Source organism: Lactuca saligna, chromosome 5 (genome assembly GCF_052625555.1).
Source record: "Lactuca saligna cultivar CGN05327 chromosome 5, ASM5262555v1, whole genome shotgun sequence".
Lineage (NCBI taxonomy): Eukaryota > Viridiplantae > Streptophyta > Magnoliopsida > Asterales > Asteraceae > Lactuca > Lactuca saligna.
The window spans coordinates 225,617,249-225,689,337 of record NC_136421.1 but is presented as its reverse complement, the minus strand read 5'-3'; the positions used below and the strand labels follow the sequence as shown (position 1 = coordinate 225,689,337).

The window sequence follows — 72,089 nt, the reverse complement described above, 5'->3', positions numbered from 1 at the left end:
AAATAGATATATTATCACTTGTATTTTTTAAACGGAGCCTGGATACTTCAATGTAGTAGTCCAATTAAGCTAACCATAAATTCTTCTAATTGATAATAGTAACTTGAATCCCCCCAAAAATGGATCTAATTGCACTTCACGCTCCAAATTTTTGATGATTCATTAATCTTTCATGGGTGAAACATAGGTATCTCGATTGGGGAGAAAACGGGGAAATCACATATGACCCAATATATCTGACAAGTCGCACTATATGTCAACCCAAGATGCATCATCCTCTCCACAATTGATCACAAGTGGGCATCTGGAATCATGAAGGAGAGTTTGAATCAAGAGTGAGCATCTAGAATCATGAGTGAGCATTTGTATCGATGGTAAGAATCAGGAATCACGAGTGAGCATTGGGGATCGTGAGTGAGCGTCAGGCATCACGTGTGAGCATCAGGGATCATATGTTAGCATCAATGATCACATGTGAGCATGTGTGTTCAGTGGAGAACTTGAATTAACATGGATAACCTAAGAAAGAAATTAAGAATCTAAGAAAGGAACGGGGCGCCCAAGAAGGCAGTGGAGAAGCAACAAAGGGAATGGGTCATCTGAGAAGTGAATGGAGAATCATTGATGCTCCATGAGGCAAGAATGAACCATTTGGGAATGTGAGCGCCACCTTAGAAGAGGATGGTCATCGATGATGTTCATGGACGATGCTCATCAGTTGAAGATGCTCAATGAGGATGTTTATCAGTTGAAGACACTAAAAAGGATGCTTATCAGTTAAATATTCCTAAGGAGGATGCTTATAAGTTGAAGATGCTTATGGATGATGCTCATTCAATGTATAACAAGGATGAAGGTTCAAAAAATGGGTGTATGGAGGATTGTGATTGGTTGACGCCTCTAATGGGCTTATATATTAATAAGCTTGGCCTATTAGGGTTTTAGGTTTGATCCCTTGTAGTGCCTGCGTTTATCGCTAAGCATAGTTATGAACCTGTATTTATTTCCGGGGCAGAGGATGTCATGTCAAGTATCACAACACGTGCATTATAGTAATCAAATTACAACAATCATTGTGTTAGTAATATATAAGTTTTTACATAAGTATTCACACATTTGATATTCGTCATACAAAAGTAGATATAGCAAAAGACAAAAGACGCAGTGCGGCTAGGCTGTTTCTCTGAAGCTTCGGGTGTATACCTGTCTACTGGATTCATGAGAATACAGGTTATTTTGAAAGAGAGGATCAACATTTAAGTTGGTGAGTTCATAAGTATTAGTTATGGTTGCTTTAGTTTTAAGAAAATGACTGAATACTTTCCATAAAGTCTTATACTATGTGCTTTACAACTGAAAAAGTAGTTTTAATTCCATAAAATCGTTTTGTTTAAGTGTTATAATACCTATAACTTAGGTAACATAATTTTAACTCTCCATAAAATTATAAGAAGAATGTCTTCTGTTGATTGTGAAAAGTAGTTTTAATCCCATAAAACCGTTTCATTCTGTTTATGAAAATGGTTAATGTAGTAGTAATTCTTAAAAATACACTACTGGTGTAATAATTACCCTATTATTGAACCGGTTAATTATGCTTAAAATGTGATAAAGTTGTAACCATGCTAATAGACTAGAATAAATACGATGAACGACTGACATCGAAAATGAATATGTGACATTTGTCACTTGTAGACCGAAAGGTCCCACTGTAGCTAGCAGTGAGGTGTGGGATTGTCAGTCCTGTATAGATCTATACACACAATGCTCGCTCTCCCCCAAGGAGACTCAGGTTACAAGAGTGTGACATAGCAAGTATATTGTTACGTCCTGAAAACGTACCATCACATTTTTGTTTAAGTAAAGATCGAATTATATCCTTTTCTTGACAAAGTAGTTTAAACCTGGTGTACTTATCTAGAAAATAGATTTCTCGTTTGTTCCATAAATTATACATATTATAATCTATATGTTCTATCTGTTCAGGATGATCTCTCATGGATAAACACCTTTGCTCAGCATGATACAAAGGTAATGATACCGACTGAAGTAATCTTTTATATATTCATATATGTATAAATATATATAATTAGGAAGGAAACGACCTTTGGACAAATAACACCACCTCCAGCCCACATCCAAACAAGGAAAAGGAAACATGGAAATTCATTAGTCCTAATCCCTATAAGTCTTATATATATATATATATATATATATATATATATATATATATATATATATATATATATATATACATACATGATTTTGACAATTATAAGCTTAAATAGTTATAAAAACATTTAAAATAATTTAACGGTATTCTAAAAAAGAGTTTATGTGACTTTTAAAAGAGTTACGTGACTTTAAATCATTATGGAAATATTTGGTATTCCTTTATTGTAACAATAATAATTAAAAGCATAAGGAAAATTTTTATGTGATTGCCATCACATGTAATTATTAACACAATTAGCTTGTGTTCAACTTGTATCCCCCCCTGCCCCCTAAAAAGCATTTTAAATCATTTAAAATGTAGATTATATGGGTATGAACTCACCTTATGTTGGAGATTTGATTGAAGATATGATACAGGATGATATGTTTCACGAGTGAAGTCACTACAAAGGTGTATAGGAAACAATCTAAGATGTAAGAATAACTCACCAAAGGAGTGTTAGAAGCAAGTTAGGAGGTTGAAATGGAGTTCAAGGTTGGGCTGGAGGTGCTCACGGCCCTAAGGTGTGATCGTGGCCCAAGAACACATGAAGTGTTCACGGCCCAATATGAAGGGGTCACGAACCTAAGCTTGAAGGTCTTGAATTTCAAGATGAAAAGATGATGAATCAAGATGGAAGGTAAAAGGGCTTTCAAGTAACAACAAGAAGAGGGGTATGTTACTTACATTTTTGAGGTGAAAGAAGGCCCTTTTGTGGATGATACTTGAGAGCAAACATGGATGATCACGACCAGAAATGAGGAAATGAAGATAAAAATCACTCAAACGCTTATATAAACCAAGGTGACTGCGGCCGAGGAGCTAACGGCCGTGAACCGAGGGTTCACGGTCCGAAGAGGTTCATCGCTCCGGATGTTTACGACTCGGATGTTCATGGTTTGGATTTTCACAGCTACGAGGGTTTTGTGCTCAATGCGAAGGTTCTCGATTTCCTAAGGTTTTTCCCTTCCAAACTATAACACACTTAGATACAAGGCTTTAAAACTTGTAAACCCATAATTTATGAATAAATAAAAGTAAATTATTTAAGTGTATATATATATATATATGTGTGTGTGTGTGTGTGTGTGTGTGTGTTTATGTGAATTTATTAGATATTTTGTATATTTGATATGTGTGTAAAAGCATACGTCGTAATAAATATGACTAAAATAGATATTAAAAATAAAAGATTATTTAACATAAATAATCTAAACAAAATTCATAGTAATAGATGAAGTAAACTCATACATATCAATATCAAGCTCAATCACTAGAATAAATCTCTGGCTGGCGGTTCGGAAAATCCACGTGCTATCAATATCAACAATATCCAATTTATTAACTGGATCTCAAACCATAATTACAGGTCTAATCTATTGGCCTAGACCATGGTCCAATCCATTTACTAGGAGAGTCCAAACTCTATTTAATAATCAAAGGCCCAAATATGGCCCAATCTTCAAAATTAGGACCAAGACCCACCATAGGCCTAAAATCCAATCAAGACCAACAAGCTAGTCCGAGTCTAACACAGAAGTCTAGTGACCCAACAAGGCCCAAGCAATAGAAGCCCAAAAAATAGCCCAAAACAAAGAACATTTAATCCAAGCCCATTTGCTAAGTACACGAGGCGTACTTAGCTCATACGCTAGGCGTACTCCTCCTGGGGCTAGTACGTGCAACGTACCAGCTGGGTACGCCCAATGTACTCCCGATTATGCCATGACCACTCCATTAAGAACTTAAACGGGTCAGCCCCTACTCCATACTCTTAGACCTTGACATAAAAGATGACTTATCATGTAATGTTGGCAATTTTACATGCATGCATGGCTTAATGGGGCTCTAGAGCTCAAAAGAGCTTCATCAAAGGTCTTAACACATGCATGAGTCAATATGCACCATAAAGTTTTCATTTTTTTGCATAAGGAACCCCTAAAATGTACGGATCTAAAAGGGGTAAGCTTCTAAAACAACCTTAGCTCACAAGGACCAACCACAAGGGACCAAAATAGCCATAAACAAATCTAAGAGTATATCTATACAATGAGTTGACAATTTATGGACTTTAAACCTCAAAAGTCACGAAATGATGATGCCAACTCGACATCTCTAAGCTCTTCTTCAAAGAATGAGTCTTCTAACCCCTTCTACCACTTCCAAATACACAAAAACACACCAAAGTGCTTCATAAATGCTCAAAAGCACCAAAACAAAGGCTAAGTGCGAGGTTAGGGTTTTCAAGATATGGAGGCTGGTCAGGAGTTCATTTTAAGATGCTTGAATAGGGCACAAACCCTACATAGTAGGGTTTGTCTCAGGCCTCCATACTCAACATACCACCAGTGTATGTGGGTGGAGTCCACAATCAAAACCTCGGGATAGTACACCAAGTTTACCACCAAGTACTCCCCACATACTAGCTTAATGACCAAAATGCAAGGTTTTTTTAAATTAAAGATGTTAAATGTGAAACTTACCAAACTTGAATGTTACAATTCTCCCCCACTTGAATTAGACTTTGTCCTTAAAGTTCGCTACTCCAAATAACTCCGGATAGTGCTTCCTAATCTCATCCTCCGGCTCCTATGTCTATTCCAAAACCTTGCGATTTTGCCATTGGACTTTCACTAACTTAACAACCTTGTTCCTCAAGGTTTTCTTTTTTCAGCCAAGAATCGCCACTGATCTCTCAATATAGTTCAGGCGATCATTCATCTGAATATCCTCCAATGGAACAACTAGAAAATCATCCACCAAACACTTCCACAGTTGAGAGACATGAAATGTGTTGTAGAAATGACTAAGCTCCTTAGGAAGATCCAAGCGATATGCACACATGGCCCACCTGGGCCAAAACCATGAAAGGTCCAATATACTTGGGGCCCAACTTGCCCCTCATCCTAAATCGGATGACACCTTTCCAAGGTGACACCTTCAGGAAAACCATATCCCCCACCTGGAACTCAAGGTCTGAATAACGCTTGTTGGCATATCTCTTCTGCCGACTCTAAGCTATCTGGAGTCTACTCCGAACCTACTAGATCAAGTCGATAGTCTTGAGTACCACCTCGGTACTCCCCATAACCCGCTAACTGACCTTACCCCAACATATTGGGGTCCTATATTTCCACCCATAAAGCATCTAAAAGGAGGCTAATAAATGTTGGCGTGATAATTGTTGTTATACGGAAATTCCAAAACACACGCCAGTAACATATCCTCTAGAGTCTAAATGGTCCGCTCGCTCTGACCGTCTGTCTGCATATGGAAGGTCATTGTAAAATGCAAACGAGTACCCAACTCCTCTTGGAACCTCCTCCAAAATCCGAAAGTAAACTTGGCATCCCTATCTAATACCACAAAAACCGGCACCCCGTATCGTACCACAACCTCCCTGATGTATACCACTGCTACCTTCTCTGCGGAGATACTCTCCTGGATCGGGATAAAATGTGCGCTCTTGGTCAATAAATCCATCACGACCCAATTCGAATCCACTCTGCGCACATTCCAAGGCAATTTCGTCATGAAATCCTTGGTGAGCTCCTCCTATTTCCATACAGAAATCTCCAACGGCTACATCTTGTCGTGAGGTCGCTGATCTCAGACTTGACTTTCCTGCAAGTCAAGCACCTCTCCACATACTAAGGCATATCTCGCTTCATGCAGGGCCACCGGTAATCAGGATGAAGATCTTTATACATCTTCGTTGCTCCGAGATGAATGCAAAACCTACACTTGTGCACCTCCTCCATCAGAACCTGACGAACACCACGCCAATACAGAGCCGATACCCTCCGACGAAAAGTTGAAAACCCCCATCTATCATAATTAAAAGAAGCAACCTGACCCACAATACGCTTACTCTTCCGGTGCTCTTCCTTCATAGCCTCGATCTGAGACTCCTAAATCTACTCCAATAGCGGAGTAATCACAATCATCCTCAAACATATATCCTCGATCGTAACCACAACCTCCTTGCGACTGAGAGCATTGGCCACCACAGTGGCCTTTCCCGGGTGGTAAAGGATCTTACAATCGTAATCCTTCACCACATCCAACCACCGATGCTGCCTCATATTCAGATTTTGCTGGTCCATTAGATACCTTAGGCTCTTTTGATCCATATAAATAGTACAAAGAACCCCGTAGACGTAATGTCTCCAAATATTGAGGGCAAAAACTACAGATCCTATCTCCAAATCATGTGTCAGATAGTTTGCCTCCTGAGGCTTTAGCTGTCTCGAAGCATAAGCAATCACGCGACCCCTCTGCATCAACACTACCCCCGAACCCATGATCGACACATCACAATAAACTACAAAATCCTAAAAACTCTCCAGCAGGGTCAAAATTGGTGCCTCGCATAATCTTTGCCTTGGGGTCTCAAAAGCTGCCTGCTGCTTAGGCCCCCAGCAAAAAGTGACCGACTTCTTTGTCAACCGAGTCAAAAGGAACAACTGTCTTGGAGAAATCCTGGATGAATCTTCGATAATAACCTGCTAAACCAAGGAAACTCTGAATCTTAGATAGAGTCCTCAGAACCTCCCACTGCATCACGACATTGACCTTGGCTGGATCGACCAGAATACCATTCTGGTTGACAAGGTGCACCAGAAACTGCACCTCGTGCAACTAGAATTCACACTTGGAGAACTTTGAGAAAAGTCTCTCCCTCCTCAAAATCCTCAGAAACTCCCTCAAGTGCTCCTCATGTTGCTCTTGGTTCTTGGAATAGACCAAGATATCATCAATGATTACACTCACAGAACAATCCAACATCGTCTTGCATATGCGGTTCATGAGATCCATGAATGCAGCTGGAGCATTAATGAGACCAAAAGGCATTACCACAAATGTGTAATGACTATAACAATTTTATAAAGTTGTCTTCTGCATATCCTCATATCTAACCCTCATCTGATGATAACCCGAATGCAAATAAATATTGGAAAATGAAGATGCACCCTGAAGCTGGTTAAACAGATGATCAATCCTCGGGAGTAGATAACGGTTCTTCACCGTTACATTATTAAGCTCCTGGTAGTCAACAAATATATGATGACACTCATCCTTCTTATTAACGTATAAGATCGATGGTCCCCATGGTGAACTTCTCGGTCGAATGAATCCTTTGTCTAATATCTCCTGCAGCTGTGTAGGCAACTCCTACATCTCGGGAGTAACCAACCAATACGGTGCTTTGGCTATCGGAGCCGCACCTGGACTTGGATCAATCCAGAAATTAACCTGCCTCTCCGGAGGCACCCTAGGCAAATCCTATGGAAACACATCCGGATACTCCCACACAATAGGCACATCATCCACAGTCACCTTAACCTTATCAAGGGTATCCATAACATAGGCGAAAAATCTAAAACCAACCTTCTAAATATAGCGTCTGGCCTTAGCTGTTGAACACAAAATTGGCCCTCGTTGAGTAATCTTTCCCTAAACCACTAAGTCTCCCCCACTTGGGGTTCAATTCCGAACTAACCACTGCTCATAATCAATCATGGCCCCATTAGGACTCAACCTATCCATTCACATGATGTCACACCCCAAAACTAAGAACGGCGGAAACGTTCTGGGACGGAGGACGTCATGTACAGTATCACAATAATGAAAAGTAGTAAAAAAACAACAACATCATCCATTGCATTAATAATATAATTTTTAATACAAGTGTCTTCTGTCAAATTATAATAAACACTAAAGTATACTTCAAAATGAAAGATGAGTCTTGAACAAGCTCCATCTTCTCTAAACCTTGCATCAGTACCTGTCTATGGTTGACCTGAGGATACAAGTTATTTTAAAAGAGAGTATCAGCTTTAAAGCAGGTGAGATCATAAGTATTTTAGTTTCTTAATTTGTATGTAAGTATTTGTATGTATATGAACTGTAAGTATTGAAAATGTATATAAACTGTAAGTATGAAAATGTTTTGTATGATCCAAGGAAGCCCTATGTTTCCTACTAATCGAATCCTTCTACCAAGGCATCTAGTGTCTGTGTGTGTGGCTCTTATAAGAGTGTGTATTTTCCCAAATCTGACTATCATTAATCCAAAAATATAGTTTTTACATTACCGCACATCGTGTGAATGTTCACGAAGTGAATGTAATGGGAAAATGAAACGAGTACTATGGTGTAGTATCGAACTACAACCGTACTAATTACCTTAAGTCTATGGTAATTTTGTAAGTACTGTAGTATTTGTAATAAGTGACTACTTCTGTACTAATATTTCCTAATTTGAGGGATAAGGCATAATGTGATGGCTAGATCCCAGGCTAGACGCTCCTCTGTCAAAGGGAGTTTGGGACCCATACATGACCCTTGCATATCTGCAAGCCGTGAACATCCACATTACTATGATCACTTATACCCAATATAACTATCACAATACGTTGTGATTCATTGGTATAGTTAGATCCTGAAACCGTTTCATGCTATAGCACCTAGTGATGTCTGTTCTATTATCGTATATGTCAACGCACTCATGTAAACGTATCTATGTAAACGTACTCATGTAAGTGTAATCATGTAATAGTGTAGTAGTGTACTGTAATGTTCTGCGTGTGCTAGCTGTACCGTGTGTTCTCTCTCTATCTAGCATGTATGTTTGTTTCTCATCACTATGTATTATGTTTGTTTATCTTCACTATGTATTATGTTTGTTTCTCTTCACTATGTATTATGTTTGCTTCTCATCACTATGTATTATGTTTGTTTCTCTTCACAATGTATTATGTTTGTTTCTCATCGCTACGTATTATGACTCATTTATGAACTGACTCTTTGTATGATTCATTGTTCTAGTATTAGTAAAACCCTAAACTACGCCTATTGTAGTTTACTAGTAATATAACTTGTACGTATGAACATGGGAGTATACCCTTGCTACCCAAGGATACTGAATGAACTGGAAGAACCTTTATGACTATATATGTACACATGATATATAACTAATATTTAAACGACCTTCAGACGGTTACCCGATATCCCACCAGACCACATCTCAAGCGCGAAAAGGAAATAGGGTGGATAGTCTTCCTAAGTATTTTAAACATTTCTTATATAACTATACATATATAGGCATGCAATTGATAATATAAAAGCATAAAATAAGTTTTGTAAAACTTTTGAACATAATTATTATCTAAGAAAAATCAACTTGATGTCAATCTATAAAACGGTTTGAAAGCATGGGTAAAGTAACATTTTTTGAAGCACAATTGTAAATGAGTTTGAAATTAAACATATAGAGTAAAATGTACAACTTAATAAGGAGTTTTAATCATATAAAATGTTTATGAAAATCATTTGAAGGAAACTGTTTCTTAAAACGGCTAATGAGTAGTAAATCATTTGAATGCTGCTTATTAATCACGTGTGATTGATATAATAACTAGCATGATTCTACTTGTATCCCCCCATAAAGTATTTAAAAAACATTTAAAATGTTGATTAAGGGGGTATGAACTCACCTGTTGCGAGTGGATCGGAAGGAAGTGTCGGATAAGTGCTTGGTGTCAAGTGAAGACTTAGACACGCACAAAGATCCTAATTACATATGAGGACATACGTATATAAACAATTAGTCTTTAAACAACTAATAAACAAGTAAATACACTCTAGGACATGACAAACACTTTGTATAAGTGTTATAAGTGCTAAGGAGTGCATCTAAGTGTTGTAGGAAAAGGCCAGTGTGTTTGGGGTTCAAGGAACACTCCTAAAATGAGTTTGCTCCCTAACACCCCTTGAGTTTACGGTTGTAAACTCCTAACCTTTTGACCATTTGTTGATTTGAAGTCTTCTAAGCTATTCCAAGCATTCTTACTTCATGATTTAGCCTTATGAAGTGTTGTGTGGCATCAAAACACTCCTAAATGGAGTTTACAGTCTAAGGACCATTTTTCATGAGTTTACTACCTTAAACTCATGAGTTTAAACTCCTAAATTTATGGTATTTGGGGTTTTCAAGTCCTTAGCTCAATCATGGCACTAGTCTAGGTTAGATTTAGGCTTAAGGAACAACTATGGGACATTTATGGGACATTTACACACCTTTTGGGGGTGTTTACAGTTTTAGGACATCCCCAAACCATAAACACATGAAAATGGAAGGTTTTGGTGCTTTTTGTGTGATAAACTCTTCAAGGATTAACCTAGACAAGTCCCTAAGGCATTGTGAAGCATCTAGGCACCTTAACACACCATTTTGGCCATATACTTGGTGTTTACGTTTTTGGGACCTCCCAAAACCGTGAACACCTTTATCATGGTGTTCTTGGGACTTTTCTTTGGTATAAACATTTATAGCAAGCTTAAAATGACTCTAGGATAGAAGTACTTACATTGTGGAAGCTTGAAATGAACTTTAAGTCCAAGAACACTAGTGTGTGATCTTGGTGTTTTGGAAAAACTAATCAAAACACAAAAATGGATGGATTAAAGGATGTACAATCACTAGATTAAGTGATATACTAACTTGAAAGGGCTAGAAACACTTACTAGATTGAAGATTTTGAATAAAAACTTGGATGATACTTGAGAGGATATTTTGGAGTTTACTCTTTTGGTGTTTGGGGAGTAAACACAAGAATGACTAGTCTTGGGGAGTAAACTCATGCTTAAGGCATGGGTTTACGTTTTTGGATGATTTTTCGACCCAAACTTAAAAGTTTGCCCGTGAACTTCAAACACACGAGGTGTTTGCAGTTTTTAAAATTCAAAACCCGAGACGACACTTTCTTTCACCCGTTCGCTTAAAAATAATATTAAAATAATCAAACGAACTTTTTATTTCTTAAAAATAAGAAACAATGACATTAACTTATGATAAGAGGTGGTTGACTTTTAGGGTTTGACCGAAAGAAAATTTCGAGTTGTCACACATGATAACATTGTTCCCACACAAAGGAATGGTAACCAAATCAACCAGATATTGCTCGCTGAACAACTAAAGAGTACAACACCGATGAACCCTCGCTACTTGGACAGATCGATCATCTACAGTCTCGACATATAAAGGACAATCCAGCTCCCCTGCAGCTCCAACAAACCTCTTGCTAAGCGCAAGCGACAAAAAGGATCAGGTAGCCCCCAAATCAAACAATACCAATGCAGAAATACCATTCACAAGGAACGGTCCTATAATAAAACACATAAATATAAGTAAGAAATTCAATATAAATAAAGAGATAAGGAGAATATACATACCCATCACCACGTCAGGAGCTGCATGAGCCTCCTCGAATGTCAGCTGAAAAGCCATGCTCATCACCTCAGGTGCCTCCACCTTGCCCTGGCGGCCTTCAATAATCTGTAGAGTTTCTGGAGCGGGTGCTGACACCGATCTTGATGTAGTCAAACTTGGACAATGGGCCTTCTTGTGACCCTTCTAATTGCAATGAAAGCAAATCGGATCAAATATCAGGGTGGTGATGGTAGTAGCAGTACAATCTCTACTAACTGCACACCCCATCGTGCGTCCTACCGCACTTGCCATAAGGGCACCGACCCTACTATCCCTTCGATCTCGTGTCAACAACCTTGGGCCTATTTCTCAAAACCTATGCACTCTGCATATAATCTGGATTCCTTTTCTTCTTTATCTCTCTCTCCAACCCCTTAACCCTCGCTAACATATCCTTTAGCATCCTGCAACTGGATCGGCTCACAAACTAATGAATATCACTCCTCAACATCTCATGGTACCTATTTTTCTTCATCTCCTCATCCATCACATACTGCAGAATCAACAGTTCCATTTCATGAAACATCACGGTGATCTCAACCACTGTATCAATAGTCTAGCGGAGATCTTAAAACTCTAGCGCTAACTACTGCACCGCGACCACTGATTTAAAATTAACTTTGAATCTAGTCGTAAAATCATCCTATGTCATTGAATCAACAACATCATCACCAATTATGCGCTCAACCTCCTTCCACTAGTCTCGAGCTCTGTCTTTCATAAAACAGGAATCAAGTTTGGCCTTTACCCCCTTAGGAAAACTATTGGTGCGGAAATCATTAGCAACATCCACTAACCACCTCCTGCTCGCTATCGGGTCCTTCACCCTGTGGTAGTCTGGAGCTCCACATGCCCAGAACTCCTTTAAGGTCAATAAATATGACCAAATCAAGGCCACCATCTCGGAATAGAAAGATCCCAAACTCTCCTCCAACAACTCCACAATACCCTCCTTGATTGTACCAAAGATCATATGATTCTGTTCAAGAAAGCAACACGTAATATCATACGAAATGAACTCCCTCGTCCGGTCATCCAACATCCCGACTCCAGAACCTGAGCCTAAACCCTCACTAGCACCAAAAATACCAACCGAACTGCCTCGAAGAGTCACCATACTGAAATTATACCATATAAACCATCAAAATATATCGAGGAATCACAAACTCTACAAGCTTCCTGGTTTCATAGCAACTCTCCTTGACTCGAGTACAGATCCTCTGCTTCTAGTAGTACGGGCACAAACTACCTTTCACATCTATACGTACTTTACTCAAGGATTACCTTGAATCTTCCAAGTCACTCCTTATTCTACTATCAATCCTCATTAAGATAAGGCTCCCAGAACTAAATTTATTCCTAGGTTTTCCTAGGGTAGTCACCACACCACTCTTTGCTATCAGCTGCATAAGGAACTCCCGCTAACTCCCCTAACTAGCTCACGAACACTATTACATATCATCAAAACCTAATAATTCTTCAAATGAGAGGTCTCACACTACAACGGTTGGACTCAGACAAGAGCTGCGTAATAGAGTTAAAACTAACCTTCTCAAATTATTTAATCTCAATAATATGTAACTTAACATATTCTCCTACTAGTTAGCTGAAGTTAATGAGAACTCCTAAAAAACACAAAGCAGGCAACATTTGAGAATTGAGTGATCGAAACCAAGCATAACCTAATCAGACCATAATGGTCCCCACCCGATGAGTGTAACGGGCCCTGCCCACTGAGTATAACAAGTACTAGCATATAAAATAGCCATTTATCCCTGCCCACTAAGCTTACAAACACATACACATGTAAGAGTCATGCAAAATTCTAACATCCAAACATGATTAACCATGGGCCGACATTAGTGCCTTCAACCTACTAAACATGGTGAGAAAGAATCACCTTCAGCTGTTGAATCACTAGAATAAATCTAGGGCTGCTGCTCCGGTAAATTCATGCACTATAAATATCAACGATATCTAATTTATTAACTGGATCTCATCCCATAATCATACGTCCAATCTATTGGCCTATACCAAGGTCTAATCTATTTACTAAGAGAGTCCAAACTCTAATTTACAATCTAAGGACAAAATATGGCGCAATCATCCAAATTCGCCCCAAGAGCCACAATAGGCCTAAAATCCAATGAAGCTCAACAAGCCAGTCTAATTCCAACACAGAAGTTTGATGGCCCAACAAGGCCCAAGCAATGGAAGCCTAAATAATGGCCCAAAACCAAAACGTCTAATCTAAGCCTGTCTGTTAAGTACGCGGGGCGTACTCAGCTCGTACGCTAAGCGTACTCTTCCTGGAGCTAGTACGTGTAGCATACTAGCTAGGTACGCCCAACGTACTCGCCAGTGTGCCACCCCCACTCCGCTAAGCACTTAAACGGTTCAACCCCTACTCTATACTCTCATACCTTGACTCAAAAGATGACTAATCATGTAAAGGTGGCAACTTTAAATGCATGCATGGTTTAATGGGGCTCTAGAGCTCAAAATAGCTTAATCAAAGGTCTTAATACATGCATGAGTCAATATCCACCGTAGAGTTTGCATTTTTATGCATAAGGGACCCCTAAAATGTCTAGATCTAAAAGGGTAAGCTTTTGAAACAACCTTAGCTTACAAGGACCAACCAAAAGGGACCAAAATAGCCATAAACAAACCCAAGAGTAGATCTATAAAAAGAGTTGACAAGTTATGGACTTTATCCCTCAAAAGTCACGAAATGATGATGCCAACCTTAGATCTCTAAGCTCTTCTCCAAAGAATTAGTCTTCAATCCATTTCAAAATACACAAAACACACCAAAGTATTCCACAAAAGCTCAAAAGCACCAAAACAAAGGCTAAGGGCAATGTTAGGGTTTTCAAGATATGGAGGCTGGTCTAAATGGTCAGGATGTGAGTTTAAGATGCTTAAATAGGGCACAAACCCTAAATATTAGGGTTTGTCTTAGGCATGCATACTCCCTGCGTACTCCATGTACGGTGGATGGAGTCCACGATCAAAACCTCAGGCTAGTACGCCAAGCGTACCACATAGTACGCCCCACGTACTAGCTTAAGGACCAAAATGCAAGGCTTTTTACAATAAAGAGGTTAAATTTGAAGCTTACCAAACTTGAGTGTTACACTAATATTTAGTGCCATTTAAATCCAGGTCTTTTGAAAAGATAAGGTGTTAAGGCGAAGCGTTGCCTAACCTTAAATCGCCCACCTTTGTTAGATGAGTGCGTAGTTTCTTTCAAGACCATAATTAAATAAAATTATTAATTGAATGCTAATTTTATTAATGGTGGGTCCATATCAGACAAGTGGCAAGTGTGTCTGGGTCATTGACAAGAGTAGACGACAACACTTGACTATTCTAGGCGGTCTGGTGAATTACGTTGCTAGTGTGGATTTATAACCCACATACGTAGATAAAATGGGACACCATATTTATCAAATACTTTGTACATAGGTTACCTTAATATGACTTACACCGACCAAGGACTCCCTTAGATTTGTTGTCAAACGGTTACTCAGGCGACTTATCGGGTAAGGTGATTCTTCTAGATAATTGTCAAATTAGGATTTTTAAATATCGATTGGGAGGGTAGGCGGTCTTACATAAGATTATATACATCTATACTATCTGATAATGTTTGTTTTCAGGAATGTTACTATGATTTAGTATCGTTAATTATGGGCTTGAAAATCATTTGCATCTCACTAGGTTTCCAAAACCTGACCCACTTGATTTATATGCATCACAAGTAGTGGAACTAAGATTGTTGGAAACTAATTAGGATACTAAGTGAAATAAGAGTTGATCTTATAATAGTAATTTAATACCTATTAGTCTTTATGTGGTAGCCTACGGCTGGATATTAATGGTGACATCCATGGTATTTTAATATAATGAAATAACTTATGTTATCTCAAATTGTTTCAATTAATATGGGATTTTCCGAAACATAATAACTTCAATCGTAAAGAAAAAGTTTTAATCGGTTTTGAAAATAAGGGGATGTTATATCCCTAGTCTATAAATAGGGATGCATGCTAGTCATTTGTTAGTGTCGTTTGAATCCTTAGTGAGTAGGTTAAATCTATAGGAGTTGTACTTGTACTCTTTATTTGAGAAATCTATGAATAGGTAACCTTGACCAAACCACATAAATATTGTGACTTTGTGTGCTTTTGGTTTCGTGTGTTATCCACATTACTTCCTAACAAGAGTCATTAGAGCTGGGCAAAGGTCATCGGATCTGTTCTGATTCGTAACAAGTATTGTCTAATTTTGAAATAACCCAAAATTTCCAACAAATTTTTCATTTTTAATTTAGCAAAAATCTCCAAGTATCATAAAAACAAAACAAGAAATCGCAGGTGTATCAATACGATCATCCCCAAATCAGAGTATCAAAATGGAGAAATCATAAAAAGATCTGCAAACTGGAGTGTACAGTCATCCCTTCGCATTCGCACGATCATCTGAAGTACCAAAAACACATTTAATTCACAATTATAAGCATAAAGCTTAGGGAGTCCTTCCCAATATATCCATAATACATAACATCATAAAAAAATATGGGTTATCAGCAACCTTGAGTATTTTCAGCAATCCTAGTGGGCTAACAGTACACTCTGTGGATTATCAGCATGTTCAGGGGTATCAACAACCCTAGGGTTTATCAACAATCCTAGTATATCATCAATGCAATTCAAACAAAAAGACAAACAACAAATAAGACCCAGCTGGTCACAAACATAGATACTACACAGTTAGAGTAGTGAGACTCACCTTGCGAATAGCAACTAGATGTATGATAACTCTCACACACAGGGTCGGAAGGAGCAATGAGATACAATGTCTCAAGGGTTCTGTACATATAAAGAACGCCGAAATCCAAGTTATAACAAAGAAGTTATGACCCATCAAAGTTTCGCGAAGGAACCAACACGATACCAGGAAGCGTAAATAGTGAATTTACGAGAGAGTGATATTTAGCCTTAGAGATCTAAACGAAATTCATAGAATACATTAAACCAAGTGCGTCCATAAAAAGAACGCCCAAATCTGACTTCGTATGAGGAAGTTATGATTTTTCGAAGTTCCGGCTTAGCAGTGTACAGCCTAGAGTTGGAATATAACATCGAGTGGTATTTAGGCGACACAACCTAAACGAGAATCGAAGATCTCGTTAATAGTAGTGTAACGATAAAAAGGCAGACAAAAACGGACGTCGGATGAAGAAGTTATGGATTTTTAACGGACCAATCATGTCCTGGCTTGTTAAAAATACAAAATATAAAATAAATTCAAAATTAACCAACGGAGTCTAAACAAAAGTTGTAGAGTATGTTCCCGCCTATGCGTGGATATAAATAATGTCGAAAATGGAGCTCGTATGTGAAAGATACGAAATTTTGAAGTCGAAGTGTGAAATTGCAAAGCTGATGCGAACCGGATGATGTGGCCGCATCTGAGCCGTTGCTTGTTGACCAAGGCTTCACTTCAGATCTCGACACGTTGCACCTTGGACGCCTAGCGTTCGCATCCGACGCCCCGCGTACAAGTACGCGTCACATATGAATTCTTTACGTTGTGCGGTCTAGACTTGCTCAGTCCAGAAGAGTCCACGTCACACCAAGCCATCTTGGATGCGTTTCTTCGAGGTACGCCTATCGTAGTGCAAGCCCTCGCGGTTATATAAGGAGTTTGAGGGCAGCCTCATTCATCACTCCAAAATCTTCTCTCTCTCTCTCTCTCATTACTTTCTCTTTCTAGCCTCCCTAACCCCTCATTAGCCTAGGTAAACCCCCTAGCACCTGAAGGAAGCCCCGAGGCTCCCGGAGTCCCAAGAAAAAGGGTCTTTCAGTACGGAAATACATCTCCAAGCGAAGTCCGGTTTTTCCATAAAACCCGGTGTAAGTGAGCTACGCCTACATTCTTTTTAATATAGCTTTTATTTAATTATAGTAACGTTATTGGGAACTTATAATAAATACTTGGTCTATTATTATGAGTTATATAAGTATTGTTTAACGCTTTTATAATAGTAATAATAGCTAGACTATTAATTAGTCTTGGTGAATATTAAACTAAATCCTAGTGGTAATGATACTAGGTTTTGTCAAGGGAAATTGTTTTGAGAGTAACGAAGTGTTGTCTGAATTCAGAATCACCACCTTAACAAGTGAGTGCATGGTCCCTTTCACGAACATGATTTTAATAAAAGTAATGATTGAAGTATTTATTATATGTTTATGTACGAGTTAATTGATATTGCTTGAAATAAGTGTTAAAGAACATACCTGATTATATATGATGATTTAGGATAAAGAGTAAACCTAAATTAATTATGAGGAATATTGGGTAGTATTTTATTATGGGTACGAGTGAATTATACTCAGAGAATAGAGCTTTAGTATATGTCATTGATCCGGGAGCATGGATTAGACATGGTCATTGTCCCTAGTCCGAGAGTATGGATTAGACATAGTCATTATCCTTAGTCTGAGAGTATGGATTGGACATAGTCAATTGTCATTAATCCGGGAGTATGGATTAAGACATAGTCAGTTTTCCTTAGTCCGGGAGTATGGATTAAGACATAGTCATTCTTCCTCAGTCCGGGAGTGTGGATTGGACATAGTTATTCGTCATTAATTCCGGGAGTATGGATTAAGTAAGAGGTAAAATTTAAGGTCTGATAGTATGGATAGTATCGTTGAGAGTATCGACGAGGTGGGGTTGCTTAAATATATATGGTGAAATTGTATATTTTGTGAGTTCTAAATTATATATATGATATAACATTGTGGGATTGAAATTCCTATGTACTCACCAGGTTTCCCAACTTGACCCACTTAGTTTATTTATATCACAGGTGTTGATATGCAGTTACATTACACTGAGAGATTAAGGAGATATAAATCACAAGTGATAATGAATGTAAGTTCTGTTTACGCTTATGTTTCTGTATTGACGATGACATCCCAAATGTTTTAAAATGAATAAATATACTTTTATTCGGAAATGCTTTGATAATGTATTTATCATGTTTTACTGGGAACAAATTCCGCAACTTTTTAATTAAAAGAGGTACTATGATTTTTATAAAGCATAAACAAAAATCGGTCTTTTCTGGCCATGAAAATGGGGATGTCACTCTTCCTCTAAAACCTAGAGGTGAAATGAACATCGCGGTACGAAACCAACAAAACTGGCACCGCGTGCCGAACTACAACCTCCTGAACATAGATGCCAGCTAACTTCTCAGCAAATATGCTATCGGCAATTGGTATGAAATGAGCACTCTTGGTCAATCTATCAACAATGACTCATATATAATCAACTCCAAGTGCCGCCCTTGGCACCTTTGTGATGAAATCCATGATAACCTCTTCTTACTTCCAAATGAGAATGGGTAAGGGCTGCATCTTGTTAGGCACCGCTCAACCTCAGATCCCTATACATCTTTGTGGCCCCCAGATGGATAGAAAACTTTGACTTATGTACCTCCTCCAGAACTGTATGCCTCACCCTACCTGTTGTGGGAACTCAGACTCTACCACATTGAGTCAAAAATCCTCGAATATCTCTAACAAATAAGGGGATCTGTCCCCTCATCCGCTCATCCATCCAGTTCTCCTTTCTCAATCCCTCCATCTGAGCCTTTTTGATCAAATCCAATAAAGGCAAAGTAACAACCATCCTCAAGTAGATATCCCTGATAGAAGAACTCACAGCCTTACGAATCAATGCATCAACTTCCCGGGATGGTACAAGATCTCACAATCATAATCCTTTATCACATCCAGCCATCTCCACTGTCGCATATTCAAATTCAGTTGGTCCATTAAGTATCTCAAAGTCTTGTGGTTAGTTTAAATAGTACAAAAAAACCTCATACAAATAGTGACTCCAAACCTTGAGGGAAAAAACCACCCTCCCCCCCAACTCCAATTAATACGTAGGATAATTGTCCTCATGAGGCTTCAGTTGGCTCGAAGCATACACAATCACGTAACCTCTCTGCATAAGGATAACTTCCAAACCTGAAATAGAGGCATCACAATAAACCACAAAATCATCCAAACCCTCGGGAAGCGTGAGAATTGGGGCCTCGCACAATCTTTGCCTCGGACTCAAAAGCTAACTGTTGATCATGCCCCCACCGAAATTCACATTCTTCTTTGTCAAGCGGGTCAATGGCACTCCAATCTTGCAGAAATCCTAGATAAATCTATGATAACACCTTGTGAGATCTAGGAAACTCCGAATCTTAGATGGGGTCCTTGGAACCACCCATCGCATCACGACCTTGATCTTGGACAAGTCAACCAAGATACCATTATGATTGACGATGTGCCCCAGGAACTGCATCTCGCGCAACCAGAACTCACATTTGGAGAATTTAGCATAAATCCTCTCCCTCATTAGGTTCTCCAACTCCTCGCATAAATGTTCCTCATGCTGCTCCTTGGTCTTGGAGCAGAAAAGAATATCCTTAATGAATACTATCACAGACCCATCAAGCATCGGCCTACAGAGTCGGTTCATGAGATCCATGAATGTTGCTGGTGCATTGGTGAGCCCGAATGGCATCACAACGAGCTCATATTGACCATAACGAGTCTTAAAGGTTGTCTTATGCACATCATCATCCCTGACCCTCATCTGATGGTATCCCGATCGAAAATCAATCTTAAAAAAACCAAGATGCACCCTGAAGTTGACCAAAAAAATTGTCAATCCTCAAATGTGGGTAATGGTTCTTCATCGTTAGCTTATTCAACTGTCAGTAATCAATATACATTATGTGTGAACTGCCCTTCTTCTCCATAAACAAAATTGTTGGTCCCCATGGAGAACTGTTTGGACGAATAAAACCCTTGTCCAGCAGCTCGTGAAGTTGCGTAGACAACTCCTGTGTCTCTGGTGGTGCCAAGCAATACGGTGTCTTGGCTATCAGAGCCACACCAGGAACCAGATCAACCTAAAACTCAGCCTTCCTCTTGGGAGGAACTCCTAATAAATCCTCAAGAAATACATTGGGAAAATCTCGAACAATAGGTACCCCACTCAACCCTGTTGATCCCTCAACTCGAGTGCCTGCAACATAAGCTAGGAACCCAGAACAACCCTGATGAAGATATCTCCTGGCTTTCGCAGCTGAATAGAGAGTCGGATACAAGGCTCTCTCTCTCTCTAGGAATAACCAATTCTCCCCTACTTAGGTTTCAAACCCTCACCAACTGTCGTTCACTATCAATCAAGACCCTATTGGGTCCCAACCAATTCATCCTGATAATAACTTTCGATGCTCGCAGGGGAATCAGTACCAAATCAATTGATCACCTCTCACTAAACAGATTCAGAACACACCCACGATGAACCCTGAAAGCACTCATGGCACATTCATCTGCAATCTTAACCTCCATCGGGAAATCTAAAATCTCTGGAGCATCACAAAACTTCTTGCTAAGTGAAAGAGATACAAAGGATTTGTTAGCATCCGAATCAAATAGAACATGAGCAGTCATATCATTGACCAAAAAGGTCCCTATACAAGATCAAAATAATCATAAGTATAAATAAGGAAAGTAATAATAGGTAGAGATAATTTGCATACTAGTAACCACATCCAACGATGCACGAGCCTCATCGATGGTCAGCTGCAATAATCTACTCTTTACCACAGGTGCCTCTGCCTTGGCCTGGTGGCCATCAATAATCCTCAAGGTGGCTGGCGTAAGCACAACCACTGCTCCTCTGGAAAATCTCGGACAATCGACCTTTTTATGGTCGGTCTAATTGCAATGAAAGAAATTCAGAGCACTCCTGGGGTAGTCCCTACTCACGTTGCCCGGCTGGCCACAACTAAAACATCCCGAACATGTTGCTCATCAAGCCTCACTCTGCCGCTTGTCACATTTACCACAATGTCTACGGCCCTATGGGCTTCTGACACATGAATTGAAAGTCTTAGGCCTCTTGGCCTGGCCCACCATTGTCTGTACCTACTTCGGCTTCGACTTTGTCTAGAGCTCTAACTCAAGCTCCCACTCACAAGCCTTCTCAATCATATCATCAGGGTCTTGCACCTCGAAAAGCTCACGAACTCACTGATATCCACTCTCAACATGTCATGGTATCACATCTTCCTCATGTCCTCATCCACAACATACTATGGGACCAAGAAATCTATGTCCCTGAATTTGGCGGTAATCTTCGCTACAGTCTTAATAGTCTGACGAAGGTCCTGGAACTCCCTCGCTAGCTGTTGCTCCTCAATAGCTGGTGCAATCTCCTACTGGAACCTCTAAACAAAATTCTCCCAGGTCATGACCGCCACTGTAGTTGACCCCACAGCTCGACTAACCTCTTCCCACCAGTCTCGTGCTCGGTCCCTCAGCAAGCAGGATGTAAATCCAAACTTTTCCCCTTCAGGGCAAAAACTCGTTTGCTAAGCATTCTCCATGTTAGCGATCCAACATCGGCTAGAGATGGGGTGCTTAGCCCCAAAGAACTCAGGAGCTCTACAAGCCTTGAACTCACATAATGAGGAAGTTCGAGCTCCTATCTAGCCCGCAGCAATCTCAGCTCGAAACGACCTGAGCCTCTCATCCATCAGCTCCATAATCCATTCCTTGATGGTACCGAACATCATAAGAGTATCATCCAAGATATCGTGAGTAACCTCAGCTGAAATGAACTCGTGCAGTCTCTCATAAATCGGTTTTGTGTCTGAGCCAGAACCAGTACCAGAACCTCCTTAAGTAATTATCACAATCCTCAAACTGAAACACAACATATAAACAACCAGCATATGACTCTAGGGGATTTTCACTACTAAGGCCTCGTTAGAGTTCCCAGGCCGGTTATCGTCTCACGTACAGATCTTGTGCTTCCAGTAGTACGAGATCAATACTACCTTTCTGTAACGTCCCAAAAATAAGACCATAAAATTTCATTTTTAATCAAATAAAAATAGTGCTCCAAACATTATCCATACAAGTTTGACAAAGTAAGTGTATGGGTATTATTTTAAACCAGAGTAAATTTTAAAATGCGGAAACACGTAGTGCGTGCCCTGCAATCATCCGGAGCTCCCTTGTTTGAAAATCGTAGTACCTAAAACACAAACTGAAAATCGTAAGCACAGGGCGTACTCAAGGAGTTCAAAATGACGACCAAAAGGTGGTACGTTGGGTGTACCTTTAGTTATGATGGGCTTAACCACTATTTATCCAAAACTTATTTCACGACTTAATCTGTTAATTCCTTCCATCAAAACCTCAGAAGACCTTCCGACTAAGCTCTTAATGTATAAAAAGTCGACACCTTTATGCATTTGCATGACTCAAAGGGACCCAACAGCCAACTTAGTCCATTATGACCCAACGTAATTCAACTAGGGCATGCATGAACCAGTTCTAAACATCAAGCAAGCATTTTTATCGACTAACAACATCAGAAGAGGCGAGATATATCACTCAAAGCTCCTGGAGTGGCTCAAACTCACAAGGAGAACTTAATACACTATAAAAACCCTTACTATTTCCCTTAACTCAAACTTTCACAATAAGAAGTCAAGATGAGAACTGTATACATTGAATGAGCCAGAAATGATGCCAAAAGTTTGGAAAATGTCCTCCCTTGAACCACAAGCTAGCACCAAGCACCCTTTTCTTGAAAATGAGCAAGAATACACCAAGAGCACACTTAGATCTTATAATCACTCAAAATGAGGTTAGGGATTCTGAAATGAGGCTTAAAAGGCAAATGAGGCTTAGAATGAAAGAGCCTTGAGCTCATAAAGATGTTTAAATAGTGCCCAAACCCTAAAAATTAGGGTTTGGCACTCTGACCATTACGTTGGGCAGACCCCAGCTATGCTGGGCGTACCCATCCAGACACGTGTGTCCTTCCTCGCCTGCATATGACTGTTTTGCCATCTATTTCCATTAGGGGCCAGTTCTACCAATATCTTCAAAATATCATAACTTCCTCATCTTTGATCCGTTTCCAACGAACCTTATATCCACAGAAAGGTGGTGAGAAACCCTATGCTTCTAACAACACACCTAATCCTTAAAACCTCCCAAACAAAACCTAAAATCCATTAAAGACCGAAATATCAAATTACGATTTTACCCTCGGCCTCCAAAGACACAATCAAACACTTGGATCTCTTAGACCATAACACCCTGAAGTGAATCGTTATCGAGAATTTAGAAAAGAAAAGGTAGATTTGAACGATTAAAGATGAAGAACACAAAAAGTAAATATTAATCAGATCTCATATTGATTAAGACTGATTACAGAATAAGCAGAAGAGAGTTTTAGCATTTGTATTCTCTACTTGTAGCCTAAGTCCCTATTTATAGGGAACATACAAAAAATATACTAAGTCTATACATTTTCACTTCGCATACAAAATGACTTAGTAAAATAACATAAAATGCGAAACAACACAATACACTATATTCGACTTTTTACAATTTACATCAACACACCCACACCCGAGAAGGGCCAAATTCTTCCTTTTCAAAGGCCCTAATCCTCATGACCACTGAAGATTGGACCGCAACCCCGAATAAAGAAGCAAATTTGAAACTGAGTGTTACACTTTCACACCTACATGTACCTTCGTCAAGAGCATGCCTTATTCCTCTAAGTCACGGTACTAACCATATAAAAATCCTATGCTAAACAACATACATCACCTAGACTCTCCTAGGAAGTCTCAACTCTCACCGCTCGTAATACCAAGAACCTAATTCAACACCGTTGGTTGCCTTATGCATGCATGTTATACAAAAAATAAGATCACATAGACTGTCAAATGATGATTTTACCCTAAGTCCTCAACCACACAAGGAACATGAAATGAGGCCAAATCGACCATTCTAGAGCTACACAATCCTAATTGGATACAAATTTGAAAGCATACACTTATCAATTAACTAAGCTGATATCAATTCTAAGTAATACATAGCATCAAATTCCCCTAGGCTATAAGACATCACACAAATAAGGAAATTCTATTATATTATTCTAAAAGGTGTCCTTAGCCCTAATCTATCTTGCAATTCTCATATCAAGCGTACTGCTCATAATACATAAGTATGAGTAATCTCGGGAACCACTTACCTGAGCTTGACTGATTTTATGTACTGCACCCCTTTTTCTTAGTAAAAATCTTTTTTGAATTTCAGTTTCATTTATCTTTCAAAAGATTATCATTTCCTCGGTGTGATTTCCGAGACACCCAAAATTGTGCCAGAATCCCTCTAACCAAGGCTCTGATACCAACTTGTAACGTCCCAAAAACAACAATAAGATGTTTCATTGGAAATCTATCAAACCATTCATCAATTGTTCAAAATCAAACACCAAGTCATAATATTCAAAACATATTCAGAATGCGAAAATAATAAGGAAAGGATGTTGTGTCATCATGTCGGGCGCTTCCCTTTCGACCAGAAGTACCTAAAACCATAAACATAAATTGTAAGCACAAAGCTTAGTGAGTTCTCCAAAGTACCCCATACCACACATAAATAAGTGAATGTATAGGTCAAATCATAGTCTTACAGTCATTTCTTGCCATGGGACAAATCATGGTCTTTCCTTGCAATGTCGTGGGCCAAATCTTGGTCTTACATACAAGTGCCAAGGGCCAGATCTTAGCCTTTCATGCAATTGCTAGGGGGCAAAGTGAGTATGCTGGGCGTACTCAACAGGTCAAAGTTAACTGAGTAAAAATCCAGGTCAAAGTCAACTGGGTCAACCGAGTCAACTGAGTGAGTATGTTGGGCGTACTCAACAGGCTCGCGGGGCATACCACACGCTTAACCAAAAACGAGGGGTTGACCATGTACACACATCATACCCTTTGTTACGCCCAACATATATACGCTGCCAACCAACTCAACCCATTAAGTGTTTAATCCTTAAGCACCTTCGCCTAAAACCCAGATTCGGATCCTAAAAGGTGATCTTAACCATAAAGTTTCCAAATTTATAGTTTTACATGGCTATTAAGACCTTAATAACAAAAACCATAGCTTCTTGACCCATTAAGACAACCTAGACATGCATGGGAAGAAACCAATGTCCAAGATCCCATTTTTATGACTTAACACACCCCTAAACTGTTGGGTTATGAGCATTCTAACACTCCTAAGTGTACATGCAACCCTAAATACCTTGGATCTATGTTTTCTCTATTATACATGCAAATATGAACATCCAAGGTATTATCCTAATCTAGCATACAAAATAATGGATATAACAAGATAGAATACATACCTTTTTCATGTGGAAAGTCTTCATGAAGCTTGAGTGCCTAGTGCCCCAAGTGTGACACCTCAAATGGTTCACACAACACCAAATACACTTGGAATAACTTGAGAGAATTTTACACTTCATAAAATCGGCTAGCCCTCTCTAGAATAATACTAGTGTCTCTAGTGGCCGATTTTCCTCAAGAATAAGATGCTTATATAGTTATACAATTAGGGTAAACTCTAATTGTCATGACTTTCCATTTCCTTGGATCCATGGGTTCAAATATACCATGGAGCATCCATGGAGCATCATACGGGTTTTGGCCCAACTAGATAATCCATGGAGCATTAGCCCACTATACAAGTATGGATGATTTACACAATCAACCCATATATTTAATTAGTCTTCTTTTGATCACTTAATTAATCCTAGATTAATTCTTGATCAATACTAATTAAATAATCTTGTTATTCTTATTATTAATATACTAGAACTTATAATATATTAATAACCATAAGTGTCTTATTTCTCTCATTATAGTCTATCCAAGTGCATGATGCCATGCAACCCAAATGGACCATGCCGGGTCGGGTCAAGTCTTACCAATTATAGTTATGGACTTAGACATTAATCCAACAGTCTCCCACTTGGATAAGTCTAAAACTATTATTGCGTATGACTTCAGGAACCAACTGGCAATCGTAGCTCTCAAAAGCTTCTGTCGAACTCTGTCCTTGTTGATAAACGCTAACCTTTGTCAATGATTTGTCCATTAGATAAGGGATCAAATATTCCTCCATTCTAGATATCATATGGACTGAGACATGGATTATAATCATTCTCTCTGTCCATTTGTTGTTTCCCGATTTCCAATTTATGACGACTGACTAATTGAACAAATCAAATCAGTCCTGGCCCGGCCGAGCACTTCCATTTGTCATCATCAAATCATCGAGGGGCCCACAGATATCACTTTTATCCCGAAGGTAAAAGGAATGGATAAACTTCGACTCATATGGCTTGTTCTACTACTTGTTGAATCATACACAAAGACACGTTTTATAGCACCGAGTTACCAAATGCGGTTTCGTGCAATCAATGTACAACCAACTCATAGTAACAACTCATATCTCTAGGTTTGAAGAATATAAGATATTATCGTCTCATGATCACTCGTGATAAAATCCATGAAGTGATTCCAATGAGCGCGGGTTGAATCCAATACTCAGAACTTATGAGTACTCATGAGTGTTGTAGCTATTTGTCCAACACCTTAGACCTTTACAAGCCAACCCATGACAGTCTTAATTCATATCTACTTCCAACATATGACTGACTGTGGATGGTTTGAATAACTTAGTCATTCCGGAAGAATAACCTAGTTTATTCTGGAAGTCAAAACATGCAAAATGAAACACAAGAATAATTGAATCCAATATGGTATCAAAACCTATGAACATAAATAAAACACCTTTTATTTATCACCATATGATTACACATTATTCATTGTATACTGTTTCAGCTATCAACTTTATTCTTGAATTTAAAACAATAGTTGTCCCATGCTCCAAGCATGTACACTATGTTTTTCTAAACACTAGTCATGCCATACACCAAGTATGCGCACTATGTTTGTCTATGATCTTTACTTTGTGAACTAGATCCATTGAACATAACTTCACACTCCCAAATCCTTACTGTAAATACAAGAATTCCAAATTCATGTCATTTACTAAAATCTGTTAGACTCTAAACTTATATGCATTGATCCTCTTGTAATGATTATGCACAAAGTCAGAAGGACTTGGCAACAATCATTACAGAGTATTCCAAAGGAGATCAATTCCTTGGAAACATCCTTCTTGCATTAAGTTTCCTTGATCTTACACAGATTGAAATTTCTGACTTTGAAACATTTCCAGATTCATTTTGACTATAACTTCTGAACAAGAGTTGCCTCCTTACAGATTATGTCAATATGGTCCTTCCAGAATTATCACTATACTTCCAATTGTCCTTGAGAAACCAATCTTTGGTAAACCTTAGATTGTCCTCGACAATTGTTTAATCCTTTTAGTCATATCCAGTTCTAAACCTTTTCCCTTCTTAATGCCCCAGGCATTTGGAAACTTTTAGAAAGGATGAATATAGCACATGTAATCGAACCTATATCCGAAGCATACGGGACACGATTCATGATGTCTCACATAAAGACTAAACCAGTCTTTTGCTATAACATTTCCATTTCTATTTGCCAAGTTCTCATAATTCAGATTATGAAAAGGGATGCCGTAATCATAATCGAATTTTAGAACGCAAATAATGGACCCATATACAAAATTTCCTTATGTTGAGCCATTCCAACATGAAATTCATATATATCCTTGACTAAATGATTAAAACCTAACGATCTAAGCTTATAGATTTGAGATGAAGTATAATTTCCTCTCCCTTAATTATAGCAAAACAACTTTTTCCCAATTGAAACCTTTTGTTTTCTATAATTAACATTGCTAACTTGCAATCTATATCATAATTATCATGCTCCCACTAACATGATGATTATTAGCATAACACTTATGCTCCCACTAGCTTTGACATGTACTAAGAAATCAGCTGGACTTCTAGAAATCAATACTTTATTGACTTTCTTACCAAAGTTCAGATTTTTGATACTAGATTGTTTTGATAAAACTTTATCAAAATCATACACCTTCCCTTAGATAGCACACTTGTGTGTCTTAACAATTATGAAGAGGGATGCCGTAATCATAATGGTTAGACCTTTTTGCCACTTCTCACAAGTCCAGGTTAGTGTGCCGGTAAACCACACACGCTCCACTAACGACTTTGAGAATGCAAATATCACAATTGCTATCTAACTAAAATCTACTTAGTGAAAGTGTTTCCTCACCATCATTTTCATGAATCGGAGAGAAACCTTATGACACTTAGATTTAATGGTGTATGTGTTCTTATCCATATGAATTGTCAAAACCATAGTCACAAGACAAGGATAATGACAAATCCAAACTCATATGGACTGAACTCAATCTTAACTTCTTGGCACCTGGCAGCTCAAGGGCCTGCCATTGCTTCCAAGTTGTTGTGCAACCAATTGAGAACTATAAGAACTCAACTTTAACTGGAATGGGCACAGACTATGTCAACACGATAGGTTATAAACCTCAAGTCGTGTGCTAGTGAAGAACTTTAGGTTCTATTCTTGATTAGTTCTTGAGACTTTCAATACCTTTAAGACTCCCACTATCCTCTTGACCTATAAGACTCTCTTGTCAAATATTCAAGGGATAGTGCGGATTCTTTATCAAGACAAACGCTTCACACAATTGGCCTGAGTTGGTCTTTGTTTTATCCAAAACATCACAACTTACCAATTTCAAATGTACAAGAGTAGAAAACTTTTACTCTTACATTTGACAAGTGTTTTAAACCTTCTTTGAGACATGTCACTCAAGTCACAATCTTGGAGTATGACTCTAAGACTTGTATTGGAACGAAGTATGACTCATCTTCTTGATTTAACCATTTCAACAATTCAAGATCCCTTCTTCTTAGTCATAAGAATGCACTAAGACTTCCTTAGAGAACTAATTTTGATATGGTTTCTTAATCATTAAGATGATCACAAAACTTATACTAAAGTACTCTCCCATTTTTTCAGATTTGAGAAACTTTTATCTTTCTGCCTAAGTTGATTCTTCTTATTCGCTCTGCCTTACATTGGAACCTTTTCCAATGTCTCAGAGTTACACTTAAGCCTGTAAGTATAATCATATTTACTGAGCTTTAGTAAACTATGACGAATAGTCTTATTAATCTTTTGTGGTGGACTTAATCAGTGCACATGACTATGTACTCGATCCCTTAGTCCATTACTTGACTCACACATCCATGTGAATAAGTAATTAGTATTAATTTTCCAATACTTGAAAGTTCTCATTCATCATGCTATACACCTTGCATGATTCCAAGTTCCGGTCCAATTGAGACTTGGGTGATGAGAATCTTTCCTTTATTTGATAAATTTAGACATTACCACAAATGAAAGAATCAATTTCATACTTCCACTCTTGCTATTAATGGAATCATATAAGCAATAATTTTTCCTCAAATGCCATTGTAAGGATATTTTAAAATAACTAAAATAAAAATTTTCTTTTATTTTAAAACTATGCGGAAAAACTTATCCTTACAATCCATATGAAAACCTGTTGTTATCTATTCCTTAGCAATATCTCATAACTCCTAAGAAGTAGCTTAACAATCCGATTTTCAAACTACGCGATAGAAATCCATCTATGCGATCAGATTCAACATATTCTTTCTTTAAGTTCCTTTACTTTTCTTTGATTCTTAAAACATTACCATGTGACCCAGTCACATCATGTATCAGGAATCTCATAATAGAAACTTAACAGAGTTAGATTAGTGGACTTTACCTGAAGTAGAGTCAAACTTATTGACTTTAACATCCTTAGGTAAACTTGGCAGCTTCGCAACCAATGCCCCTTCCTTTGGCAATATAAACATATGGACCCTTTGATAATGGTACACGATACTATCACAGACTTAGACTTTTCTCTTTACCATTTGGTCAACCGAGTTGACTATGGCCGATCCCTTTCCATTGGGAAGAGAATGCTTTTCTGGATTTCCTGTGTCACTATTGTCAATGTCCATCAAGTTTTGAGGAAGTTGATCTTAACAAATAGATAAGATCATTAAGGGTCTTGTCATAGTCTGTTTCATAGGTGTTCCAAAAGAACTCACTATGTGACTTAGAAAGTAGTTGAACCACCAACTTTCTCAAGACTTTGACACCCTTCTCTCCCGGCTTGTCAATATGTGACTACATCTCCAAGATGTGATCACACCTAGACATTGTCTTGCCAATGGGGCTTGAGTGATCTTAAACTTTTCAAGAACTTGTGGGTTAGGGAGAATAATTGGAGGAGGAGAAAGAAGTATGATATCCATGGGACATCATCTTCATTAGGAATGCTTGTTTCAAGAGATTTGGGAAGATCATAAATGTCTAAAACAGACATGTTTTGGGAGATATTCAAGATAGTTGATCTTAAAGTCCTTAATATGACACCCAATATGAAATATTAAGGCTAGGACCCAACAAACTATTTTATAACTTAGAAGAGGTATGCCGTAATCCAAGCTATAAAACAATTTGAAGGTAGGTGAATGACGATTCACCAATTTCCACCAAGATAAACGAAATGTATTATTAGGTTTTAATTGGATTTGAAATTCCTAGATCTTTTGAGATTCATTGAACTGTTCAATGGCATGTTTCAATCTCGAGTGTGCCCTTCAGATTTTGTGACTGGGATGCCGAGGATCACAAAACAAGGTGTGAAGTAACCATGCAAATTACTTGGTACCCTTAAGTGTTTATCCCTCAATCGATGTGCCGGTTAACCACACACGCTCCATCGATACTATGATAAACATTAAGTTACCCTTTGCCTACCTTGTTAAATACGAGTTAGTGTGCCGGTTAACCACACACGCTCCACTAACCGACTTAAACAAAGTGCAAAGTGTAATTTCATGGATTAGCACCTTCTTCACATTTTCCTAAGTGACTAAGATTGGGTATTTATAAGAGTTTAGTTACTTAGTATTTATCATTAATACCTTTAATGAAGGGAGAATTATAGTCCTGTCAAACCCGTTCGGCTAACGACCCTCCACCAGTCAAGCAAGCGGTGGGTGAGAGTGGACACCCATTAAGTTGCCATTTTATAGGAAACAACCTTATACCCACCTTATAGACCGGCTTCGTGAATGAGGCGTACTAGCGGTAAGACCGACTTTACTCTTATACATGTATATATTATTAACTTATAATATTATAAAGTATAAGGGTTGAATTTTAACTTTTAAAATTATAAGGGCTAACTTGGAATTAAAGTATTCATAAGAGAAAACTTTACAAATTCCAAAACTTGAGGGCAAGTTTTGAAACTATTCAAAACTAATTAATTCCATAACTTATGTATTTAAAGTAGTTTTAATCCAAAAACTCTTCAAGTTCCATAACTTGAGGAAAAATTATGGAAGACTTTAAACTAATAAAGAATTAACTTTTTCTTTATTTTATAACTTATGGAATTAATTAAGGTTACATTATTTTTTTTTATATTTATTTAATGAAGAGACTCTTGGTCCTCCATAACTTGAGGACAAATTATGGAGTCATAACTCCAATTAATTAGAACTAGACTCTTCATTTTTTTTTTGTAACCTTTGCCAATTTTATGAGTTTTATGAGTCTTTAATGTGACTCTTCATGTAACTTGAGGACAAGTTACACAAACACATTTTATACTCAACTCTTAGATTAAAATGGATTGAAAACAACTATTTCATTCAACTTTTCTATTAATCTAAGAAACTCATAAGAACAAGATAATTCAAATCAAACTTTTTCATGTAATTAGTCTAACCTTTAAACTAATACAAAACATGAATCTATTGACAAGTATCTTTGAAATTGGATTAGCATGAATATTACCACAACAAAAACAAGTTTATAAGTTCAAAAACAACTTAGGGTAATGTTCCTAGTCCATTTTTAGCCAAAAAACTCGAAAATATGTTGTCTGGGGTCCAACTCGTCGAGTGCATGAACACAACTCGGCGAGTTGGATGCATTTTGCCTTGGACTCGTCGAGTCCCTTCATGGACTCGGCGAGTCTGCTGGGCTGACAGCACCAATTTCGATTTTTCAGCTTCTATTGCAGGTATAACAAGAAAACAAGCCTAGTCTCTGATACCACTGTTGGGTTATGAGCATTCTAACACTCCTAAGTGTACATGCAACCCTAAATACCTTGGATCTATGTTTTCTCTATTATACATGCAAATATGAACATCCAAGGTATTATCCTAATCTAGCATACAAAATAATGGATATAACAAGATAGAATACATACCTTTTTCATGTAGAAAGTCTTCATTAAGCTTGAGTGCCTAGTGCCCCAAGTGTGACACCTCAAATGGTTCACACAACACCAAATACACTTGGAATAACTTGAGAGAATTCTACACTTCATAAAATCGGCTAGCCCTCTCTAGAATAATACTAGTGTCTCTAGTGGCCGATTTTCCTCAAGAATAAGATGCTTATATAGTTATACAATTAGGGTAAACTCTAATTGTCATGACTTTCCATTTCCTTGGATCCATGGGTTCAAATATACCATGGAGCATCCATGGAGCATCATACGGGTTTTGGCCCAACTAGATAATCCATGGAGCATTAGCCCACTATACAAGTATGGATGATTTACACAATCAACCCATATATTTAATTAGTCTTCTTTTGATCACTTAATTAATCCTAGATTAATTCTTGATCAATACTAATTAAATAATCTTATTATTCTTATTATTAATATACTAGAACTTATAATATATTAATAACCATAAGTGTCTTATTTCTCTCATTATAGTCTATCCAAGTGCATGATGCCATGCAACCCAAATGGACCATGCCGGGTCGGGTCAAGTCTTACCAATTATAGTTATGGACTTAGACATTAATCCAACATAAACATCTAAAAGGAAAACTCAAATGTCTTGGAGCATTCCATGCTCACAAAGGTCAAGATTTGGGACAAAAGGGACCAATTTTAAGATAAATCTAAATCTAAAAGAAATGCTCATCAAGGTTGGAGCTCTATACCCCCAGGAGATACACAAAGAAATGTAGATGTTGGATCCAAGGCCTTGAGTGAAACACCACAGCCTTAAGGTTCTTCCTTCTTCTCCAAAAGCTCCAAAATGGCACCGAAAAGCTCTTTAAGCTTCACAAGGCACTCACACACTTTAGGGTTTTGAAATGAGGAAGGAGGCTGGAGTTAAGAGGGTGCATGAGGCCATAAAGATGTTTAAATAGGACCTAAACCCCTAAAATTAAGGGTTTACACCCTGGCTACGTATGCCCAGCGTACTTAGAGTACGCCCAACATACTCTTGCATAGCCAATAATTATGAAAATGCCATTGGGGACCCACTTTGCAACAAATCACAATCCAATGGTCAAAAGAGAATAGTTGAAAAATTAAGATTTTATAGGAACTCCATATCGTTTTTACTAGTTTCGGTATTCGAGATTCTCGGATCGATACCGATTTTGGTAAATTCACATCGATATATGTTTGTATACTAATGGGTGTAAATGCCACATAGAATGAAATGTGATGGAAACCCTAATGCAAAGTTAACCAAAAACAAGATGGACAAACATATCCCAAACAAACCGTCAGCCCACCTGACCTCGACCTAATCACGATGTAGGCAAGCAGTATGGTCAACCTCGACCGGATAGACTTTTAGGTTTGTATTGTTTATCTCCTCAACCCACGTTACGATGGGGTAATCCAACGACAAGAGCTATGACTCGTCACCACCCTTAGCCCAACAATGGATGGTTGCCAGCAAATTAGAGACAAAAACAAACCATGGTGCTTGGTCAGAGTGTTTTTTTCCAACCCAAATTTTGAAGTGATCATTTTATTATTTTAATATTGTGATTGATACCCGAGAAGCACATGACTTTGATGAGACTAAACATATCATATAAACAAATAGTTTTCTATATCATATAAACAAATAGTTTTCTATCGGGACTCCTATAAATATCTAGAAGTTGTGTAGAGACACGATTGAATACAATAATAACTATTCAAGGCGAGTGTTAGCCTTTATTAAAATGAGTTTGATAACAAACATTGTGACCAATTTATAACATATTTTAATATGGAAAATACTAAAATGAACTTTTTTAATTTTTTTAGTTGTTTATTAACGAAGTAGTTTGATTTTTGTCCCTATAGTTTTTTATGTAATCATTTTTTGAAAGGATGTTTGTGGGAGTGCGTATGTAGCAAGGTTTGCTTCTTTTGAATCTAGCGACATCAGCTTTGAAATTCACATTCTCGGATACAAGTCTCGTTTAGGTTTTTCTCAAATATTGGAACGTTTTGAACCTTAAGAAATCTTGCAAACAAGAATCTCTTGTTACACATATGCATCCCTTGACAATGTAAACATTGATAATTGTTCCGTAGAGCTTGCATGTTTTCCATAGTCCCCCTCGTGTGAGTTGTGTGGAAAGTTTTTGAAGTTGAAAGTGATAGCCTTACTCTTAAGGCTTAACGGTATGGGTGCAGTATGAGATCGCACTTCATTTCACATGGACATGGAACACCGCCCCCAGACCATGGTCTGGTGCGGTCTCGGTCGCAGTGCGGTTAAGGACTACCGTGCAATGTGATTGGTCCTTCATGTTTGACTGGTTTTGACCGTTGAATGGTCTTTAATGGTTTTTTTTTTACTATACATACACACACACACACACACACACACATATATATATATATATATATATATATATATATATATATATATATATAGAGAGAGAGAGAGAGAGAGAGAGAGAGATCCGGTAAGAAATTTTTTTTGGTAAAAAGGTAAGAACTTTATTTTCTACATATTTTTTTGACGAACAAAATAAACGAATCACTAGATGATTCATTTGTAAGATGATTCACAAGAAAAAATTCTCAAAAAAACATCTTTATGATTCATTTTTAAGTAAATTAAGAAAAAATTCATTTTTATGATAATTTTAGTGAATAACAACAAATTCATTGTATAAATGAATCATCGAGATGTTTTTTTGAGAATTTTTTCTTGTGAATCATCTTACAAATGAATCATTTGATGATTCATTTTGTTTGTTCGCGAAAAAAATATGTAGAAAAAAAACTTCTTACCTTCCTACCAAAAAATTCTCTTCTTATTTGATCTTGACTATATATATATATATATATATATATATATATATATATATATATATATATATATATATAATTACCAATTTACACAATATTTTTACACAACTTTTTATCATATCTCTACTCCTTTTCTTTATTTTTATTTGAAAAATGTCATCTTCCAAACGACCTAGCAAACAAAAAACACCAGTCAGAAATACAAACACCCCAGTACCTTCGTTTGTTCAACCGATTTTTTCACCTTTGTATTACCACTACGGCGGTATGTTTCCGTATTTTCCACAACGACCAGGGCAACCACAACCATAACCACAAACACCATCACTACCACAACCCGAATCGGATTTTAATCCATTTGATTTTTTGTCCCAACCCGAGTTTGTTCAACAAACACAAACACAACCAGAAACGGTCGTTTCTGATTCTGAACCGAAATTCATTACAGAAACTCAGCCCACTCGAGCAGCGACTAAAAGAAAAGAGAAGGCGGAGGCTAGATGTTGGGAACCTTTGGAAACGTTAGTGTTGGCACAATCTTGGATCGATATTTCAGAAGACGCGACGGTTGGAAAAGACCAAAAGCATGGCTGCTTTTGGATTCTCGTTTTACACAGGTTCCATAAAGGAATGAACCGTGGAGAATACCGTTCAAAACATCAAGTGTACTCCAAATGGGGGAAGATAAACAAGGAAGTCATGTTGTTTAATGACTTGTGGAACAACATGAAACATCAATGGAAAAGTGGAGAAAACGATGAAGTCATTTTGAAGAAAGCGTTGAAAGTGTATCAAAAAGAAAATCTAAAGGCTTTCAAGTTTCTTGAAGTTTGGAATTTTTTTGAAAGATAACAGGAAATGACTGAGTAGCAAAACATCTGACCAATATATTGACAGTGGGTTAAAACACAGCAGAACATCTGAGTCCGACCACACTGCATCAGATGCTCGTGTTCAATTTGACCTGAACGAAGATGAACCTGTTTCAGTTTCACTACCTTCTCGACCATTGGGAAGAGACAAATCAAAAAGTAAAGGCAAAGGCAAAGTGTCGGATTCAAATGATTTGAAAGAAATGGGAACCGACATAAAGGGTATAAAAGACAGAATGGACAAGATTTTGAAAATTGCTTCTGAACAAGAGCTTCGGAAACAAAAGGAGAGCGACATGCGAATACTCGCGATGGACACGTCCAATATGACCGGACCGAGCTTGAAATGGTTTTGGCGATGAAGGAGGAAGTGAAAAACCGTTACATCAATCATGGCTAATTTTTAGTTTTTTTTTTTTTCAAGTTTTTAATGGTTTCTTGTATGTTTTTTTTTTAAGTTGTAGGTTTTATGTTTCTACTTTGTTTTTCTAAATTTTTAGGTTTTTTTTTAATTAAGTAATGTATAGTATTCGTATTTTTAATTAATGAAATATTATGTTTTTAAAATTATGTTTTTTTTTTATTAAAAAAATAAGTTTTATTAAATTAAAATAGTTAACAAAAAAAACAAACAAAAAAAAAATAAAAAAATAAAAAAATAAAATAAAAGTAAAACTGTGGCGCCACACCCTTAGTGTGCCAAGAAACCACACTTGAGTGGTAAAAAGTGACATAACGCTTACGTGGCGGGGGAAAGAGTACGGTTTCGGTGGCACCACTTCCTCTAGCCTAATGGAGTAATAAGAGATGTGTGTTTAGGTCTAATTGCATTATAAGAGACCAAAAGGATCAGTTCTGTAAAGATCAAAATTTTAGGGGAGTGAGTGAAAATTCTCGGTCTCCGATAAGAACTTGTCGTGAGTAAAATGAGGTGTGCATTTAATTAGTCGACCTTTTTCATGTTTCTCGATAAGAGTAGGCTTTACTGAAAACGAAGAAAGACCAATCCGTAAATATATCCAAAAACATAGGGCATTTTCATCAACCCAAATATCTCCAGCAAAACTCAACATAACATTGAAGGCGAAGATCAAACAGACACACAGTCATATATCTAGCACCTTTACACATTGAAGAAAATAACGGTTTTCATGATTTTTATTACTCCGTTTTCAGATTTTTGAATCTATACACTGTTCAATCTTCGTTACATGATACGGTAATATTCATCTCCAGATAGATGTACTTGCTGTTTTTTTGAATATTTAATTTCGTTGAAGTGATTTTTTGTCGAATATTCGTGATTTTTCACCTTTTACAGCATCGATATTAATGGAAATTTGATGCTGTGATTGTGTTTGACCGAGAAATTCAGTGCATGCTTGTATGCACGTCAGTTACGTTGAGTCGTCTCTTCAAGTGTTTGCTGTCTTTTGTTTGTATGTACAAACTGGGTATGAAATTGAATGCGTGCGTTAGAGTGTTTTTTATCCTTGAAATGTGATTTTTATACTAAAATTGTGTGGATGTTGAAGGATCGAGGTAATCGTGAGTGGCCACTGTAAAGTCATATCTGTACAAAAGCTAAAGATACAAACACAGAGGCAGTGATTGATTGTCATGTCATTTGATTTGATTACGTGTTTGTTAGCAATTAATTTTTATCGAGAACTTTATTGTCACTGGATTTGAGATTTCACTTTCGATTTCTATTCTAATCTCTGATTTCCTACAATAGGTCGCGGAAAGCAGTTCACAACAGAGTTCCGATTTCCGAATAGATCCGTTGATTTTTTGGAAGAAGAGCTCAAATCAGCTGAAATCTACTTTATAACCACATTCAAACTTTGAAGATTGTAAGAACAATGCACGAACAGTTGGCGTCGTATATCATGTGCTTCAACACAGTCGATTGACAATTTTGGTCAGGTTTCAGAGATCCATTTTTGGAATCATTTGCTTAAAACATTACAAATTCGGAATATCCTATAACAAATTTGGTGAATACGAACTCCCACGCCTGTTTTGATTCCTTTCCAAGGGTTCTTTCATTATTAGAAAAAAAACCTTTACCGGTGAAATTGCTACCAGTCAAACGGGTTTTTCCCCTAATTTTTGGAGGTATTCACCTAAACCGCTGTTAAACGACAGCTTGCATAGTTCTACTGGTACGTCTACCAGGAATCAAAACCTTGTGGTGGGGGCCGATTGACACAAACACAATAATGCAAACTCAGTTTTTTTTCCAGTTAAAGTTTGTGAAACACCTTGCAACTTATGTTCCGTTGTCCTTTGAAGAAATTATGGGAATCTGTGTGATGTAGTATTATCCGGGTCGGATCTATTGAAGAAGGAATATCTTCAAAATCGAATTTTATTATTTTTTCTGGGATCAATGAGTCAAGAAGATAAGATGAAGAAACTAGAAAAGGGGTCGGATGCTGCTGAGAAGGTCGTTGTTGCTGTTAAGGCATCTCGAGAAATCCCCAAGACTGCTTTGGTTTGGGCTTTGACTCATGTGGTTCAACCAGGGCACTGCATTACATTGCTTGTTGTCATGCCTACACAAACTTCTGGTAAAATTATTTAATCTCTTAATTTTAGATTTTTTTTTTTTTTTTTTTCTGGAAACGAAAATTCTATCTTCTATATAATCAAGTTAATTTTGGTCAACTAATCCGTTTTTCTCCGAAGTAGGTCGGAAATTATGGGGTTTTCCGAGATTCACCGGAGACTGTGCTAGTGGCCACCGGAGGTCAAATATAGGAACAAGTTCAGACCAAAAAATCGACATTACAGATTCATGCTCCCAAATGATTCTTCAGCTTCATGATGTTTATGATCCTAATAAGGTTCTTGTTCTTTCTTCCGTTCCTAACCACTTAATATTTAATAATCTTTTTGGTTAATAAATTAAATAACTTCTTTTATCTAATTAATATTTTACAGATAAATGTGAAGATTAAAATCGTTTCTGGATCACCATGTGGATCAGTAGCAGCTGAGGCCAAGAAAATTCAAGCCAGCTGGGTTATATTAGACAAGTAAGCGAATATAATAATTTAATATTTTAATTTCTTATTTTTCTTTCACTTACTTTTTTCCCATTACATTACAGAAAACTTAAACACGAACAAAAACGATGCATGGAAGACTTACAATGCAACATTGTAATAATGAAGAAATCACAACCAAAAGTTCTACGCCTAAACTTAGTCGGGTCACCCAAAACCCAACAACCCGAACCCGACCCATCACCACCTTCCACAAATCAATCATCTCATGAAAAACAAACAAAAAACAAAAACCTCGATTCAATTCGATTATCAGTGGTCACTCCAACAAGTAGCCCAGAAGTATTCACAGCAACAGAAGCCGGAACTTCATCTGTCTCAAGCTCCGATCATGGAACTTCACCATTTTTTCTCCCTCAAACTAATCACAGTCTATTAAAAAAGGAGAAAGGAAAAGAGAATCACAATGACCTAATCGAATCAAGTTCAGATTCCGAAAGTGAGAATCTTTCATCAACATCATCAAGCTTAAGGTTTCAATTTCAACCATGGATGGTTGACATCATCACTCAAAATCAAAACAGAACATTATCAAAAGTAGATCGTGACAGCAACCATGGAAGCCATAGAAGTGAAGTGGAATTCAGTGGGAATGTTAGAGACGCGATATCTTTATCATCTAGAAACATCCCATCGGGCCCACCTCCTTTGTGTTCAATATGTCAACATAAGGCGCCGATATTCGGAAAGCCACCAAGGTGGTTTACTTATGCTGAGCTGGAGCTTGCGACAGGTGGATTCTCACAAGCTAATTTTTTAGCTGAAGGAGGATTCGGGTCAGTTCATAGAGGGGTGCTGCCCGACGGGCAGGCAGTTGCTGTAAAGCAACATAAGTTAGCAAGTTCTCAAGGGGATCAAGAATTTTGTTCAGAAGTTGAAGTGTTGAGCTGTGCACAGCATCGGAATGTTGTTATGTTGATTGGGTTTTGTATTGAAGATGGAAGGAGACTCCTTGTTTATGAGTATATATGCAACGGGTCATTGGATTCTCATCTTTATGGTAATTCCGAAATCACCCTTTTCATTAATGGTCTTTTTTTTTTTTTTTTTTTTTAATTTTTTAGTAATCTTTTTTAGGTCGTCAACGAGAGCCATTGGAATGGGCTGCCCGACAAAAGATTGCGGTGGGGGCTGCCCGGGGACTGAGATATCTTCATGAAGAATGTAGAGTCGGTTGCATTGTGCATCGTGACATGCGACCAAATAATATTCTAATAACCCATGATTTTGAGCCTCTGGTATATTTTTCTTTTAAATAAATACTTATTAACGTTGAATTTTGAAGTAAAAGAACCGAATATAATATTAAAAAATAAAATAAAAGGTAGGGGATTTTGGGCTGGCGAGGTGGCAACCGGATGGAGATACCGGAGAAGAAACAAGAGTAATCGGGACATTTGGGTTGGTTTTTATTATTCTCTTTCTTGTGTTTTTGCATTTCTACATAATATTTTTTTTATGATATGGTTAAATTAATTAATGGTTACATTGGTTTTTTTTTACAGATATTTGGCTCCTGAGTATGCACAAAGTGGGCAGATAACGGAGAAAGCAGATGTATACTCATTCGGGGTTGTATTAGTGGAGCTTGTTACGGGGCGCAAAGCAGTGGATCTTAACCGCCCAAAAGGCCAACAATGCCTCACGGAATGGGTATTCACCTATTATTTTTCAAGGCAACCATTAAATTATTAAATTTCATTTATGAATTAATTAATTATTTATATATTTATTAGGCACGACCATTGTTGGAAGAAGATGCAATCGATGAGCTAATTGACCCACGATTAGGGAACTCATATTCAGAACAAGAAGTTTACTGTATGTTGCAAGCTGCTTCTTTGTGCATCAAAAGAGATCCACAGTTGCGCCCTCGCATGTCGCAGGTAAATACTAAATAGTAAATACTATAACTTTTTTGCTGAGTCGGCGTGGATTTATTTATTTATTATTTTTTTTAAAATTATTTATAGGTGTTACGGATATTAGAAGGTGATATGATCATGGATTCGGGTCATGGGTATGATGTTGGAAACAGAAGTGGGAGGATTTATATGGATCATCAACATGTGCAACATAACGGGAATGAAATGAGCGAGGTATATGAAGGATTTGGTGGAAAGGTTTCGGTTGATTCAACTCGGGCTTCTTATTGGCAAAGGGAAAAAGCAAGGAGGACTTCATCTTTATGTGAAGATTTAAGGTAAGGTAAAGGAGGTTAGATATGTTGAAACCAACTTATTTGTTCATCATGTATGATTTTTGTGGATACAGGACATGATTAGTTTTAGGGTTTTTGTAACTCATTCTCAACGAAAAAAAGTGCACCAAGTTGGGTATCAAATTGATTTGTAGATGGAGGTGGCAAAAAATGATATGACATGCTAACTCAACATAAATTCGATATGAGATAAAATATTTAAATCTATCCGCTTAATTAAACCGAGTAATGTTGGAGTTGAGAATTTCTATTTGAAAATGACTCATTATTTATATGTAAGTTTTTGAATTTTTAAATAAACTATAAAAACCAAATACAAAACCATATGTAAAATAAAAACAAACATCATTTTTAGTTTTTCCCTTCTCTCCAAAAAAATATATATAATACATTTTCTCAATCATTCCATCATCCATACCATTTCGTCTCCCAACTCCTATTATTTCTATTTTGCCATCTAAATTTATTACGACTCCCAACTAATATTTTTTCAAGTTCTTTCCTTTTTTTCCTTTCCTTGTGTCCACCTACTACTTTTTCAATGTCTTTCTTGTTTAGTATTTCTACTACATATTTCAATGTGTAGCCTTAACCTGAAATTAGACATGGAATAATAAATAGATTGACATGACATTATAATTAAACGAGTGAGATTAAAATCAAGTTCTCTCAACTTATTTGCCGTTTGACATAACACGTTTATCAGTTCTACGAATAAGTGGTAATCGAGATTCTGAAATCTCCAAGCCTAGCCCAAAATTAGTTACAAAGTCCCATTTTTTAAGAGGGCTGGTTGTGGGCCTTCGAAAAAATCCAGATGAATTTAAAAAGACAGCTATTGTTTGTTATTGTTACATCCCTATTTTTTGTTTTTCTTGGTCCCTATCTTATGTAAAAAGATAGCTATTTAAATAGGGAAAAAATTGTAGGGTGGGTAAGGTAAGGTGAGGGGATGGGGTTGGGGTGTGTTTATTTAAATAAATTAAAAAATCAAGAGAAAAATAGACTTTTTATGTAAGATAGGGACCAAACGTGTAACAAAAACAAACAGTAGGGACCTTCCGAGTTAGAAAAATAAGTTAGGGACCAAACATGCAAATTACCCTAAATCATAGGGACCATTCGTGTAATTTGCCCTTAATTAAATAATATTTTTATCATTTTCTAACCATCAATTTTTAAATTTTTTTTTTCCTATCATCTTCCTAAACATTTAAGCCGATATTTGTTATATTTAATAAAAATAATAATTTTTTTATTATATTTGTCATCATCTAAAATGGATACAAAGATTGATAGAAAAAAAAAAATAGGAAGATATTCAATTTATATAAATAATTTGCCTACGACAATTAAGATCAAGGACCGGTTGTAGAATGCCTGGTTCTATATTTATATTTTAAGATTAAATTTTAGGAAAGCATCATAAACACATTTTATTATAGGTTAACTAATGGCGATGCTATTATATTTCATTTATGTCTATTAAAATACTTTATTTGTTGAAATCGTCTATTATTTTGTTACGTGTTTTCCCTTAATGATGTTTATAATAAATTGTGTTTTCTTTTTTTGGTATTGCAAGACATTTAATATACGTTTCCTGTTTAGATTGAAAAAGCAAGGGACTTTAAATAGTAATAAAAAAAGCTCAACATGGGATTTGTGGATGTATTGAAATTATATGAGAGTTTTAATAAGCATAAATCTAAGGCTATAGGGAGGTTAAAAGTCTCTGTCATTTTAATTTTTTTTTATTAATAGTAAATTTTATAGATGAACTTCCACCGTTGACAAATTTCAATGGTACACTTTTTTTTTTTATTTCTTGATATGTATTGCAATTTTTTTTCTTCTTTTTTCTTTTTAACATAAATACCTCTATAAATACCATTGGTAAATTAAATAATAATAATAATAATAATAATAATAATAATACCACATCCCATCAATAGGACAAAAATTGTAAAACCTTATGTGGTGTTTATGTGGCATTTTTTACTATTGAAAAAAACAACATTGCACCCTTTAGCCTAATATAATGGTTGTTTGTTTCTGTAATTGATAGGGGTGAGCAAACCCGAACCAAGAAATCAAGAAACCGACGAAACCGAAACCGAATCAAAACCGACGGTGTGGGTTTTAAATTTGTAAAAACCGACTTTCCGGGTTCGGTTTCGGTTTTGCCCCCAGAAACCGACCCAACAACCCAAGAAACCGACCCCTCTTTAAAACCGAGAAACCGACCTAGCAAACCCGCAAACTCGATGCTTTTTACTGATTATATATATATATATATATATATATATATATATATATATATATATATATATATATATATATATATATATATATATATATTAAAAAAATAAAAATAAATAAAAGAAGCTTAGGTGTTTTTTGATTATTTAACTAATTGTTACGTTTCTGGAAAATGGGTTCAACCCAAAACCCATGGGTTTAAACCCAGAAACCGTAAGTGTATGGGTTGAACCCAAGAAACCGAGAAACCGCCCAAACCGATATCAGAAACCGAGAAACCGATCCAACCAGAAACCGACCCTATTGGGTTCTGAAAACCAGAAACCGATCATTTATGGGTTGGATTGGGTTGGGTCCAAAACCGACCCAAACCGACCCATGCACAGCCCTAGTAATTGATATCATAGATTTTTCTACGTCAACCAAATTAATATGGGTGATTTTCGATAATAGCATAGGATATATATTATTTTTCTGACAGTCAACCAAATTAATGTGGTTTAAAATAAACGATTTTCTTATATCATATGTATTTTGAAAATCTATAACTCTTCAATTTTAACACTAGGTGAAAACTAACTTTTGATTAATCCGTAAAATTAATTGTTAGTTGATAAGCTATTTCATAAAAAAAAATAATACTATTTAGTAAAACTAGCTATAAAATATAAATTAACATAAACAAATATAGAAGAATAATTTAATATTAAAAGACAAGTGCGTAGTATATTTTATTAAATTATATTAAGTACCTAATAAAAAAGGTTCTTTAGTTATTATTTATGTTTAAGTGAAAATTTCTTCTATCCCATTTCATATTACAATATTATCACAAATTTCATGCATCTCATGTTACGGCTCTCGAATACTATTTTGACTAAATTTTGAACAATCGTCTAAGAAATTCTTTATTTTTGTGATAAGATTTTAATCATAAGATAATCGCTCATCAATTCAACCAAGAGTTACCTGATCCGGCCTCTTTATTTTTGTTAGAAGATTAAAATCATAAGATAATCGCTTATCAGTTCTAATCTGTTGATTTTTTTTTTGAAGTTCTATGACGTGCTAGATTAAACTAACCTAAGGAATTACAAACTTATTAAAAGAATGTTTGATATGATCATATGAATCTAATATATACATCTACAAACAACTTTGCTCGATCAATTTGGAATTTCCCTTTCGTGCACAAACAGAATCTCAAGTAGATACAGAAGTAATTTCGGTTAAAAAAAAAACAATCAGCAGCTCCTCCTATCACGAATCACGTTTCTCACTCAATAATGAACACAACTTAGCAGTATAACAGGAAATTAACAAACACAGAGCTGCAACTGATACTGAGAAAATACCTTCTCTACGGTGAAGAAGCAACCAGATAGCCCCCTGCTTCAAGGCCATCTTCATCCAAAAACAAGTCATCCGTCTTCCTCAAAACAGCGTGAATCACAACAAGTACAAGTCCACCCAAAATCGACAACAGTATGTTCAACGTGGCGTTAGTCAAGAGCAGCAAAACAATCGTAACAACAGATAGAACCCCAAGCACCACACGATCATCGATCACACTGTGGCAAATCGTTAGAGGTTCGTCGCGGAGGAAATAGAGGAACAACCACGCCGCCATCAACACCGTGAATACGATCAACGAGGTCGGATTCCATAACAGGCTCAGGAACAAAATAATGAGCACAACAATCGCATAGTTCATGCGGAAGTAGCCGATGTTCGTTTTAATTCGAGAAAACGCGTCGGAGATGCTTTGGGGAAAGTTAATCGAAGCGAGGTTGAACATCTCTTTCCATGGCCGTCGGGTGCCTAGTCCTGTTTGTATGCGGTCTCTTGCACGAGTTAGGAATTCCAGATTCGTACCTCCGCTAGATGACGTCGGAATCGTGCCGTACGTCGTCATTATGGCCGGCAATTGAAGAAACGGCGGCGATGGTTGGGATTAGTTGGTGCCTGAAATAGGGCGGTGGAATAGAGAGGGAGATCGGGGCGTGGATGTAGAGGTGCGATTCGCATGTGATCTCCATTGATTTAGGCGCGTCACTCAGTTAAATAAACAAATTGCTTCAAATAACACCCTACTTCTATATTCTAATTTTCTTTTTAAGTATCTTTTTGGAGAATTCCTAATACATATTTATGAAATTAATTAATTATATATATATATATATATATATATATATATATATATATATATATATATATATATATATATATATATATATATATAACCATTCTTAGGAATAGTAAACTAGGTGGTCTTTTGGTAGAAATGGTCATTCTTCTATTGTCTTCTGGCTTTTTTTTCCTGTTTTTGTGTTCTGGGCAGTTTATGCCATTTTATGTTCTCTCTCTCTCTCTCTCTCTCTCTCTCTCTCTCTCTCTCTCTCTCTTTTAATTTGGCATGATACCGATACATGGCTTCTTCCCTTTGTTTTCACCGCCAATCTAAACCAATAGATATTTGATTGGTGTTGATCAGTCACCGCCAACCTAAACCAATAGAGATTTGATTGGTATCGATCAGTCGGCTCTCCTAATAAAAGCCCTCATCCACTCGAATCCTTCCATCAAAGTCGACTACTCCACTGCCCATGCTCCAGCGATGGCAAATCATTTTCTCACCTTGTTCTCTTCGGTCTCTGCGAACCCTAAATCCATACCACTGCCATCTCCAGATACGCTTTGACTGCCACCGTTGTCTCCAGCGTCTCTGGCTCGCCCACACCAGCCTCACCACATCCTCATCAAATGATCTCCAATCTACTACGTGTCTTCCACCGATATTTCTCTCTAATCGAATACAATTCCAACTGATGCAGTTTATGGTTTTGCTTCTGATTCGTGGTAGGTTCCTTTCCCACCATCAATAAATTTCTGGTGGCACGCCAAGTGTTTGACATTTTGCTTCGGTGAAGTTCATCGTATATTTTTATATGGACCCTTTATCGGCTGACTTACCGGTTCAGATACTGGTACCGGAAGGTATAAGCTTCCTTTCCTCTCATCCCACATCCTCATTTTTTCAATTTTTCCCTTATAGGATTTGAATGATGAAGCAATCTGAGCTTTAAGAGCTAGAAAGGTTTTAGTAGTTCCAACCGATGCACTCTACGGTTTTGCTTCTGATTCGTGGTAAGTCATTGTGGATTCATTGGTTTTCCAAGACCATCGGTCTTCTTCCTCAGCTTCACTGACTGAAAAACATTTGAAATCGAATTTGGGGATTTAAGTGAATATCAATTTTCTAATTTCTAATTTCTTTATTTCCAAATTCGAGCCAAAATTGATCGGCACCACTTGGGGTCATAGGCTTTCTTTTCTTCCCTCCACTTACCCGATTTGTATCCATTTTTCCTGTCGGAGTCGTCATCTTGGGATACTTCATGTACTAAAAAGAACTCATAAAGCTCCTTTCAGCAGTTAATGCATTAGATACTTACAATTAGCTCCTGGAGAGATTTTCTTCACAACTATAAAGGCCAGATTCCCATTTATAAAATATTTATTATGAAAAAAGTTAGATTTTCATGAAATTCATAACATTTATTGTAATTGTAGGTATCTGGGTACTGTGACATTCTCTCAGGAAGCGTTGTGATTGTCTATGAAATCATAGCATTTGCTCTGCTGGGTTTAACAAAATCAAAAAGAAAATTGCTAGGTCCTTTTGTTCTTGGATCCTGGATTCTATTCTATTATGGAATTGCATTTTCCTATTATGTTCTCACTTCAGCTATTTAAAATTTTTTCGTTGCTTACGCAGAAAGGGTTGTGGAATCACTATGGTCGATTGATCAATATTTTGAGTTTGTTCTCGTGCTTACGTTCAATACCTGACATGTACTTATTTGAATTGGAATCGAAATCTACTTAATGGAATGGAATGGAATTGGATAATGTAGATGGTTTTTCATTTTTGCTTTTTATTTATAATTTGATTAGTGATTATACAGGTTCAGTGATACAACTGTTACTAGGTCAAGTTGGTTTGGTGTCTAGGGATCAAATGTTGTCGATATGGAGATATGTGGTTGTTGGGGCAATTATTGCTACAACTATTGTGACTCCATCAACCGACCCGTTGACTCAGTTGCTTCTGGAAATGATGATGATGTGGTAGCACAGATGAAGCCTGCTGAAGAGCTTCTCACAACTAAGGAAAAGGTAATTCAAGCTACTTGATGACTGCTTTAATCATTTTGGTATTTTTCCCTTTATTACGCAATGGACTTAATGTAGACGTAACCTAATACTTTAATTTATATATGAGGATGCTTCCATCATCTTTAGGTATGTCAAATTCTTCCTTCTTCACTTTTCCATCATCCCATCTGATCCATCTTTCTCCGGTGACATCGTCGGCCCTCACACATGCGCCTGCCCAACGCTAGTGTAACGCCCGGGTTTCAGGGCTAAGCATTTTTGTCAAGTAATAGTCTAGGTCAACTATTGTAACTCTTTTTGAAGTAATAAATATGAAATATTTGAGTATTATGTGAATTATGTGTGTTTGTGTGTTTATTGTTTAATTATAAATGTATAATTAATAAAGAATAAAAATGAGCGTCAAAATTAAAGTGTGAGATAATCCCGATATCTCTACATAAAGTTGTAGAATATGTCTCAAGGTTTCCGTACATATAAAGAACGCCGAAATCCGAGCTATAACGAAGAAGTTATGGCCCGCCGAAGTTTTACGGCAAAACCGGCACGGTACCGGGAGACGTAAATAGTGAATTTACGATAGAAGACTTTTTAGCCTTAGCAATCTAAACAAAAGTCGTAGAATATGTTAAACTAAGAACATCGATAAAAAGAACGCCCAAATTTGACTTCGTATGAAGAAGTTATGAGATTTTAAACAGACCAATCATGTCCCGGCCTGTTAAAAATATAACTTTAAAAATAAAGTCAAAATTAGCCGACGGAGTCTAAACGAAAGTTGTAGAGTGCGCCTCCACCTACGCGTGGATATAAAGAACGTCAAAAACGGAGTTCGTATGAACGAGTTACAAATTATAATAGCATATTTACATATTAAAATAAAGTATAAATCATGTATACGTACACATATATATATATACATATGTATATATCATTAGAAAGGTATCGACGATGCGGTCATTATAAGACTAATATTGAGTTCTTTCGACATTAGTTTAGTACAAATATCATTAAATCCATTTAAAATAGTATTATAGAGGGGTGTTTAGTTGTTTATATAACTAAAAGGTCATTAAGTAATTATGGAGGGTAGTTTTTGAAAATTCAATTAGTATAAATAAGAGCCTTGGGCTCTCATATTTCTTGCACCATTCTCTTGATTCAAGAGTCTTTCTCTCCTTATCCCCCGAGCATTTCGGTCCCTCGTGATTCGACTTCTCTTTCTGTAGTTTAGTATAGTAAGGTGAGCGCTGAAGCGCTGCACGAATCTTTCTTAGAAGGATTCAGCGACGAAGTTTTGCCCCTGCAGAGCCCGACTCCTAGCTAAAACCTTCTTGTAAGTAAGTTATGCTTACCTTATTTTAATATAGCTTATATTTAAAATTAGTATTGTTATTATGAACTTATAATAAATACTTGGGCTATTATTATGGGTTATATAAGTAATTTTTTAACGCTTATATAATAATAATAATAATAGCTAGACTATTAATTAGTATCGGCGAATAATAGACTAAACTCTAGTGGTAATAATACTAGGTTTCGTCGAAGAAAATTCTATTTAAGAAGCGAAGCGCTGTCTGAGTTCGGAATCACCACCTTTTCAAGTGAGTGCATAGTTACTTTCAACTTACACATAGATATGAAGTATTTTATATAAATTACGTGCTATGCGTGCATATTATCTGAATACTTGCTATCTATGCTAGATGAACGTTGTTATACATGTTTTCAATGATTTAAACTGTATATGTATTTTATATCTACGAAAATGTTGGGGTAAAACATGGGTAGATGTAATAGGTGATGTGTGATAAAATGATGAGAGGCCTCGATGTTGTTGTTGTTGATCCAGTCATCTAGCGGAGTATAGATGACGACCACGGACTCTTCTAGACAGTCCAGTGGAACACTAGCAGGCTCGCAACCTGTAGGTGTTGTGAACGATGTGTTCACCGGTGTACTCCATCCTCCACATGGTTGCCTATTAGGACATTTATCGCTGAGGAATCCCCTTAGCAGTAGTGTCCGTCCCGATGATGATCCTTAGGCTAGGTCCCTTATGATAGGTGTTTAGGGACATAAAGTGAGGATAACGGGAACGGTTAATCGGATTATTGTTGATTGATGAAATTAATAAACTTATTTATTGTGGGTTGAAAACCCTATGTGCTCACCAGGCTCCTAAGCCTGACCCACTCAGTTTTATGTATTACAGGTAGTGGCGCATGAGCATAGATGTGATGTTTTGGACGAGGGATTACGGATATAGGCCTGTAGATATGAAATAATGTAGTAAGGCTTATATTGTACTGTTTATACTTTTGATCTGTATGAGCATGACATCCCGAGTCTTTTAATGAAATACATTTCTATGGAAATGCTTTTGATAAATCTTTATCATATTATTGTTTTGGGACAAATTCCGCAACCCTTTTATTAAAAGATAACTCTGATTTTGAAATAAAGTATAAACAAAACCGGTCTTTTTTTGGCCGTGATTTTGGGGATGTCACAGCTAGCATCCCAACTATACTCTTAACTTGTGACACCGACAGCAACCCAACATTCACCACTAACTGGAACTTCTAACCCACCAGTTACCACCATCGTCGATCTAAAATATGGTTTTGATATTCTTGCTTATCTTCTCCATTTCTGAATTGGATTTGTTAGTTGAAATTGATTTCTTCTATAAAAATGATTTTGATTATGATTTTCAAAAATACAGTTTTCTATATGTTCACTTTTCGTAGTTGTGAGATACAGGTTTATATGAAGTATTATTGAAGATATCTGTGATTAATGATGAGGAATCATAGTTAGGGGTCATATTTTGTTGTTCTTCCCTACCTTTTTGTTGAATATTGTAATTTTTTTTCTCAAATTTGACTAAGAATTTATTTTACAAGGTTGCTCAATGTTTTCGTAAAGAAGACGAACCCACCACTTGATTGGTATCTCATACCTACTCTTATTCATGCGTATTTCTTTGTTCCAATGGATTTGGACATTCCATTGCTTTGAAGAGTGAAAGCTGCAACTTACATAAGCTAAACAAGTTTAGTATATTTTAGTGAACACTAACTTTACTATTATTCTAATTTTCATTTATTTGTTGCAAGAATCATCTTCCAAACTAACCACTTGGGTTGTGGTGACTTGGTAAGGCATGTGGAAGATATGGTGGATAACCTATTGACCCATATTCAAATCCTGGCACCACTCAGCCCTTGTGGCCATGGAGGTTCGCCTACAGTGACTCCAGGGCATGAGGTAAAGCTTTATATTTGCAGTAGGGGATTAGTCGATGCGTGAAAAATGGCCCGGAAACCGTCGTTAGGGAAGTTCCCTTTCCAAAAAAAAAATCATCTTCCAAATTGTTATGAAATATGCTATGTATACTTTAGAAATAAGGTAAACTATAAATTTATTATTTCTTTTCTACGGGTATATAAACATGTAACGCTCACCGATTAGACTTTTCCTTTAATTGATTGGGTATACAAGTAGAATAGTTGGTGCTGAAGACATATCTTCTCAATTTTGACTTTTTTTATTTCTCTTACTTATTCATCTTTCTGAAATATGGTGTGGATTTTTTTTTCATTTTAATCACAATAAAAAAACTTCTTATTTCTCTGTTTGTGGTTTTGTAGTTGAGAAATGCGAGCCACTAAGTGTTGTTGTGCAGACAGGTATATATGTAGACAAACATATACAAACACATAGCTTGATAAATATGCTATTTTTAACCTCTCTCGACCACCTGCCTAATTTTATATAGTTAGGAGGTGTCTGTTTCACATGATATTTTAGAAGAAACTAGAATCTGTAAAAAAGAATTGCAAATTGAAGTAATTGGATATGTCTAGCATTTGCTTGGCAGGAAATGTAATGGAATTCTATTCCATTACTATATATATCTTCGGTTTGCTTTATAAATCTATTAGAGAATTTAGAATGTAAATAATGGCAAATGACAAAATTGCCCGTCATTGATTTTTGTAAATCAGTTTGCCGAGTAGGCCACTTGACACGCGACCAAAGTCGCGACCCTACTCGCCGAGTCCATCCATGGACTCGCCGAGTTGCCCTTCAAGATTTACACTTTTAGCCCTTCAACTCTACTCTTGATATTTCGGGGTGTTACAACATCTAGGGTTAGAAAACATACATTTGATTGTTATTGATGAATAACAAGAAACCCTTGTGTTTTTGAAGCTTAGAGAGCAAGCACCACAAATTTCATACCTCTAATTGTTCACACCCAACACTAGCAACAGGATGAGAGAGGAGAGAGGAGAAAAGGCTTGAGAATTTCGGCTATCCTTCTATGGTTTTCATTTGGCTGAAATTCCTAAGGCTAAGGGGTCTATTTATAGTGCAAATACAAATACCCTGGATAGCCCTAATTTGAATATAATGTTAATATTTCAAATTAGGTAATTATCCACCTCCTTAATTATCCACATCGGATAATCTAGAAACCCTAGATTATTCATATGAAACCATCCACCTCCTTCCTTAGGAATGTTCTGAAACCTCTTGCTCAACTATTGAACAATTGCACTTTAGCTTATGCACTTTTAATTAATTCTTTTAATCTTAAAATTAATTCCAATTAATTTATGATTAAATATTAATTAAATATTATAATTTCTTATTAATATATTATTCTCATAATATATTAACAAATTTTTTATTTCAATTTATTAATCAAATAATAAATTCAACCTCTCTCTCCAAAAGTCATCTCATCTAGTTGCTAGTTTTGAGGGCAACCGAAAAGGACTGTGCTACTATCAATTCAAGTATATATCAATTATAGTTATGGACTTAGACACCTAATCCAACAACTACCCCCTACGTCGCTTTATTATATGTTGTAGTAATGATAATAGACATTTATCACCTGCTGCGATTGATCGATTGAGGTTATAGCTAGCAACCACGGGTGGAGATGTCAACCATATATAGATCTATACATATGTGTCTCGCTCTGAAGATTAATGGTTATATTAGTATGGGTATTCTAAGTGTTAAGACTTAGCTAATGAATATAGTCTCACTAAAAAGCCCTTAACTAAGGTAGGTGAAAAGCTCACAGCCCTAACTTATGAGTGGATAAGTTATTAGGCATAATGACTTTGTTTAGAGTTAATAAAAGCCATGCATAACTGGTATGCATATATAGTATAAGGCACTAGCTTTATAACTAAATATGTTTCTTGTATAAACTTTGTACATATACATGTGTAGTTAAAATCTTCAGGAATACCACAAAGTTTTATGATAGGCATTGTATGACACACAATTTCACATAAAATCATAGGGTTTTGTAGTAAAAAAAGCATATGTTATTTTAATAGTTGTATTATTCTAATAACATAACATATTAAAGTATTGAAGTTTAAAACTAGTTTATGTACTTATATCATATAAGTTTTAAACCAATGTTTTATAAACTAGTATAGTTTTTACATAAAATAATAATATTTTATGTGTATTTTTGTATTAATTTATACCATTTAGTACATGTATTCTCTCCCAAAACATATAAAAATATAAAATAGTGGCCATAACACTCACCTAATAGTGCGGTTTTCGAGTTGTTTCGAGTATTTGATGTGAGGAACCGAGATGTGTCGCTTTGAAACGATCCATCAAGATTAATTTAGTTTCATAGGAAATTTTAATATAAATTAATATGTGGGGGGTTGTTTGGTAGCCAAAGCAAAGGGCCCATTCACTAATTTAAATAAATCAAATATGACTAAATTAGTTAATAATTTCCAAAAATGGGACAAAAATAGTTTATTTAAATTCTAAGTTTGAGTTTAGAATTTATTTTGCAAATAAATTACAAGGGACTGGTGTAATTTAAATAAATGAAATGGATGTTTGCTAACTTGGTCTTAATTTGTAAGGGGTTCTCGTATGGAGGTGGGTTTTGAATATTTTAATATGGAGTTTGAAAGGTTTGGACTTGGTTTGTAAAAAGTTTTGAAGGGGAGGAGGGATTGTGTATGTTTTAATTTGAATTTTGGAACAAGAGGTCATCACCTCCTATTGCTTCGACGAGTTCATGCATTACCCAAAAAAATTGAATTTTTTTTTTCTTTTATTATCGACGAATCAATAAAAGGAGGGTGGAGGGGGACTTACGGTGATTAGTAGGCAGAAGGTGGTGATAAAGATCGACGGTGGTGATACACGGTAGCAGTGGGTGTGTGTAGTGGTGGCAGGAGGAGTCTAGCGACTCTTTTTGCTCGTTTTCTGTGTCACTTTGGCAACAGATCAACATAGGGGAGTGAGAGGATGGTGTAGAACCTTTTAAAGCAACAACATAGCAGCAGCAGCACCAGTTGGTGGTTGTGTCGCTCGATGGTGGAAAGGAGTACTCTGGCAACCTCCTATTGTCGCTTTTCTGCCTCTTTTTGGCAGTGGGTTGATGAAGGGAAGAGAGGGCAGGGTGGATAGGAGGTTGGGTGGTGTTGGGTGTGATTTTAGGTGGCACAAGGGTGGTTTATGGTGGTGGAATGAGGTGGTGATATTGGTGGTGTGTGGTTGAGGTTTAAGAACCAAGAGATCAGTAACACTAAGTAAGGTGCAATGCATGCAACTACTCCTAACCCCTTATCAATTCCAAAGTCCAGATCAAAACAAATGTCGGATGCGAATAACTTATGACAAGTAACCAACTTTTGTACTCATATTTGACAACAAAAAATAATTTCCGGGTGTGAAGAACACACGACAGACGAAATTTCTGAGTCGCCCTTACACCCACAAACAAGGCACTAGGGGTCATCCAACCTAGGCCACACAAGGGGTAGCCAGACTCTACTCGTACGCATGAGGATTATCTAGAAATCTACTCACAAACAAATAATAAGCAACAACAATTGTCCATTAGGTATCCGGGACCACAAAGTCACACTCATCCTAACATGATATGCATGTATGCCAAAAGTAGGATGCCAAAATCTCTTTACTCAAAATAAGCATTTTTAGCTTTATATCAACCAAAGGCATTTTTGAAAATATAATTTCATAGATGTATAAATAATCCCCATACGGGCAACTAGCAATCAAGTATATGTTAGATAGTTTCAAAATACAAAACTGTTAATTAGGATGTGTACTCCCGATACTTTACAATGAAAACCATAAGAGCAGTTGTACCTATAATACGAATGAGCAAGTTTAACCCCTACCATGGAAAGCTATTTTCTAAAACATGTCCTTAGCTAGAAAGGACGTCCCGAATAATAAACTATAATATCAAGCAAATAACATATTTTATACATTTATTGATCCAGATAAACATACATACTTATAATATAGCACAAAAAGGGAAACATATATAACATACTCATATTGTGGGGAGAAGTATTCCAAGGTAAGTATACTCACCTTAAGTCTTAAGATTGAAGCACCAAATATTTTTTTTCACTTAATTTTAACCACTTGAGCTCTATCCAACTGAATCACCTGATATCAACATCATGAGGTTGTCAAAAGGCCATAATACCATTATAAGGTTTTTATCATTTATACCTTCTCCTCAAGCTTATTTACTCCCTAATAGCTTATATATAGAGTTTGAGGGAAATCAAAGGCCATTTACTAGGTTTTTCCCCGAAAAAATACACTTAACAGAACATTCGACATGACCCCGTGTCACATTACACTAAAATGACAAGCCATGTGTCATGCCTAATACAGCCCCATGTCACTTATGCCTATTGTAACACACTCTTGTGTCAACCCTACTGTACACCTATTTTTGTAAAAGTTTACTAAAAGCTTTGTAAAATGTTTTCTACACCTCCAGTGGCCACCAAACTTCAGCACAAGGTTATTATGGACTTAATAATGGTTACTAACCTATCAAATACCAAATTAAGTCATTTATTCATTATAAAGTAATCATTAAGACCCTTAGATGTCATAAAAGCTATAAGAAAACTTAAAATGACATCTAAGCATCCTAGTTAGCCATTAAGCTCTTAATGATTATGGTTCTCGTCAAACATCATTCTAAACCACATAAAAACTCTTATTATCATCTTATACACCTTATTTGATATTGAAGTAATACATTCATGCATTCCAAGTGTTGGAATTGATGATTCCATACCTGAAAATCATTGAAAAGCTTGATTCCATAGTTTTACTATCAATTTCTTTATATCCTTTTGATAAATCAATCATCAATACTCCAGACAACTAATTCATTAATTACTTCAATTCATGAAAAATATCATACTAATTCTTGTCCAATCATTGAATTTTTATTCAAAACTCGGATGGATATTCATTAGAAATCCTAATTCTCAATTCCACATCAAATGATCAATTCAACTGCATAGAACTCTTATGGATTCATATTAAGACTTGATTCTAAACTATAGAATAACAATTCCAATAATATAAACATGTAGTAGTTCAATAAATGAATCCAAATCTACAAATAATGGCTAGACTACAACTCATCATTGCCAAGGTACAAGTGATATAAGAATCTTGGTTTAAATCGCCGAATCTCACCATTAATTGGTGGTTTGAAATCATTTAATGACAATTTAACAATCTCATGATGTTTTATAATTTAATCCAATACTCTACAATCCATTTGAACTACTATGTTGAGAATTCCACCATTAATGGAGCTTGTAGCCTAATCTCTTAACCAAACTTCATCAAAACCAAATGGAATTTGATTTATTGAAGAAAAGGAGTTATAAATTCAAATTCATTCATGGAATAGCATTTAGTCAACATAATGAATACCATTTTCGGATTTGGGGTTTCAACCCAAACCCTATCTCGAAATTTAGGAAGAAAGGGAGGAGTTATACCTTCTAAATGCTTATATGAGATCTATAACTTCAAGATCTTGATAAAACGGACACCACTTAACCAACTAACTTATAGGACTTATATTTCTCACAAACTAGCCCCACGATACTTCTTTTTAACTATTTGGTCAATTTACTAAGTCGGCGATGGTCTCAAAATTTGTTATTTACCGAAACTAGTTACTCAACTTTTTAGAATTTTAATTAAAGACTTAATAGAATCTCATTTTAATTTCTTATTTTAAATATAAAATTTCTCTTAAAATTATTATTTTTTTATTTTTCTTTTTGAATTTATTTATTATTTATTTAAATTAGATTATTTTTATTTCCAAAATTTTCTTTTCTCGCCAAAAAGGGTAAAACTCCTAGGCCCAAATTCGGTATGTTATAGAGGGGCTGTTGAGGGATGATCGACATCGAGAATGAAAGAGGAGAGCAGTGCTATTCTTGTCTAAAGTAATTATTTAACCTAATTGGAACCCTTATCTGTCCTTCTTTTGATTTTACCTTCATCACCACCATGAACCATCATGGCCGCTATCCATGGCCACCACCTACTGACCACCATTGTCCACCACATAATGGTGGCAGTGGGTGATGCATTTTCAGCCTCAAACGGCTTAAGAGTGGAGAAAATCCCAACCATAGTGGTATTTTTCTCTTTATAGCATCACACATTGTAATTTTCTTTAAAGTAGTATACTTTGGGTCATTGTTTGATATTGGAATTGTCTTTTTGACTTATTGGAATGTTGCTACTGCCAAGAGCTTAATTTTCAGTTTGGGATTCATTTTTAAGATGGTTTAATGGATTAAGATGTCAATTAACCCTTAAAAGTCAAACCTAGGAAATATAATGAAAATACCTATTCTGCCTCTATTTTGTAAAAATTATAGAAAAATCACAATGTAACATCTTGTTTTGGATTCAGGACTCGTGGGCCGTAAATCAATTATGTGAAGACTTTGGGGTTTAAGAAAGTAAAGTGTAGGCTTTATTGAAGGTTAGAAAGTTTGGTTATGAGATTTAATTCCTTGAATCGTGAGTAGGAACCAATGGCGAACTAGGGAAGAATAGGTGTTAGATTGCTTTGCAAGGATTATGGTTTTGAGTTTGACTTGTGCTAAGTAAAATTTAACAAGAGAGGGTTATAGAGCTTCTCAAGACCTTTCTATGGGTATAAAGAACGCTAAAAGTGGAGATTGGACATCAGCAAGTTACGTTGGGTGTACCATCTTGGTACGCAGCGTGTAATGAGATTACCTTGATTTTCCATTCTGTAAAGCTGCATACGCTGGGCATAGTGGGTGGGTATGCATGGCCTACTCACTAGAAATTGCTAATCAAGGTCATTTTGGTTATGATTAGTGTGAGGGGCATCTGCATCGTCAATTCGTGTGTGTGTGTGTGATTGATTAGCATCAGATTGAGGTGAGTCCTCTCACTATACTTACTTGTGTGGTAGTATATACATGTTGACCAGTTGGGTCTTATTTTTTGTTACTGTGATATGTGTTACTATGTGTAATGAGACTTCAGGTAGTCTCCGGGGTTGCTGATAACCCACCGGGCGTGCTGTTTGCCCACTAAGATTCGGGTAGTCTCCAGGGTTGCTGATAAGTCACCTAGTGTGCTGTTTACCCACTAAGACTTCGGGTAGTCTCCAGGGTTGCTGATAACCAATAGTTGTTATATGTGTTGTGTTGGATGTGGTATTTTGGAGAAATCACTAAGCTTTTGTGCTTAAGGTTTATGGTTTAAATGATTTCAGGTTTTCTTATATCAAAGGAAGGGCACGATTTGATTGCATCGCATCTATGGGAGATTTATACAAATGATAACTTTTGACGATACTCTAATAAATGTTTTGAGTTAAGTGGTTTTATCTAATATGTTCATAATTGTAAATTGAATAAACACTTAAATTTTAATTGAAAATTTTGGGCTGAAATTTGGGGCATTACACACAAAAGTCAGATTTAGGATCTGTAAATTCTCAAAGTTTAGATTTTGAGCCTCGTATATCCATGATTATTTCCTTGACCCGATGATGGCCCTAACTAGGGTGAAAATCAATATTTTCACTGACTGGTTAGGAATTAGCTCCATTGATATGTAGTTTTGTAAAATCTGTAATAAATTATAGAAAAATCATATGGATTTGTGCAAGTAGTCTCTGGATATGGCTTCTTAATCTCGATTGAATAGGTTTAAAAGAGGAGGGGGCACAGGTCTTAAACAGAATGTAGTTTTAGTGTAAAAAGTTGGAAATAAACTTAGAAATGTCTTAGTGGATTTCAAGTTTTAAAAAGTGTTTACTAATGCTTTAAAACAATTATATATGGAAAAAGGAAATACATTAATTCTTGGAGCTCATGTGCTTGTTCGGGTGATTCACATGTCATTTGAGGTGAGTTCTTCACTAGATGATATTGATGTTTTATACACTTGCTTTAGATCCTGTGAGTATTAGGACACGTATGATTAGCACTAAATGATATGGTTTGTATTGATTGTTTATGATGTGTTTAGAATGAAGTCTGAAAGGAGGAGTTGGCTAACCGAAGGCCATTGTGTTGAGTTAGGCTGACTGGAGGCCATCGTGTCGAGTTAGGGAACGAAGGTAGAGAAGCCAAGTCCATGAACCGAAGGCAATAATGTCGAGTCCTTATTGGATGCTAGTTTATTGATGTGTTCTTAAACTTGCATGTGTTGTATGGAAGTGTTTTGCTTATTTGATATGTATGTTTAACATATTACTTGATGGCATGAGAGATATACATGTGTGGTAGGAGTAAGATATATTACCTTGATGTGATATTGTGTTGGAATTCACTAAGCTTCATGCTCACCCTTTCCCTTTTAAATAAATGTTTCAGGAATTGTAGGTACGAATAGGGGGAAGAGCATAATCTGGTTGTACAGCAATTCTTTTATTTCCGTTGTTGGTTTTTGGTTTGGGAACTTGATGAATGTTTCTAGATGATTATTTAATATTTTAAAACATAAAAGATTTTGGTTAAGTAACAAAGGATTGAGATTTTATGTTAAGTAAATGAGTTTATTAAAAGTTTAGATTTATTGTAATTATTGGGACGTTACATTGTGTCAATACTAACACTTCTTCGGGTACCCATCATTTGGTCATTGCCTTCTCTTTTCTTTTATTTGGTGTGTTGGGTGTCTCGAACGATTTTGGGTTCGAAATCGAAAATGGGAGCTTGAGTGTCTTGAATGAATTTGAGTTGATGCAAAAAAATCACACAAATTAAAGTCAGTTTCGAGTACAGATTGTGATTATGTTTGTGGTTGTGGGTGTTGTTGCGTGTATTACTGTGGAAATTGATGCGGATAATACGATAGCATACCGACATACTAATAAACCGGGGGCGAATAAATCGGTTGATCATAAGAATGCTTTGAGTTGTTTATAGTGGGGGTGGGGGTGGGGTGGGGGGGGGGGGGGGGGGGGTTAGGTTGTTGGAATAAAACATCTTAAAAGTTATTGAAAAAAAAAGATATTGAAAATATAAAAATTAGAATTAAACGTGATAAATTAAGGGTTGTAAGGTTTTATTTATAGGTAAAACAAATCAATTTTGAAAAAAAAAATTACCATTCAAACTAGGGAAAGAAGAAAGGAATAGAGAGAACGTGCAGCGGAATCTAGCCGCATGCGACCAAACCGCAATGGAAACCGCATGGTGGGAGCGGTGTTCCAATCTGTCACCGTAGCAAAACCATAGGCAAACTATAACCACACCATCTAATCTTATGAATTCAATATAACAATTACGAGTTTCTTAAAAAGTGTTGGCCTAACTAATGTGGCATTTTCATAGATGCTAACGCTAATTTCTTAGATTGATTTGTAAAAAAGATTATTATTTAAGGAAAACCATATTTCTTTTAACTGAATATTTTTTATTAGTTTTGTTTTTCGTTCTAATTTTTTCCAATAAGTTTTTAGTGTTATATTGCTAACATACAAATATAGAATAAATGTAAATTCTAGTTTATTATCTTTATGTTTTTAATGTTATTATATTTTTTGCTAATGGTATTTAGATAATTGTTGGTATTTGAATGAAATGAAATCAGTTATTTGACGTTCGTTCATAACAAAATTAACTAAATAAAATCCTTGTGGTATAGAGATGTCGAAATAGACGTGTTGAATCGTTGCGTAAGACACTTACATGCTAAAATAGAAAATTTTGGAATAAATTGGAACATTTTTCTTTCATGTTTATTTTCTTTTTGTAAATTATTTATTAAAATATGATAATTAAAGCTCATTACAATGATTATATAATGATTTAAAGTGATTTACGCATTTTTTAATTCTATTTTTACATATTATCTTTTGACCTGAATCTTGTCACTCAAAATGTTATTATAATATACACAAAAAAATTGACACCATTAAGAGAATCACTAAAAACGTGAAACGTGATTTTATGGACAATTGAATTACCCATGACGACCAAAAAAACGTTACCATGCTACAACTACTATTTAGCTCCTAGACAATGCAGTACCCTCTATATATATATATATATATATATATATATATATATATATATATATATATATATATATATATATATATATATATATATATATATATATATATATATATATATATATATATATATAAATAAAAGTAAGTTAATGCGAAAATATAAATATCCAGCGAAAACGCGAAAACAGATTTTATCTTATGAAAATTAAACACATGTACTATAAAAAAGTAATTTTATTAGCAATAAATTAAAGATAGTAAGTTTGAATTGGATGGTGTTATGGTAATATAGATTTAAAGACGGTTTTTATAATTATATTTTTTTCACGTCTTTAATCATTTTTAAATTCATGTTTTCATAATAAAAATGTTAAAAATCATACTTTGCTAATATGAAACAGTTTATCATCTATCATCGATTATCATCATGTATTTCAAAGTTTGGATGAATTATTTTCCAAAATATAATGTTGAGGTGACATAATATCATAGGTTTTTATTGTTTTCGCGTTTTCGCAAATTATTTGCATTTTCGCATTAACCCTCCCCTATATATATATATATATATATATATATATATATATATATATATATATATATATATATATATATTAGTTTATAACCCGTGGGAACCACGGTTAGAAAATTAATTAAACTTTCTAAGTAAAACCTCAAAACTACTAATTAATAATTTTAAATAACTTATTAATTAAAATATATTTTTTAGTTATATATAAAATTATAATCGTTTATTCAAATAAATACGTAAAATATATCATCTTATAATTTGAATAAATTTTATTTTATTATAATTTGTATAAATTTTATTTTATTTTTATTCTAATAGTATTAATTTAATGTAATTAAAATGTGATTTAAATTTTGAAATTTGAAATTTGAAATGAAAAATTAATAAATTGACAAGTGTCAATAGATTGATAAGTATCATGATATTAATTACAATGTCTAACATTGTAACACATGGTAAAAGAACTACTCTTTTATTAGATAGGGATATATATATATATATATATATATATATATATATATATATATATATATATATATATATATATATAAGGTTACGTTCATATGAGACGGCATAATTTTGTGAGACCATGAGATGTAATACTAGTTACTCATTTAGTAGATAAAAAACATTTTTAAAATGCAAAATAATTGAAATTTTTTGATTTTTTTTTCAAATGTTATTTTCGAAATTTATATTTTCCAAACAAAAATACCAAAAATAAATAAATAAATAAAATACATTTTTTTTACATATTCTAGTAGAATATTAAAATATTCTACATATCTAACAAATCTATTAGAATGTTCTAACATTCTAAATATATCATTAGAATATTTACAGTGTAATATTCTATTAGAATATTTAACGTATTTTTCAAAGTAAACGGTAATTTTCTTTTAAATAATTAAAGTTCTGAAAATAATAATAAAAAAAGAATTTTTGGATTTTTAATTTTATTTTGCATTTTAAAATTATTTTTATATTTGATCTTACGGTTTCACAAAATTAGCATGGCTTCAAATGAACCTGAACATATATATATATATATATATATATATATATATATATATATATATATATATATATATATATATATATATATAATGTTGGAAATATAATGAGTTTATGAAATTAACTCGGAAAGATGCTCTAAATTATAAATGAACTAGGTGTGAAACACGTATATTATACGGGTTGATTTAAAAAAAATTATTAAACTTAAAGTATAAAAAAGAAATATTTTTTTATGTATAATTTTAAAATAAGAAAAAACAAACGTATTTTTTACAATTTAATATCATATATATAATATTTAATACTTACATATATAATTATATGATTTTAATTAAAAATTAAAACAAACCAAAAATTAACAAGTGGATAATATTTATTTCAAAATTACCACAAAATGATAAGTATCAAAACTCATGAGAAATTGACATGTGGCAAAAAAAAAACTTTTATTTATTAAGGAGGATGCCAAACTTACATGAGAGCAAAAAAAGGTGAATGCCAAACTCGGAAAGACGTTCAAAATTATAAATGAACCGCTACTATTTTGGTTAAAAATTTATAAAAACTAGATTATCTGGCAACTATTTTGTTGGTAGGGATATTTTGGATGAACATATAATATATATTTTTTTCAATAGAATATATCATGTGTAACACACCCACATATTATTATTTAAAGAAAAGAAAATAAACACTTAACCGTGCAAATAATCAATGTTTCGAAATTCTTAAGGGGCAAGAAACGGCCGACGTTCCAAGCATTGACAGGTAAGTTCTTATAATCATATAAAATTTTATTTAATTCTATAAAACATTACTAAAAGGTGGAGAAGGCTTCACGTTGTTGGTTTGACCTCTATGATGTTATATATTACATCAAAATATATATAAAAGTGGGTTCAATTGAGAAAATAAAAAAGGTTGAGAATGGGGGAATCATTCTCAGTCACTCATATAATCTAAGCATAAAAGATACGGTGGTACACTTGTAAATATCATAATAACCTTCAATCTCAAATACGTAACTATAGAGAATTCGATAACTGTTCGTTCATCATCAAATTTTTTTCTCCAACCTTCAATAATCATCCAGATTTCTTCAACTAAACCAGAATTTCTTCGTTGTTTATCAAATTGGAATCGGATTTCTGGACTTGCAATCACAGTCGACATTGAGAGACTTAGAATCGGTACTCATATGTTCCCAATCGGATTTTCGGAAATCAAAATCAAATTGAGAAATCGATCAGAGATAGGATGTCGCATCTGAAGTCGAAATCGGAAGTATATGATGATTTGGAATTGATAACTTCATATTTTTAACATTTTTAAAATAGTTAACTTGTTTGCACTCCAACTGTTTGATGAAATGCATAAACTAAATTACCACGTTATATTCACATATGAATATGTTTTCTCACATGAATCAGTATATGATTATTAAAAACACAAAACAAATATGCAAGTCTGTATGTTATTCATATGTGAATAACATACAAAAATTATATATATATATATATATATATATATATATATATATATATATATATATATATATATATATATGTCAAAATACCTTCAATATTCATAAGTGAATATACCTTGTAATACTCATATGTGAATATATTGTGTAATATTCATAAGTGAATATATCATCTAATATTTATAAGTGAATATACTCTATAATATTCACATGTGATATATCATGTGATACTATGTAATATTCACATATGAAATATCATTTAATACTCATAAGTGAATATACCATCTAATATTCACAAGTAAATATACTATGTTAATATTCACAAGTGAATTCATCGTCCAATATTAAAATATGAATATACTATGTTTATTATATGTTATATTCATATATGAATGATACTTAAATTGTAAAAAAAAAAAAAAAAAAAAAAAAAAAAAAAAAAAAATCATACTTTTTATTCATAAGTGAATAACGAATGTATTGTAATAAAATCTGATGCATTGTTATTCATTTATGAATAACGATAGCTGAAAATATAAAAAAAAAAAAAATTATTTTATCTTAAAACTATATCAATATGAATGTCTATTTGTAGAGAATTAAAAAATCATGAATTTTGGTATATTTAAAATCATTTTTTGATAAAAATAGCTTATAAAAATTAAAAAAAAAACGAAAAAAACTATGCTTTTGTATATATTAAGGTAATGATTAGCAAAGTTTAAGGAAATATGTTATGTTGGAAAACACATGTGCATTCGTTTCCCATTTCCGCCGGTACATTGGAGCCTTTTGCGGCAAAAATAAATGATTGGCTGAGAATGATTCCCCTATTCTCAACCTTTTTTTTCTCAATTGAACCCTCCCCTATATATATATATATATATATATATATATATATATATATATATATATATATATATATAAGGAAAAGGGAATATACATTACAGCCCCACCTAAGCTTAGGTACTAAACCCTCTTGAAAATACATTGTTTTACTATATAAAGATTACGGTTAATGGATTCACGATTAATACTTCAAGATGTAAATTCAAGATCGATACAATAGGGTTTAGGGTTTAGAGTTTAGGGTTTAGGGTTTAGGGTTTACGTTTATATTTAGGGTTTACGGTTTAGGGTTAAGGTTTAGGGTTTAGGGTTTAGTGTTTAGATTTAGGGTTTAGGGTTTAGCTTTAGTGTTTAGGGTTTAAATTTAGGGTTTAGGTTTCGGTTTAGGGTTTAGTAATATTCACTTAGATGAAGTAATAAACGATAGTTGAGGAAAGAAAACGGAGATGATAAAACGATAATGAAAGAAAGAAATATTATGGATAATGATATATTTACCAAGTGAAACCAAACCGGGTATATTTAGCATGTTAAAACAACATTTTTAAGAGGTTTAGTACCTAGGTGGGGCTGTAATGTATATTCCTTATCCCCATATATATATATATATATATATATATATATATATATATATATATATATATATATATATATATATAAGGAAAAGGGAATATACATTACAGCCCCACCTAAGCTTAGGTACTAAACCCTCTTGAAAATACATTGTTTTACTATATAAAGATTACGGTTAATGGATTCACGATTAATACTTCAAGATGTAAATTCAAGATCGATACAATAGGGTTTAGGGTTTAGAGTTTAGGGTTTAGGGTTTAGGGTTTAGGTTTATATTTAGGGTTTACGGTTTAGGGTTAAGGTTTAGGGTTAAGGTTTAGGGTTTAGTGTTTAGGGTTTAAATTTAGGGTTTAGGTTTCGGTTTAGGGTTTAGTAATATTCACTTAGATGAAGTAATAAACGATAGTTGAGGAAAGAAAACGGAGATGATAAAACGATAATGAAAGAAAGAAATATTATGGATAATGATATATTTACCAAGTGAAACCAAACCGGGTATATTTAGCATGTTAAAACAACATTTTTAAGAGGTTTAGTACCTAGGTGGGGCTGTAATGTATATTCCCTATCCCCATATATATATATATATATATACACTAGCAGTGTACCCGCGCAAAGCGGCGGAGCGTGTAAATTCTTTCGGTGATATGTTTCCTCTGCAAAAATGTTATTTTACAAAAGAAAGTACATGTCGAAGACAAAATAATCAAACTATGGTGTTATTTGGGAGATGAAGTCATTTTTTGTTCCTGAACGGTGGGCTTTATAGCAGAGGAGGGAACAAAGAGGTATATGCGATTGGAGGGATATTTGAATCAACATGCTAAATTTAAGGATATCTAAAAGGATTTAAAATTTGAATGAATCCGGGATTTGAGGGAACCATATCAAATTGTTGAGAAATATAAGGAGATTTGATGATAAATATTTGAATTCAAAATGTGGTTAAAATTTAATATTATTTTATTAATGGTTACTTGTACTATCAGCTTCATCATTTGGACGTCTTAAAAAAATAATATTATTATAATCAATCTATTTTTAGAAATAGTTAGATTTCTTTTATAAGATAGTAAAGATATATATATATATATATATATATATATATATATATATATATATATATATATATATATATATATATATATATATATATATATTTCGAATATTAAAATGTTAGAAAAACAGTTTAATTCGGATTATATCATATTGATGACGCGTCAACCACAAAATAGATAAATCAACTACAAAAGTAATGAATCAAATATGTCTAACTAGGCCAAAGTTGCTTAAGTTTATTGACTTCATTCCAATGATTGAAAACCTCCAATATTCTTTCATTTTAAAAACAGCATCATTATTCATCCAAGTCAGATAATATGATTTTCATACTCATATTTATTACATTAATTATATATTTGAATAAGCAAACAAACAAGAATCGCCCAACATGAGACTATCACCGTGGGTGAATATTTGTCTAGTTGGCTGTTAAGATATATTAAAAAAAAATATTGCTAAAACCAAGAAGAAGATTGTCCAATACAATCCGACTGAATTCACAATCAAGCCCTCTAATTGTAGATCAAGTTTTTTGTTATGCTATTAATTTATTACATAAAAAGGATAATTATAATTCATATTTCCACAAGGCTTTTTATAATTGGACCAAATATATATTTTTGATCGTATTTTTATCTAAAAAATCTACAATTATCTGATATTAAAAAACTATTTAAGTTCATAATTTTTTCCTTATAAATAGAGTATAATATTGACAAACATTCATATCTAATTTTGATTCTTCCTTCCTAGTCTCTTTCGATTTTGTATTTTTTGTTATGTCATGGATCCTTCATTTCCAAATAATTTTTATTTGAATCTCGATGGCTCTTAAGATCATGTAAATAGCAAATACTATGAAAACTCCTAGTTTTTTTCAAATCTAAATCAAGTTTATGGAAATCTTCAAACCTCATAAAACAACCGTGTAGCAATAAATGAAATGTTGCTAAAGATATCGCTTTAATATCAACTATGTGTATTGCTAGTAAAAATAATATACATGGAAAAATATAGAAAAAAAGTATCACCATGAGCACGAATAAAGAAATTTCATAGTGAAGCTCGTGTAAAAAACCCAAGAAATGTTGATAACAGGAAAGACGATCAAATGAGAGGTTGTTATAAATAACATTGTGAAAATGAGCTAAAATAAATTGGTGCCTACCAGAAAGGTGTCATTCATGCTTTGGTAAAGTGTACCTTAAAATGTCAAACCAAGATGATTTGACAAAACTACTCTCTGTCTATGTTTAGGGAAGAATATGGATTTCTAAGTATTGTAGGAAGCATTGACAAGGTGCATTGGGAATGAAAAAAATGTCCCACAACTTGGGTTGGACAATATGAAAGTAGAAGCTGTAAAACAACAACCATCTTGGAAGCATTGCACCTTGTAACTTATAGATATTGCACAAATTCTTAAAAACCCAAGGTTTGTGCAGTAATATTAATATACTCCATCGATCTACTATTTTTAGTGATCAATTGGCAAACCGAGCACCAAATGTGTGTTAGTTTGCGAATGATCGAGAAAGTAATATGACATATTATCTCATTGATGACATTTATCCTTCACGGATTGCCTTTATCAAGTCAATAACTACTCCATAAATCCAAAAAGAGAGGTTGTTTGTTAAACGGGAAGAGTTTGTCAAAGATTTTGGCAGGGCCGGTCTAAACGTATATGGGACCAGGGACGAAAAGAAAAAAAATGATCTTTTAAAGACAAATATAATAAAGATTAAAAAAAAAAATTATTTATTCTTCACTATAAACGCGTTCAATTAGCAATAACAATCAAGCCAAATTGTTTATGTTTTGAACTAGTTTGAGTTTAACCAACTTTAAGCCTTAAAAATCATTTAGATTATATATATATATATATATATATATATATATATATATATATATATATATATATATATATATATATATATATATATATATATATATTCACACACACTACATTGTCCAGAAATTTTGAATCATCTAGAGACGTGGGCCCTGGACGGTCGCTTGGGTTGCCCACCGTCTGGACCCACCCTAGATTTTGGATGGGCATTTGGAGTTTTACAAACTCATTTTGCATTTCTCCCACGCCTTTGTCTAGTGGGACAAGGATATTATGGGAAAAATTATGATTTCGTGTATCATCATCCATAATATGATCATAGAAGATGAACAAGACACATACATTATTATGATCCAACCGAATTTCTAAATGACATGTATACAAACCAACAACAACAATGAAACAACTCTACTTAAGATGATAAACAACCTTTTGAATACTCCACCGAACGAATTACCAGGTTATTGAGTTATATGACCAATAAGAAACAACTTCGTGATAGCAAAACTCACCTCGCTCTAAAAAACGATATGATTGAGCACATCAAAACGATTAACAGTCTTGAATATTATGTACTTTGAACCCACTAAATCTGTAATTTTATATTTTATGTTATATTTGTAACTTAATTTTTTTTTCTAATATGTTGATGAATGTTAAATATTTTTACGTCTATCTTTTAATATTCTTAAATCTTAAATAAATAATTTAGTTGTTTTGAGAAAAAAAAACACACACACACAAACAAACAAATTAATACTTCAACAAAATTTCATAATTGGTCCTTGTGGTTTACAAAATATCATTTTGAAGAATTTCAAGAAAAACGTCACGTCATTGATCATATTGTTTGCAAAACTACATGAAAGATCCTCTTGATGTTAAATATAACTTTTCAACTCTTAAATTTTAATTAAAAAGATTATGTACCTTTATACCAATTTGCAATATACTACAAACCTCAATGATCATTTGTGTAATTTTCTAAATTTGAAATTTTGTATATATACAAAAATTATATATATATATATATATATATATATATATATATATATATATATATATATATATATATATATAATCTCAACAATCTAACAAATTTTTTTTTTTATCTTTTTGACATTTTGTTTTCTATTTTTATTTTATAATTTTAGTTATTATTTTTTTTAATGTTTTTATTTATTTTGATTCAAATAAATAAACTTAAATTCGATAAACCATGTTGAAACCGTTTAGTCTTTAATTTTATTTATTTGTGAATTGAAGCATTAATGTTTTTTTTAAAATTTTATGCCGTTACGATTCATATTTTTTTACTTAGATGTTTCATAGTTAATATCGTTAGTAACTTTATGTTTACATTTATCATTATCATTATTTCACATTTTGTTTTTTATACATATATAATTTTAGTTATTTATTATTATTCTATTGTTTTTATTTATTTTAATTCAAGTAATGAAAAATAAAAAACAAAAAACAAAAACCCAAACAACAAATTTGTAATATACTCTAATATATTAATACATTTTACACTTTTCATCATTTTTTTATTTTTTTCTTCGTATTGTTTTAATTTTTTCGTATTATTTTTTGAATTTTTTTTGTATTATTTTTTTAATTTTTTCTTACTTTTAATTTTTTTCGTTGTTTCGTTTTATCTTTCATTAATTTGATAATTCTTTTGTGACATTTTCCAAAAAGTGTAAAATGTATGAATGAATATATTAAAGTATATTACAATTTTGGTGTTTGAGTTTTTTTGGTTTTTTATTTTTTATTTATAATTTTGGTTATTTATGGTTTTGTAACTTTTTATTATTTTGATTCAAGTAAATAAAAAATTATATTTATATTAGTAATTTTGGTCCTTTTTTTATTTTTTTTGGTTATTTTATATATTATAGGAAAAAATAAAATTAAAAAAAAATCAAACAATTTGTCTATTGAAAATTAATGTTTCATTGTGTGATATTTACGATTTATAATTATTAAAATAGGAAAACTAACTAATATTTTTTAAATGTAACTTGCAAATTAAAATTTATTTATATATGAGATATCAATAGTTTAAATTCAAGATAATATTTTTCAATTTGATAATAGACTGAAATAAAGAATAAAACAAAATAATAATAAGAGTCGAACTCTACAAAAAATAAATAAATAAATAAATAAAAATTGTTACAATAGTTTAAATTGAAGTTTTTTTTTTTCATTTACTTGAATCAAAATAAATAAAAATATTAAAATATAACTGACTGTTACAATGTTTCCTCTCTAATAAATGAATGTTTTTTTATCGAATGTTTTATTTTCCTTCATTTTGCTACATGGATTTTTTTGGTTTTTTAAATCCTCGCTAATAAATGAAAGTTTTTTTTTTCATATGTCTTCTTCTCCTTCATTTTGTCACATGACTTTTTGGGTTTTTTTCATTTTTTTATTTTCCATTTATCATTTTTTGAGGTTTTTTATTCTTAAGGGGTGTTTGAATAAAAAAAATTTAGTTTATTAGCTTATTACTTATTTGCTTATTGTGGTTAGAATAAACATTTTTTTAAAATGTGTTTGGATTAACTTATTGCGGTGAGAATAAGCAATAAGCAATAAGCATTTAAGTGTTTGGCAAAATAAAACAGCTTATATGAGTAAAATGACTAATAAGCAATAAACATTCCCCCTCTTGCTTATTAAAATCAGCTTATTTTGCTTATTCCTATCGCAATAAGCTGATTTTTAAAGACTTCTATCCAAAAACTTAAATTTGTTTATTACGGTGGGATTAAGCAATAAGCAATAAGCAACCTATTTTTTCCCTATCCAAACACCCTCTTAAATTTTCCAAAATTTACGATTATATATATGAAAGGTTCTCATTCTATTCATATAAGGTTATTTTTTTTATTAATTTGATAATAAATTCACATAAATGTTTAATGTTTAATATTTACAATTATATATACTCATTGATTTTTTTTTCAATTACTTTATAAAATGTTTAATGTTTACATATTGATATTAAATTTTTTATTTTTAATAAACTCATGTAATACACATATCTCACACCTAGTGTATATATACA

At 34.6% G+C, this 72,089-nt stretch overlaps 1 protein-coding gene and 2 pseudogenes across 5 annotated transcripts; 2 read left to right on the top strand and 1 right to left on the bottom strand.

Moving 5' to 3' along the window:
• Window positions 1-24,968: 24,968 nt before the first annotated feature.
• On the bottom strand, window positions 24,969-46,123 carry LOC145045576 (PRA1 family protein F3 pseudogene; annotated as a pseudogene). 2 transcript variants are annotated; one of them, XR_013681854.1, is made up of 2 exons: window positions 45,414-46,123; window positions 24,969-24,986 (listed from the first exon to the last, which is right to left on the bottom strand). The product of XR_013681854.1 is annotated as a PRA1 family protein F3 pseudogene, transcript variant X2 (transcript). The 2 variants fall into 2 exon arrangements; XR_013681853.1 differs by lacking the exon at window positions 24,969-24,986 and adding an exon at window positions 42,160-42,389.
• Window positions 37,449-41,919, top strand: LOC145045575 (inactive protein kinase SELMODRAFT_444075-like). 3 transcript variants are annotated; one of them, XM_078993896.1, is made up of 11 exons: window positions 37,449-37,720; window positions 37,823-37,955; window positions 38,240-39,077; window positions 39,196-39,353; window positions 39,451-39,545; window positions 39,620-40,575; window positions 40,653-40,813; window positions 40,900-40,976; window positions 41,081-41,228; window positions 41,312-41,461; window positions 41,549-41,919. In XM_078993896.1, the coding sequence occupies exons 3-11, from the start codon at window positions 38,897-38,899 to the stop codon at window positions 41,780-41,782; spliced, it is 2,160 nt and encodes a 719-aa protein (XP_078850022.1). In that variant the 5' UTR covers window positions 37,449-37,720; window positions 37,823-37,955; window positions 38,240-38,896; the 3' UTR covers window positions 41,783-41,919. The 3 variants fall into 3 exon arrangements, with proteins under 3 accessions (XP_078850022.1, XP_078850021.1, XP_078850023.1); XM_078993895.1 differs by lacking the exon at window positions 37,823-37,955; XM_078993897.1 differs by lacking the exon at window positions 37,823-37,955 and having other exon boundaries at window positions 37,450-37,720; window positions 39,199-39,353.
• An 883-nt stretch (window positions 46,124-47,006) lies between the features above and the next one.
• Window positions 47,007-48,193, top strand: LOC145046314 (sec-independent protein translocase protein TATC, chloroplastic-like; annotated as a pseudogene).
• The last annotated feature ends 23,896 nt before the right edge of the window (window positions 48,194-72,089 follow it).

What these genes read in the sequence shown, in the direction of transcription:
- LOC145045575 (XM_078993895.1), top strand. Translation starts at nt 38,897, where the DNA reads ATGAGTCAAGAAGATAAGATGAAGAAACTAGAAAAGGGGTCGGATGCT. An exon ending in CATGCCTACACAAACTTCTG is followed by an intron (nt 39,078 to 39,195) that starts GTAAAATTATTT and finishes TTTTCTCCGAAG; the next exon opens with TAGGTCGGAAATTATGGGGT. An exon ending in CCCATGATTTTGAGCCTCTG is followed by an intron (nt 40,814 to 40,899) that starts GTATATTTTTCT and finishes ATAAAATAAAAG; the next exon opens with GTAGGGGATTTTGGGCTGGC.